This window comes from Nyctereutes procyonoides, unplaced genomic scaffold (genome assembly GCF_905146905.1).
Source record: "Nyctereutes procyonoides isolate TBG_1078 unplaced genomic scaffold, NYPRO_anot_genome, whole genome shotgun sequence".
Taxonomy (NCBI): Eukaryota; Metazoa; Chordata; class Mammalia; order Carnivora; family Canidae; genus Nyctereutes; species Nyctereutes procyonoides.
This window is the reverse complement of record NW_026575122.1, coordinates 32,030,289-32,102,377: the sequence shown is the minus strand read 5'-3', so window position 1 is coordinate 32,102,377 and position 72,089 is coordinate 32,030,289. Positions and strand designations below refer to the sequence as shown.

The 72,089-nt window shown below is 38.6% G+C and overlaps 1 pseudogene; it reads right to left on the bottom strand.

The window, feature by feature from the left end:
• Positions 1-51,866: 51,866 nt before the first annotated feature.
• On the bottom strand, positions 51,867-55,529 carry LOC129517019 (cleavage and polyadenylation specificity factor subunit 5-like; annotated as a pseudogene).
• Between the last annotated feature and the right edge of the window lie 16,560 nt (positions 55,530-72,089).

Genomic DNA, 72,089 nt, shown 5'->3' with positions numbered 1-72,089 from the left:
AGGATTTAGGCCAATAAGACATCATTATTAACCCAAAGTATGCCCTGAACATCTGAGAGAGCCTGTACCATCATACTCTTCTAGAACTTTCTGTGAGACCATAAGCTAAAGTACATAGTCATTTGCTGAGAAAATTTTCTCGTTATAGGCAGTTTATCTAAATCAGGAAGACTGATCTAATTACTGAGGTAGAGTAAGGCACCTGATTCTGGCGGGAGTATTTTAGCCTTGTGTTCAAACCCTGGCTCTTCCAACAGCTGAACAACTTCAGGCAAGTCACTCAACGTTTCTGAGCCTCATTTCCTTCCTAGAGGAACAGGATATCCCAGTCTCACTTAGCAGATAGGCTGACAGGGTTAAAAGTGATCTCGAAGGCAAAGGACCAAGAGTGAGTCTTGCACAGAGCAAATGCTCTATCTCTGCCGGTTATTCCCACCCCAGGGGCTCTGCATGCCCATCATACAAATAAAATGGGGATTGTCTCGGTCATTTCCCAAACCAATAATTCCTGAAATGTTAGAGTATCTCTTCACACATAAGAAGACCAAAGTGCTACTTCTTAGAACTTTGAAAATTTCCATAATTTTTCTTACATGTTAAAAAAAAATGAGGCCTGGAAAAGCCAAATTGCTGGGGTTTTTTGGCATGACATAGAGGATGAGGAATCTTATCTAGCTCTCTGTGAGGCGAAGGTGGGCTCTTTCAATGTGATCAATAAAAAGTTAAAGAGAAGAAAAATAGCTTTATCACAGATATACCCTATCAAACTGATAAAGTAGTAAGTTTGTTCCAGAAGTGAGTAAGTATGAGTTCTGTTGATTAGGTAGAGGGTGGTGGTGGGGCCACACCCTGATAGGTTAACCCCAAATCATATTTCTGAGATCACAGTTGCTCACAGCTACTCCCTTCTCCAAAGAATTTTCCCCTTTAAGTCAAAACTGCATAACCTGAGAGATTATGTCCACTCCACTCCACCTTTCTACGATCCAGGGGACATTTCTCCAGGGGACACTTCATCCTCATCCAGCTCCTCCTCCTGCCCTGGCCTGCTTCCTTCATTTTCTTCTCTTGGAGGTTCTGGCCCAACCAAATAGCTCCACTGAATTCCTGTCTCCCGTTCTGTTCCCAGGACACCCAATCTAAGACACCGGAGGAAGGAGATTATTAATGATTACTTTTTTAAATTAGTGATTAATTTTATTTTTTGAAATTTATTTGAAACAAATTCAAAGAACAAAAATTAGGATTCAGGATTCATTGTAATGCAAAAAGGAAAACATTTCAAACCTCAAGTTCAAAAGCAACTTTAAGATCTTTTTGTCCTTTAAGGGGTACGTGGGTGGCTCAGTCAGTTAAGCATCCTACTCTTGATTTCAGCTCAGGTTATGATCTCAGGGTCTTGGGGTCATGTCCTGCATTGGGCTCTGTGCTGTGGAGCCTGATTGAGTTTCCCTCTCTCAGCCTCTGCCCCTACCCTCTAAAAAATTTTGCCTAAGACTTTGTCATTTGAAAATAAATTGTAAAAGATTTTGAATGGGATCTTTAAATGTTTAAACCATTCCTACTGCACTGGTCCCAGATCAATAATGACATAGAATGGGAATCTGCCATATAAAATAGTCCATTAAATTTCTCAGTGTTATTATGGTTTAAGGGAAAATACTTTCTTTGTTCCCTCCCCTCAATCCCTAAGCTTTAAGCCTCATGTTTCCCAAGTCTGGGGAGAGCGTTGGTGACTTCAAGTGGCCAATAAGGCAATGTTTGACCAAAACTGCCAAGTAAAAGTGACAGAGAAACCTCATCCTGATGCATATAGGTTTTCTGTTTTGTAGAGCATTGATGGTTTGAACTCTTTGTCAACCACTGCTAACATAGTATATGAGATTTCAGAACTTAAATATCCTCTTTTGATTGTAAGACTAACACTGAGTATTCCTTAGAATGCCATTCAAAGTCTTTAAGAAAATCTGAGATCATTCCAAAGAGTCATGAAAATTCAAAACTATCAAGAATGAGAGAATTAGGGATGCCTGGGGGGCTCAGTGGTTGAGCATCTGCCTTTGACTCAGAGCATGATCCTGGGGTCCTGGGATGGAGTCCCTCATTGGGCTCCCCACAGGGAGCCAGCTTCTCCCTCTGCCTGTGTCTCTGCCTCTCTCCGTGTGTCTCTCATGAATAAATAAATGAAATCTTTTTTTAAAAAATGAGAATTTAGAAAGAGAAATTAAGGTCTTAACATACTAAATTATGCAATGCTCAGTTTCTACAGTGTTTTTAACACCACACATAGGGTATTTTAACTACCCTATAACTAAACATGCAGAACAGCTTCCTGCGAGATACCAACCTCAAATACTGGATTGTAGTTGTCTCTCTCTCTCTCTTTTTTTTTTTTTTAATCAGAGCATCTTGCAACTGTGACTAGTGTTCTTATTAGGTGTACTTATCTGTACAGATAAGTTTTGAGGTTCCTAGTGAACCCGAACATCATATCAAAGAAATCTGTGACTCAGAATTCAGAAGAGAGAGTGGGGGTGAAGAACTTTAGCCCCAGTGGGTCACCTTGAGGTTAATCAAGACTGATGAAGGATAACACAGATCTGAGAACACTCACCAAAGGTAGAGTGATCGTTCCTCCCTCTGAGTTGGAAAATCCCAGGCACGCTTCTTCAACATTCTCAATCATGCTCAAATAACCTAAACTGAGAAAGAGAAAAGTCGCCTAGGAGAAGATAAATAGGTTAACCCCAAATCATATTTTGCTCTCGGGAAATCTCCCTTCTCTGGTTTTAGGTAGTTAAGGATGTCAACGAGGATCTGCTGTGAGATTTCAGGGGTCAAAGAAGTTCATCCACATTAAAATAGGCAGGTTACTTCTCTTCTTCAATTCTATTCTTCCTTCACTAGTGAAGAGAGAATATATTAATTCCTAATCGTTGGAAAGGTTTGTAGGAGAAGAGACTCTTTTATGAACTAAATGATCTTGTATTATTTTCTGGTAGAAAATATTTGATCAAGTCATTGTCTTCAGACTCTGGATTTCTACAAGCTAAATACTGTTTATCTTCTTGGAGGCTGTTGGCAGGTTTTCTCTCCTTAGGAAATGAGTTGGAAAACATCAGTGAAACTTCAAAGCCATGGCTCGAGGTTATCTTCTGATTTATGAAATGACTGTTTCCATCACTTATCAGAACACTGAGTCCTTCCTGTGGAATTGCAATCCTCATATGTAAATAGAATCAGGGGGTTGCTGGTTACCACATTCACCGTAAGAAATACCTCTTCTGAAAGGTCAACACTTGATAAAAGTCTAAAAAGCAATGTGAGGTACAGGAGGCTGTGTGGTGAGTGTGAAATTCTGAAGATTGGGAAACACAGCCTCCTTTTCCTTAATTCATGCTCAATGTTATACTTTTTCAAATCAGAGCATTCGTTACTCTCTCCAAAGCTTCTGTGGAGTTCTCCTCTTTCTGACTCCCCTCATTTTCAGCGTTTGAGAGTCAAGAGTAGATCTCATTCTCATCATGCCTCTGTCATTTTAGCTGAGTTTGAGCAAGTTATGGAACCTCTCTAGTCCTCCCATTTCCCACCCCTTAAATGAGAATTAGAGCCCAGAAACCGTCAGAGTAATAATAGTCAATTAATAAATAAACAAAATAAAAGTCTAGATGCTGCCCCCAGAGCTTCTGATGCAGGAGAACTTGGTGAGCTTGGTAATATATATATATAGTTACATATATATTTAGAAAGCTATGTGGATGATTTTGTTCGTGAGCTAGTTTTAGGAACACTGGCCTGTCTCATACCTAATACTAGACAATCTTTGAGGACTTTTACAGAGTTATGAAGATGAAATCTATTCTATAGTAATGGAAAAATTTGACATGAAATAATTTCCACTACCCATGGTTGCTGATTCTTCAAATGGCACTTCTGAATCATTCTGTGTATCCTTGGTAACATCAAATAGCCACTCATTTCAATGGGTATGGAGAGATGAAAGAATAGAGGAGAAAAAAAAAAATCAAACCAATTAAATCTGCCTTTGGTGTCTCTGGGCAGAATGAACTTTTGCTTTTTTCCTCAGCTGTATTGTTATGGAAATGTATCAACCATGATTCTCTCAGAAAAAGGTTGTACTTAAGTAGGGTAACTGAGGGAAGTTGTACAAAAGGATTATCTACTCAAATATGGAGAGTGGAAAGGAAACCCAGAAATCGTGGCTCTGAAGAGAAAGGGGAGAGAACCAGTACCAGCACCTAGGGGTCTGGGATTGCTCCATTCGAATAGTGGCCTTTACTAGAGGGACAGGGCCAGTGTGCAGTGACCTGGCAGGGAGAAAGTCAGGGGACTGAACCCCTGGCCTCAATTTCTGCCCAGCTTGCAATGTGCCATTGACGTCTCCTGCCTCTCATGGGCTCTTCCCAGACAAGGCAGGGAGGCAAGGAAGACACAGTGCATCCATAGCATCAGGGTCCTGGGGCACCGAGTAAAATGTAGGGAGATTTGGAGACAGAAGGTGATTAGCTTGTACAGAGACCTAGCTCTTCCCCAGTGGTTTCAAAACTCCATGGTTTGAACATCAGGATCTTGTTTTTCAAATGTTGTTTCTTATCTTCTTGACATAAATGCTTCCTGTTGAGCTCAGATGTCTTCTGTTCTGTGAAGCCATCCTTGCCCCTCACCCGCAGGCAAATAGAAAGCCCTCTGCGTGCTAAGAAACAACGTTTTTAGGTTTCCTTTTGACCTCATGTTGTAGGCCCTTAGTTCAATTATTATTGAATCTCTCATATTTTGAATAATCTATATCAAAGTGTCCTTGAAGTTTTGGGTTAAAACAAATTGAGGGTGCTGATAGGATAAACTGGTTTGTGGTTTTCAATGACGTAAGACAGCATCCGTGGCTGATTTGCTCTCTGTCTTCCTGTCAATGCGCCCACCTGAGAACACACAAACCATGGGAATATCGCTTAGTAAGCACAGAAAACTAAGGGAACCTTGCAGAACCACCTTACCAGCTCTGATATCCTGAGGCTCCCAGACCCACCACCCAGGTAGACTAGTGAGGGAAAATGGAATAATTCCAGGAGATGATTATAACGCCTTCTTCCTCTCTGACCTACCATCTTTTTTCTAATCTCCAAGACATCTAATCTCCATGTCACTGAATGATTTGAAATATGACAATTCTATGTGCATGGAGTTTTGTTTTCCTTCCAAATAGTTATATGTTCCTGTGGATACATTCTGATCCCTTGTATCGAACTTTGGAGGACCCCTACTAACTAATATGGGAAAACCATTTCTTAGAAAGGACTGTTTTTGATAAACGTATCTGCTTTTTTTGTGGATTCCTTTGCACATTTATTTCAGATACCTTTGATGACTGTATTGAAAGATTACAGTTAAGTGAGATCTTACATTTAAAAGCATTAATGTAATACCTGTTTTATGGCAAACCCTTGATAAAGAAGTCACGTATGATGGTGATGACAATAGCTTACGTAAGTAAGACCATCATATTTTATGAGACATATCTTCTCCTTTACTCCTGTGAAGGAGGTACTAGTAAGTCTCCTTTATTATACAGAGAAAATGAACACTGAGTAGTTACTTGAATTCTCCCACTAAGATCACCCAAGAGAAAAGCAACAAATCTCACATTCAAATTCAGCTTTTCTGATTTCCAAATCTGGCATGGTTTTACTATGTAGTTTCCTTTGATGGCAACCAGTTTCTATCCTCTGTGCACTTATTTTGTCCTAATACCACCTCTTATTTTCCTCACACCTGAGAGTTCATGATGCCCTGAATATGAAACCAATCTCTTTTCAGCCTAGGGGACTTTGAGAAGCCCTCTTTAGGGGAGTAGCATGTTGTTGTGACCAACCAGGTTATTTTCTCACAAAGACCCATAGCTCTGGTACGAAGCTCCTGAAGTCTCTCGGCATGTTACTGCCCCTCTGGGTTCACATCTTAAGTACCAAGGAGTCCATTTCCTCTGAACCTGGAGTCTTGCTTGTTATTGCCATCTGTTACAGGCTGAACTATGTTCTCCAAAAATTTGCACCATGAACCTCTAGTACCTTAAGAATGTAACTGTCTTTAGAGATTAGGCTTTCGTGAGGTGAGGAAGTTACAATCAGACCATGCATGTGGGCCTTAAGCCGACATCACTGGCGTCCCTAGGAGAAGAGGAAGTTAGTATTCCCAAGGGAACCCCAGGATGTGGAGGTGGAAAGATCACATGAAGACACAGCAAGAAGGTGACCACCTGCAAACCAAGGAGAGAAGCTTCTAAGAAAAACCCAACCCTACTGACACCTTGGGCTCAGACTTCTAGCCTCTAGAACTATGAGAAAATTATTTCTGTGGTCGCAGCCACCCAGTTTGTGGCATTTTGTCATGGCAGCCCCCGCAGACAAAGAGACTCCATTCTCTGGAAGAGGAGTCCTAATTTGAGTTTACACGTGTTTTCTGGGTTGTCTTCACTGCTCCTTGCCAGGCTGCATCGCTGGATCCCAGAGGCTCCCTAACTTCATGCTCCCACCTGTGCTTCTCTCCTCCACTGGCTTTAGCCTGACTCCCTAGAATATCCCGATGTGAAAGCCCTACCTGTCACCTCAGACAGCAGCTGTGGTTTCCCTGATGCTACTGCTTGCAGATGCAGCGGGAGGCTTTGCCTGTCCTTTGATAGGAGACATAAACAAGTCCCCACCTTCCCCCATTTGCTGTACCAGGCTCCCCGAACTCCTCCTGAATTCTGAATATAAGCTCGGCTATTTTTCACCTCTAGGCTGACTCACTCCATCCTGTCCTTGGACTGAATCTCTGTCCACTCCCACCTTCCCTTTGCCCAGCCAACTCCTACCAACCCTTCAACTCTCCACTTCGAAATAACTCGTTTGAGAAGCTTTTCCTTATGCCACCAGACAGTTAGCCCACACATCCTCTTCGGCCCCCCAGCACGTACATCTTATTATATTGTGGCTCAGAGGTTCTCAAACGTCAGCGTGCATCACAGTCAAACATAGGGGCTTGTTAAAACAAAGACGGCTGGGCCCCAGCTCAGAATTTCTGGTTCAATAGTTTTGAGATGGGTTCAATAATTTGCATTTTTAACAAGTTCCTGGGTGGTACAGATGCTTTTGGTACTGAGACCACCTTTGAGAATGAAAGCTACAGATAAATAGCCGATTTCCTTCCTTAACCTCTCCCATCTCACCACTAATAAACTGCACTCTCTTGAAGGGTAAGGATCCTGTCTTCTACATCACCGGGTGCCCAAGACTTTGGAAAATGCCAGAAGCATGACAGGCACTCAACAGGTAATTGCTTAATATAAGAATGAATGAACCTGGGAACTCCTTACATCAAAAGGGTGCTTTTTGGAATAAGAGCAAGCTTAAGAAGACTTTGTACTAAGGATGCTTAAAAAATATATAAATAAGAGAATCTTTTAGAAAAGGCTCAGGGCCTATAACCATAATGCTGGTCACGTCGGTTGATACACACACAAAACCATTCATATTGAAAATCGGCCAGTATTTTCCTTGGGCTCCCCAAGATGGCAAGCGTCCCCCTAAGATGCAAGCGAGGACGATCCGTGCAGCGGAGCAGCCCCTGGCGAGCACTGCCCGTGCTTCCGTGGACTCAGGGCCGTGCAGCTCTGGGGTCCCCCGGGTGTGGGACCCCCGGGCTCCATCAGCCGCCCCCCACCGTGGGCTCCCGGGTTCACGGGACCGCAGAGGTCCCTTCTGCCTGCTGGTTCTAGAAATCCAGTCGGGTCTTCCCGCTGCTAGCGGCCCGTCACCGGCCCCGTGCACACATCGCCTCTGACCCTCGCAGTGCTCCCCGCGTCCGCAGCCAGGCTCCCCCACCCACGGGGGTCAGCTCAGCCTGGACGTTCCCGCTTTACCCTCTCGTCAGAGCGATCGTGAGTAGCACCCCTCCTCGACTCTCGCAAGAGTCCCGGCTTGGGTGATATATGAGCACTCTTGATAACCACCACAGGGGAGGCCTGCTGTGATCCCGCTGCCCCTTGGCGTCTGCTACCCTCTTAGGCCATCTCTCCTGCCCCTGCCCTGCCATCAGCCGGGCAGATTAGCTCTTTCCTCAGATAATTTTGTTCTCTGTACCTCTGCATATGCAGTTCCCTCCGCCTGGATCGTGCTCTCGCGTCACCACCCAAGGGAACCACCCCCGGGTCAAATACTGACAGTCTCCACCGCCTGCTTAAAGGCTTTGCAATGCCTTCTCTGAGCTGAGGACCCCTCCTGCGGTGCTCCTGTTGCACAGCAAACACACGCTCCTCACAGGGAGCTGGGCTCCCTTACAGGGCTCCTTACAGGGCAGGGCAGGCCAGCCTCCCCGTAAATGTCTGCACGTGAGTCTATGTCCCAGGGATACACCCTCCTCAAGGAGAGCAGTTCTGTCCTCCCAGCGTTTCGCAGTATCTCAACCTTGAAAAGAGCAAATGAACAGAAAGGACCTGCCTCATAGGACTTAAGGGAGATCAGAAATAGTATGGAAGTAATGCCCACTTTTGAGAGTTTTCCAAATTCCCCCCTTTTGGTCTGAGTGCCTACAGTAATATGGAGCAACACTATAGGGATCTAGTTTTGGTTTGTTTATTTGTGTTTTTTTTTTTTTTAAGATTTTATTTATTTATTCGTGAGAGATACACAGAAAGAGGCAGAGACACAGGCAGAGGGAGAAGCAGGCTCCATGCAGGGACTCTGGGATTCCACCCTGAGCCAAAGGCGGATGCTCAATGCTGATCCACCCAGGCGTCCCCAGGGATCTGTTTTGTTTTGTTTGTTTTGTTTTGTTTTTCAGGGATCTGTTTAAAAGCATCTTCACATCTACCTGTCCTGTGGGAAATAACATATCCTTCTGAATTAGAGAAAGCTGTGTCCTGGCTCCCTTGAATGGTCTTTGTAACTCATGTTCTTTCTTACCACCTGAGTTACATGATATAACCTTATCAGGAGCTCTACCAGAACTCTGGTGGGCCTCGCCTTGTCTTCCTTCTACAAATAACCAATGAGAAATTCCTCCTGAATATTGGTGGAAACTCTCTGAGCACCTTCCCGGCTCATGTTGGACAGACTGCATTAGCCTTGGGCTGTAAGTGCTCTTTACGTCAACAGCAGAACTCATGACCTGCAGCCCAGTTTTGAACATACTGTATGGCTTCTGATCCTTCTGGGAAGTAATCTTGCATGGAGACAGATGAAAGATTGGGAGGGGAGCTCCAAAATGGATTGATTTGGGGTATTTGATTTCTCCCCCAAATTCTTTAGTTCTGAGGGTGTTCTACAAATCCTAACCTAGGCTAAAAGGTTGGAGATCAAGATGAAAATTATGCATTTCTCAGCCTTTGGCATGTGGAATGCCCACACCTTGTATAATTTCTGTCAGAAAATGCTTCAATGCCCAGTTTCCCAAGCTGTCTCATAGCCTTTTGATACCTATGACTACATTTAAAGTAAAGTTGGCAGAAAGTCTGAGATGATTTTAATGAAGGGGATTTAGCCCCAAAGGTTAATGGGATTGTCATTGTGCAAAGAGTAATTCTTTTGAATGGTGACAAAGTGATACTCAACAGCTTTCAAGCCACCCCATCCATCATCAACTTGGATTGTGTTCTGCTACTGATGTAAAGCTTAATATAGAGTTGTCCACAAAGCATCATGACTCCTTTTCCCACGCTGACCCCAGTGGTACATGTCAGCGAACATCTGGGCACCGCAGCTGTGAGACTTTTGAGAAGCTTGTGCATACGCCTCCTTGCAGGGGTAATTTGCTGAACAACACATGTTCTCATTTGAAGAATGCCCTCTGACCCTATAGGCATTGCTCGTAGTGTGATGGGTCCTATAAAATATTTAATCATGTATTTTATTATTTTAATCAAAGGAAGCATAGCATTGACATTGTAGCAAGTGAATGAAGGAACAAAGCAAGACTTTGCCATGGACATTAGTACTCACACCCAAATGGAAAACAGATTTATTAACAAAGGGCCTTTCCAAAACAAACCTAAGTCATTATGTGTCAAGACAAACTACAGTTGTTCTGCTTTTAACAACTCCACAGAAGGACAGAAGAGGTGTTCCAGCCAAAGAGGGGAAAAAAAGGTTAAGTGATTTTCACAGCATTTTTCCAAGTCTTGTGTTTGAAATGGGCATTTAAAAGCATTCTTTTGTAGTTCTGTCAGTAGTGACCAACAAATCATCCCCACCTAGGAAATTACAGAGGCTTTCAAAATGCATGAAAGAGGAAAGAGCTACCACTGGAAGGGTCAGCTGTAAATAAGACCTCTTTGGCAGGCAACTATGATGGACACTAGTAATGGTGCCACTATTGTGCTTTTGCTTTCTGTTCATTTGTTCTGGACATATTTCATAGGGAGAGGGGGACCTCACCTAAGAGCTTTAAAATCTTTTGGATCATGAAATTCATAGTTTTATGTGACCAACACCTTCAGAATTATTCACATCCAACTATATGATGCATCTTCATGTGATTAATGATTTGGGATGTCCATGAACTAGAGTGTTTACCTGGTATTTACAGATCCCCTTGACTTGCTAAAATAATTTGCTCTCCTTTACATCATTTCAAAATTATTTGTTTTTTTTTCCCCACTGAAGTTTTTTGTCACCTTCTTTTACATATGTTTTTCCAGTATTCTTTCTTAGTACAAAACCATAAAGATAAGCTCTGTTTTATTAAAAACCCAAGGAATATTGGGATTTTATTCTATTATTCTGAGGCCCATTATTACACTCTCTAGTGTTTACTTTTGCAAACATAACTGAATTGATACTTATAATGTAAACACAATTATTTTTCTTATTTGGGAAATATATTTAGAGTAAATATTAGCAGTATACAATGATCTGATAAAAAGCCAGAGTGAAGTTAGCACAAATTTCAATTGCATGCTCTGTTTTATTTTTGATCTTTATATTTCACTTGTCTCTCTGATGAACCATGTTTCCCTTTCTCTTTATTTCATAGTTTTAAACTTTTCATGACATCTACTTGCATCTGAATTGCTTGTCACAATAAAATCTTCATTTTCCCCACAGCATTTGACTCATTCTTACTAAAAGTTTAAATATTTTTTTAATTTATTTATTTATGATAGTCACAGAGAGAGAGAGAGGCAGAGACACAGGCAGAGGGAGAAGCAGGCTCCATGAACCGGGAGCCCTACGTGGGATTCGATCCCGGGTCTCCAGGATCGCGCCCTGGGCCAAAGGCAGGCGCCAAACCGCTGCGCCACCCAGGGATCCCTTACTAAAAGTTTAATTCAGAAAGTTTGTTTTAAAATTGTTGTTGCCGCTTCAGTTTGTAGGCTTCACTAGGTCCTGTACACTATGATTTACAAATGTCAGCTACCCTGGCATGAAGTTACACTCTGGCTTAAATCATTTCCCCCAAACTTTCTCTTGGCCCAACTTTGGATATCCTCATGTCATGAAAGATTCTGATTTTCTACAAGATCCTCTACAAGATCCAAAATTTTGTAGACAGGTACTTTCTTTTACTCACTATGAATCCACCTAAATTACACATATGATTCTAATTTTCTTCTCATGTTTTAAGGTTTCCATATTAATATTTCACAAATGGTCTGCCCAACAATTAACCATTCACAAGATTTTTTTTAGAAGGCCAAGGGGCACGTGACAGACAAATATTAAGCCTATTAAGGTGAAAGTGTGAAGCTGAGAGAATGTTTATACAGACTGATTTTCTGCACAATGAGCTCAGCAAAGCTCATGAGATTCACACGGGAGATTTTCTATGGGACCATAAATTAATCAGACTGAAGAGATGACAATGCAGGAACACAATGAGTGTGTCCTGTGGCATGTTCAGGCACCTTCCACACACCTGTGTTCAATGGCACAGTAACACACACACACACTCACACACCTAATAATGAATCACTTTAGCAAAAGCTGTCATGTGTTTTCTGTTTAATCCAGAGACAGAGACAGACAGAGAGAAAAGTGTTTCTGTATTCATTCCTAACTCCAAGTCTGAAGCATGAGGAGGGATTATTTGGGGGAGTGAGGGTAGGCTTAGTCTGCAGAGAGGCTACACAGAAGGGAGATTTAACACAAAACATGAAAACACTGCACCCATGAAGTGAGAAGGAAGCAGGAGATGCCTGAGGCACCTGTGACACACTTGGCTTACTTCATGGTGTCGCCAGCAACACTGGAACCTTCGTTCCTCTGTGAATATGGCTACTTCATCACCAAAAAACTATAGTTTGGTGTATTACAATTTCATTTAGTTTATTGGCTATACACACACACTGACAGGTGTGAATGGTGAAATCCAGTTATTTCAACGCAATCTCAATGGTGAAATTCCAGTTATTTCACAACTAACACTGAAACAATTATCTATCCTTTAGCGGGCACTTTTTATAACTACTACCACAAGCAACAGGAGAGCATGGTGGTTAGATGAGAGGAAAGTGAAATAAATATAAATGATGCTCCCTGGGTGTTATATGTAACGATGAATCACAAATTCTACTCCTGAAACTAATACTACACTCTATGTGAAATAACAGGATTTTATTTTATTTTTTACTATTTTATTTATTTATTCATGAGATACACACAGAGAGGCAGAGACACAAGCAGAGGAAGAAGCAGGCTCCATGCAGGAAGCCTGATGTGGGACTCGATCCCAGGACTCCAGGATCACATACTGGGCCGAAGGCCGGCGCCAAACCGCTGAGCCACCCAGGGATCCCAATAACAGGAATTTAAATAAAAACTTGAAACTCACATAAATAAAGTGTGACATCCCCAGTCACTCCGTATCTCTTTTATCTGTTGGGCACCCAGAGAGCACCCTTCCCTTTTCTGAATGTCCCTCCCATGAGGATGTAGCTAAGTGTGCAGAGTTGCATGTTTCTCCTCCATTTGCCTCCTTATTTCCAATGGACAAGGATCTCTGTCTCCACCGGAAACAAAATGTACACCAGGCAAGTTTGAGGCTAACCAACTACTACACAGACAGGCTAAGATACAGAAGGAGAAGACTTATTTATTTTATTTTATTTTATTATTTTATTTTATTTTATTTTATTTTATTTTATTTTATTTTATTTTATTTTATTTTATTTTATTCTTTTGCCTTTCAGGAATTTAAATAGAAACACATAGACAGAACTGGACATTCACATGATCCTTAGAGTGTTATTATTGTGACACATTTGGTTTTTAGGCAGGGAAATATTAAACTAAGGAATTGTTCAGGTGACCAAGTCAGGAGCAAAAAACACCTGGCACAAGAAAGCGTGCACATAAAATGCCAGTCTCGAAGAGAAAAATTGCAATGGATTAATTTCTGCTGGGGTTCAACATGCTCCACCACAGCAAACAAATAAGAATCATGCTGGGGCTTGATTTGTCAGATTCCTTTAATTTACTAAGACTGCATATTAAACGAAATTGTTAGCAGCTGGTTGTCTACAAAAACCTAGCTAAACTCCTGGGAGCTATTGTATAGCTGCCTTCTTAAAACCTGTCCCAGTGTGCACCAAATTGATGTTGGAATGAAAAAGATAACTCTTTCCAAAGTGCCTTATTTCAGCTACTCAAATTCATCTTCAGAAACCCAGGGGACATTTTTCCTGAACACTATATTCTGTATTGCTGAAAACAAGGATGGTTTCCTCCCAAAACTTCTTTGTACTACTCTCTTCGTTCTGGTACAATTTTTGGTCAATCCCTTGGCCTCTGCCCACCGGATACTAGGCCATCCTGGCTCACAGAAGACCACAGCCAATCACTTTTGTAATCCTAGGCTTAGCTCCTGAATCTTGTCTCCTTCCCGAAGCTTTCCAGTTTTCTGAGAAAGCCTGTGATCCAGATTCCCTGATCACACATGTCTAAATGGCAATCTGATGTCTTGAGACTAGAGGCAAAAGGGGATTTTTCTTAAAACAACGAAACAAATCACAGCAGTGCATGAAGTCACAGTCTCAAGCTTAACTAAGAAATATTGGGAAAATCTACCATCTGAAACATGTCTTAAGAATTGGACATAGATCAGGCTTTTTTTTTTTTCTTTCTTTCCAGGAAGAGATTGTCTTTCCTATTAATAAAATTGATTTGCTATAAAATTTTGGTTCAGCGTGGCTCTTCTTCCCCAGTTAAATAGATGACTTCTAGAAAATCAGTTTCAGCCCCAACTTTTCCCATTTGGCAACTTTCATTTTCTGTTATTAGATAATTAACAAATTGTGTGTTGTAATGCTTTGTCACCTCAAGAGCATTCGGGGGGGAAATGCTTCTTTGCCTACTGAGTAATGGCTTCAATGAAAGAACATGCTCAAAAGAATGCTTTATCTCCAGGCATAAAACATACTGAATATTTATGATTTTAATTGCTACACACCATGTGCATACTCGTCTGTACATTTATATACGTCTTTAAAGGGCAAGAGGGAAGGATGATCCTATGACTCTATAAGTTTCAATGAACAGGTCACTGAAAATTTCTATTAACCCAAGATAAAAATTCATAAAAAAAAAATTCTTTTGGGGGGGGAACTCCTAGTTTTTTTCTCTGTATGTTAACAGGCATTTTTGCGTGTTTGTGAAAAAGAAAAAAAAAACTACACGATACAGTGCGTTGCTTTTGGATAAAAAGGTAATATTGACTATTTCTTAGACTTTCTGTTTCTTTGCTCAATAGATAATTCGACACCAGGAGGTGCAGTCCTAGTTCTGTTTGTTGTTTACCAAAAAACACGTGCTAATGTAACAGTGCATGAGTAATTCAAGGAAGAATGCCAAACACGCCGCGCCATCCAAAACGCGTCTTGCTGTTTGCTTTTTACTGTACGCCACTTTCCCTCTCCAGCTCACCCCCTCCACCACCAAGTATTTCCCCCCCCCCCCGCGAGTGAAGCTAAAAATAGCCAGCCAGGCCTAACAACTGGTTTCTGATTGGCTCGGCGCAAAGGCCACTCAGCCAATGAGCGCTTCTGGGAACAAAAGCCATTCTTTTGTGTGCGAGATGCTCAACCCACGTCAAAACAGCTTCAGGCTGTAGAAATGATTTTGGTTGAGATTTAACAAGGTAATAATGCATTTCAGCCCTCTGAAAGGTTTGAAGCAGAACAAAGGGGGTAGTGAGATCTACAAAACAAATGGGGCGCTGAGGCTTGCAGGGGATGAATCATCCGGGTGCCTGAGCGGCGCACATTTGCAAACCCAGAAAAGCCAGAGCGCTAGGAATTTTTTTTTTTCTTTCTTCCTGAGATTTCAGCTATTTTTTTTTTTTTTTTGCAAGCATTTTCTCTTCCCAAGGGGGGGTGGGGGGAAAGCGATCAAAGACGCTGGATTATGGCTATGCACAAGTTCTCTAATGCGGACTTGCTGGAGCACAGAAAGTAACTCGTCCACGAGTCCCCCTTCAATCGCACAAAGAGAAAACAAAGACTCGTGGGCCTCGCCTCGTAGGCAGTCCGCTCCCGAAACTTTGGTTTTAGGCATCAGAAACAGCTCCCGTTCTCAGGGTCAAGCAATTTCTGATTGATGCTGCGAGAGGTCGCAAGATAAGCAAAATACAGGGGGACTAGGGTGCAGGCAAAGGCGCGGACCTGCGGGTTTGGGCCACCTGCGCACCCTGAGCCTGCAGGGGCCGCTGTGACACAGCTAACGAGCCCCGTCAGAGCCTCTTTTCCTCCTTGAAGCCTTAAAAGAAAGGAGAAACCGGGGTTGGTAGGTGCCTTCCAGGTAGGACAAAAGGGAGTGGGGAGGTAGTGTTGGCAACCCTCAAGCAGCAGGCTTCGGGTCATCACTGTGAAACAAGGCACCCCTCAACAGCACGGCTGACTTCGCAGGCCCCCGAGGTGCTGCACGGGGCAAATGCTGCCACAGTCACCACTGGGAAGGCTGCATAACACGGAGGAGCTCAGAAGCTATCTCGTGGCCTTCACCTGGCTTTCTTGACCAGGTTATTCACAGGTGGCCCAAGCATTTAGGGCAGGCACAAGGACCCACACTTGCACCGCTTACGTAGGGAACCTGGACAGGTTACCAAGTCCAGCATAGTGTTGGCAAAAGAAACACAGATAACACATATATTTTCTACATCTTCTCTTCCCAGAAAACTATGGGTTCACCCTCTTTTTTTTTTTTTTTTTTTGTCTCTAATATAGCTTTTATGACAAGAGATTAGCGACTGAAACCTGAAACTTTGTTCTTGGTGTGGTATAAAAGGCCTAAGAAAATCAAACATCAAACAATAAAAATGGAATCATTTTTATTGTGTAATCAGGTGTAATCAAGGAGCAATATTTCTCAAGAGTTCCCCCTTTAAGGAAACGCATAGTCTGTCATAAAATATTGCATTTGCTAATTATTGGTCCCAACTGTCTTTATGAGCTTGTATTAGATCCTTTGCCATAAAACATGGATGGGGTGGGGGGAGGGCAGGGGGAGCTTGCTGAGAGGAGTGGCCTGTGCACCTAACAGTACAAAAACGGGAATGATAGTGCATCATTTTTTTCCTCCTCTTCCCCTCCCTTTCCATTCCTTTCTTTCCCTTCCCTTTCTTTCCCTTTCTTTCTTTTGTATATGGAGTGTGTGTACATGTGCTTAGTTTATTATAGTCTCCTTCAGAAAAAGAAAAAGAAAAAAATCGAATTAAGACATTATGGATGGACAAAGTATTGATATGCCGAGAAGCACAGCTAGAACCGGAAGCTGTAGATAATAAATCTGAAGTGCAGAGAATCACAGGCAGAGCCACAAAGTTAGCAGGTGTAGAGCCCTAAACAACTAAATCCCCAGAGGATTGTGTAGATGTGGTTTTCAGCATGAAATGTCTGGGGGGGGGGGGTGCAGGTTCTGTTCTCTTGCAGTACTTTTGTGAGTTTTATAGTCTTGGCTTTGTCATATCAGCCCAGAGCCAGTTAAAGGAATCCATCACCAAGGATGTAGCTGCAACTGCCCATGAAGGGGTGTAGGGTGGCTCTTCTAGAAGGAAGTTGGAGCCGTTGCAGCAAAAGAGGCCCTTGACCATGAGAGCCAAGTGCCTTATCTCCGTATGCCTGTCAGCTGCTGACCTGCTTAAGCCCCAGCCCTGAAGGCTGCCACTGTGTCATCCTCAGGGTGCTCAGGGAAGAGATGGCACAAAGGAAAGCGAGAGCCTCTTGTATCTTGCCGTACAACTCTGAAGCTTGAGCCAAAAGCACACAGGAAGTCACCTCCCTCATCCATCTAGAGGCCTAAAGCAGTCCTCACAAGACACCAGTGCTGCTTCCTTGCCACAACTGGTCATCAGTAATAGGAAGCCTCACAGGGATGTCTGCACAGATTGTGTATTTTTAAAGAAACAATTTTTTTCCTATTTCCCTCTCATTCTACCCATGCTTCCCTTTCATTTTGTACCCATGCTTTCCATTCCAGGGGGAAACAGACTCTGCCTCGGGTTCACCCCTTCAAAGAGGGATGTGGCAAGACAAGAAGCTGAAGACTTTTCAGGCCTACACCAATAAACTGAAACAGGGTCTCACTGACTGTGTGTCCCAGAAAAGTGGGTCTGGAGGCCTAGCCTCTGGATGAATGCTGGAGAGGCAGAGAGGCAGGATGACTCCAGAGTTCAACAGGAGGCATTGGAAGCCCACAGAAATGAGGTGGATCCAGAGAGAGCAGACACCAAGTTCCCCCAGCCCTCCAAAAATTCCCGCCTGGGAATGTTATACAACCATCAGAGAGCTTCCAGACCTCCTGGGGATCTCTTGGAGAGTGACAAAGTCAGAAGTGACCACATAAGCTGGGGGATGACAGGCTCTTCCCTGTTTTCAGGAAAATTTAAACCTCCCACTCTCTGGTGCTATTTTTGGAAGGCCAGAGGATTCCTAGACAATATGGTGAAATTGAGCCTTGGAGTTAAAAGTAGGTTAATTTACAAAAAATAATGCAAAAGCCATTTCTTGCATATCTGAGATTTAAGTCCTACAAAAACCATACTTTACATTTTCCAATAACTATGTTATTCATCACTTCATTTGATCCAGAGTACAATCCTAACGGAGTTAGGTATTTATCATTTAACATTAACAAAGCATGCCATTATCATTTTTGTGTAATCCTTCACAATGCTCTCTGGGATTTATCATTATTATAATCTCCATTTAATAAACATTTTAAGGGTTGGTAAACACTAAGTTGAAAGATTTGGCAAAGATCATTCGGGCTCTGTTGCTAGTGCCAAGACAAAATTGATAATTGAGGTACTCTCCTTGGTAATTTTATTTTCAAATCCTCCTCTTTCCAGAATTACCTGTATCACTCATGTTTTATTATTAATTCTAGAAACAGAATCACTGGAAAGAGTACTAGCTTGGAAGTTAGATTTTGAGATTAACCATTTTGTAAGGACTTAGGATTTAGTTAGTTACAGGTGCCAGGGAGAAATTGGTCATAGCCAGGAAGCTAGGAGATCAAGTCCAAAAGATTCAAAAAACAAGAAACCATACCCATGCCCTGTATAGAGAAGTCTGGTCTCCAAGACCAGAATCCTAGTAATTCTAGGATTTAGTAATTACTAGAGTCCTAGTAATTCTAGGACTCTAATTAATAGAGTCACTTCTCTACAATTCATGGAATATCTTCTACAAAATTGTAAAAAGGATTCTTCAAAAAAATATCTACAATTATGACATTGTGAAGAGATAAAATATCTAGGTCCTGAAAAGCATAGCTAGAACTGGAAGCTATAGGTAATAAATCTCAAATCCAGAGAATTACAGGTAGGCCCACAAATTAGCAGGAAATCTTGGTCACAAATAACTTAGTTAGGAATCCATACCTCAAAAGGGAAGCCAGGCCCTGATAAGGAAGGAGTCAATATTTAGGAAAGGATCATTTCATAGGAACTAGTGCAAATAGCTATGGATTCTCTGTTCCATATTAGGAATTATAACGAGTGGCACTCTGGCTGTTGTTTTTTCATTCATGTTTGTCAGCTACTAGGCACCAGCAGTGGATAAAAGCACCCTTTTCTGTGAAGCCCACCCCAGCCTGAGAAACTCAACAGCACCTCAAGAAACTGTACATAACCCGTTGGAATTATAAACTGGGGTCTATATCAAGCAAACAAGTTAACAGCCTTTTGGAGAATGAACATGATGATTCTACAGGGTGGGGTGACCCTACATCCCAGATTTCCTCAGAATGGTCCTAATCTATGTCTCTGGTTCCCGCACACTCACCAGTAGCACTCCATTTACTCTTAAGAGTATCCCAGTATATACTATAAATTATACAGCCCCCTTATTGACAGGTCAAATAGCTTGGCATCCAAGCCCAACTTGTGACTGGCCACATAATCTTAAGGCTGTATAAAATCTGTTAGTCAAGTCAGTGGAAAAAACAGGTGACGTGAGTGTTTGGTACCACAGAGACAGCACTCAATTTATGCCCAGCCGTGAAGTCTGATAGAGCCCAGGCTCAGATTCCCTCCTAAGAGAAATGAATGCCTACACTGAAAACTAAAATCGAGTGAGTAGTGATATAAAAGGGACTCGATGTGTTTTGTGTCCTTAGGATCAGAGGCTCTGAGATGCACTAAGAATATTTTTTCTAACATCGCTGGATACATTTCAAGTGATATTACTCTTAGGTTTGTTCTTATATTCTTTCTCTGAACACACAAAAATGCCTGTGATAAAGGAGAAAGGAGCAAAGGTGCCACACATGCTGCCACTCATGGTTTCCTACTCTCCAGACAGATGTCACCAATTGCTCAGGGACCCTTTTCCTCTCAGGAAAATATCCTCAAATGCTTCCCAGCAGCCACACCAGTTAAAGAGAATTGATGCTAGAGCTGGAACCAATTTTCTGTCCATCCTTGGCCTTCTATGTGTCAGAGGCTGTACTAAGAGATGGAAATACAGAGAAGCGTAAAAAATTATCATGGCTTTGGAGAGGCTCCCCATCAACTGGAGGAGACAAACATCTAAATCATTCATTGCAGTGGTAGAAGGACTCAGGGAGCTTGCACAACAGATAACCATTCACACCATTGTCTGCCGACAAAGGGCCTACATAAAAAATGCTAGAAGGATTAAGATGAAGCTCTTGAGGTGGTCCAAGGAAAGACTTCTTTGCAGTTAGAAGATATTTAAATCGGAACTTAAAGGATAACTAGGAATAATCAGACTAAGAAGGGGTAAGGCTATTCAAAGCAGAAGAAACATCAGTGTGTTTTAAGCCATTGTAAAACAGAATGAGTGGGAGTAGAATGGGGGAGGCTTAGGGGTGGGGTAGGTGGGAGTGGCATGCCGCAATGGAAGAGTCTGTTTTTAAGGGATTAGTGAAAAACACAAATTAGAGCTGTGTCCACATTGAAAACAACCAAGTAGGAATTAAAACGTTCATCAACTAATCAAACATCCTGCCTACACATGAAACTATTTTGATGGAATCTTTTTTTTTTAAAGGAATTAACAACAGTAAAGAATTCACTAAATCAACTCCACCCCCCCACCCCCCATTTTAGCTTTAATGTGGCTACAGATGCAGATTTCATCATTTCTCATTCAGCCTTTTGCTTCTTTCTTCTCAAACTCCCATGTTAAAGAAAAAACAGACAGCCCTGTCTCTCCTAATACATTAGGCAGGTTTTTATGTTTATTTGTTTCGCATCCTAAGGTCATGCCAACTTTAGGGGCCATAACTGCATTTAAATCTAAAGCATGTATTTACTGAGGACAAAGTGGAAAAGTGCCATGATATTTCAGCATGTGGAAGGGTGTGTTCATGACTTCTAACCCTCAAGTATTATTGGAGATGCAGTTTGTACATTTTCTTATCCACAAACCCACAGGACCTCCAGATCAATCTTCAGATGATTTTATTGAGCTTCCATTCTTTGGAGTCATTCTACAGTGTGCCTACCTTTCCTGGTAAAATGTATTTAGCTTTGTGAACTGGACCTCCACTAATTTTAATAACTGTTTGTTACAATGTATATCCATCTACCTTATTCAGCTACCTTTGAGAGCTACCCAAGGCTAAGCTACCTTCTTAGCCACCCCTTCCTCTAGTCTGATAACGAGAATTATCTTCCAGAGCACTTGGAAAAGCTCTCCTCATTTCCAATACCCCAGGTTCGGTTCCAAGTACCCTGGGGCTTCCTCCTTGATACCTAAAAATAGTGTCCTCTTAAGATATTTTTAAACTTTTGTAGATCATAAACGTCCTGAAATAATTAGGTGCATGCCTCTTAGGGGACTATTCATTTTTCTGGGTTCATATTTTTAACCTAAGTTTGTTGAGACAAAAATATGTTTGAATCTATCTATACATGTGATAGAGTTTGTCAATTTTAAAAGTACTTATTCCCAAAATGAACATTAAAAATAAATCATTTTGTTGTCTTTTTTTTTTTTTCAGGCAAAAGTTTTTCTTTTCTTTTTCCTTCTCTGGCTATAGTTCTCTGATGGCTATAACTGATATGAAAACCTCAAAATATTTTGGGTTTGGTTCAGATAAGCATCTGTGACTTTGAATATTATTCCAAACTCTTGAGTCCATAAATTAAAAATGTATGAGCAAATGGCTCACGCCAGATTTTTGCTCTCAGATACAATCAGCTCCAGCAACAAAGCATGTGAATGACAAATGCAATATAAATTTTATCTGACCTACAGGCAATCTCATGCTTATGAGCAGGTTCTTTTCCAAGAGTTTATCTGTAAGTTGCATAGAACCCAGAATTAATCGCTCACTGAAAAGTGCTACCCTGGTGAGGAACCTCAGCCAGCCCATCGGAGCCGGGCAAGGGATGCCAAGGCTCTTAACTACCTTTGGTCGTGGGCTCTGAGCAGGAGAACAAAAATAGTGCAGTTAATGATTCAGCAACACATGTATGAATTTATTTAGCAACTACTCGGGGACAAGCAGTATTTTCATCCAGAGTTTATGAGGTCAGAGAGGCTAAGTCTTTGCACACAGCATTCAGTGCATAGAGGCAGAATTTGAATCCAGGCATTCTAGCTCCAGAAGGAGTTGGAGAGAGGGGTGGGGGAGGGAGAGGGCAGATAATAGGAATGAGGAATTGAGAACAGTGAGCTGTGTAGGAGTTGGTATGAATCTTTAACAGAGTGCAGTTTCACCTCCATTTCTTCCTTTTTAATCTTCTTTACTATTTCTCATTCTCATATTTCCTTCCTTCCTTCCTTCCTCTTCCTCTTCCTTCCTCTTCCTTCTCCTTCCACCCCTCCCTCCCTCTCTCTCTTTCTTTCTTTTCCTTCTTACATCACTCTAGGTTCTTCTATTAAAAGTGAGTTTGGGAAGAAGAGGATCAGAGCTGGCTTGGATTAGGGTGACCAGCTGTCGCGGTACGTCCCTGCTGCAGGGATTTCTGGGGGTATTGGAATTTTAGTTCTAAAACCAGGAAAGTTCCTGGCAAACAAGGACTAGGTTGGCCCTCTTAGTGTGAGTATGACAGGGAGAAGACTCAATGGAGAGATAAAGAGGAAGGCAAATGAGGACCAAAAAGAATTCCTCAAGGGCACTGTCCACAGGAAATCTGTATGAGCTAAAACTTCAAGCAGCTGGGGTGGATTTTGAGCTTTAAACTCCCAAGTGCCTGGAGAACATTAAGCTAAAGTTTCTGCTTGATCATTTCTTCCCAGTTAAGTACTCTATAGACATATTAAGTTCAGCCCTAACCTGGGTTGCAAGATCTTGAAATGGTTGGGGGCGGGGGGGCAGGGGGAGGTGGCAGATAGGGAAGCAACTTTAATCTGATGAAAGCAACTGGAAAAACAGTTCTGTTCAAAGTTTCCTCATTCCTACAAGAAATATTTTATTCAGATCTCTCAATGGTATTTTATGTTTTATTTTTTTTACTTATTGATTAAAGGAATAAATAACATCACTATCAGCTTAAATTTCATATACAGATAATGTGCAGCATGATGATTATTATCAAAGTATATTATACTAAGAAACAGGTTGAAATACTATAAAATTCTCTGCTACCTACTATGTTCTAGTTTACTCTATAAATATATATTTATTACTTATCTCTTGACTTACTGTTCCTCATCTTCCTAGGATTATAATCGGTCAAGAGATTTTTTTTTTAGCATTTTAAAATATTACTAAATGAAAAACTTGTTTACTATTATTGATTTTGAATGAGCATTTTATTTCATAAGGTGCATTTTGAAGAGGTTTATAATGAAAAAAGAAAATTCTCAAGGCTCCCAAAATAATAACTTTTGAACTGCTTTATTGATTTTCCAAATGACTTATCACATATTTTAAGTTTTTTTAGAGAAATTATGTTTTAAATAGATAAATTTCCTAGAACACTCCTTAGGAAATACTTCTCAAGTGGGACAGCAATGCAATATGTCTGGGTAAAACTATAAAAAATAGTCAAATAAAATTTGAAATGTCCATTAGTCATTATTTTTATAAATAAAATTCTATATTGCCATGGATAGCAAAACTGAGTATTTTACTAATTTCCTCCTCTGGCACTCAAAAGGAAAAAAAAATCACAAAAGGGAAATCTGCATAATATCTTTGATGTAAACCTTAATTAACATATTAGTCAATTCTTGGTACAGTAACGATATTAAAATATTCATGGCTTATGACATAGACATTTAGTTTTTGCTTGTGTAATATGAGGACTAAGGTTGCCTTCAGCTCTGCTGGGCCCAACTGGGCTTAACTGAATTTGCTCTTTATGTCTTATCATTCTGGACCTAGACTGAGGAAGCAGCCACTCTCTGGGACACTGTGGCAGCTGTTTGCATAGTGGAGAACAGAGACTGAAGGGTGGGCTATGCTTTCTCCATGGCCTTGGTAGTCAACAGCCTACACAGTCTTTGTAGAGCATCACCTCCCAGATGGTACTTTGACTTCAGCCTTCACTAGGATGTTCCCGTGTTGCTCTGTAAGTCATGCTGGCAGTTTCTAGATGACATGGTATGTGATACAACTGGGGCATCCCATGTTCATTGCCTACCTCTATCTCCTTCACTGTGAACTGTCTTCACTACATTATTTTACAGATAATTCCACGTCTGTAGATTAGATACTCCTTAGGACCTCCTGCTAGTGGTACTAAATAAGGATCTGAAGTTAGGAGAGGCAAACCCAGAGAATGGATATCTTTTCCTACAAGTAACAAGCCACTGCCTCTTGCAGCAAAGAAAAAAACCTAATCTAGTCTTTCAGTTTGAAGAGGACAACCCAGTACTTTATGGACACATGGCACCTAAAATCTTAATAGAAGTAGCAGGTCCCTAACATTTGTAGGTTTTATCTCATTTTGGAGCCTGTATGTTTTGCCAAAACTTTGAGTTTGTTAGCTACTTCTTTCTTAGTCCGCCTTGATGAATTTGAATGTAATGGAACAGTGTTATGGTCTGTGAGATGTCCTGATGATGTGACAAAAGTCTTTCCTACAGTCAATCTTGATCTTTGGAAAAGAGTTACGACTGATTAAATTAGTGTTTCCCCATGGTCTTGGTGAATTATGGGTCTTATGGGTTCCCCCATGGAAAATATTATTCTTATTTCTTGGCAGGACAATAATATATCTATTCTATTATACTTTACAGTCTTTTACTCCTTTTATGCCTCTATCATCTTCCATGGCAATTCTGGCATTTCAACTTTGCCAAGACTTTCTCCAAGGTTCTAAGAGCCATTTTAGCAGCAAATTTCCCCTATACCTTGGGGTCTTTTACAAAGCATTAAATCCCATGCTTCAAAGAATGCCACTTAGTCAATAAACTCTTGCTTTGCCAATCACAAGTATCCTCCTATTGATCAAATACTCTGAAAATCCAATCCTACAGATATCCTTCTGACTCCTGATAGTACATGACAGCTAGTTCTTGAAACTTCAAGGGATTGTTAACTCTTTTCCTATTTACCAATCCTAGTATATTTACATCCCATACCTGAATTATGCTGGAATTCAGCCATGCTTTTCAGCCTAGAAGCTAGAAGACAAGGTTGGGCCAACTTGGAGGGATATACCTTCTACCTTGTGTGGAACCTCTGAAGTACCTTCCTGCCTAGGAAAATTGTCAACTCTTAGCAGAGAATAGTGGGCCAAATCTGTGGGCTTTCATATTATAGATCTTTGGGGAAATTCATCCACATACTCCAATTCTCTGTTTTTATGCCCCAACTTTTCCTAAACAGGACTCTCACCTTGGGCTTAAGAATACTCTTCAATTAGTATCCAGTCATCTTTGTGGGTCAGTGGCCCTAAATGTCAGATAATAAATTTACTCTCCACTCTCCCTTTATAAAAGATAAGGAACTCTTTCCAAGCTACCCAATATGTCATCTAGCTTTCTTTCTTTCTTTCTTTTTTTTTTTTTTTTTGAGATTTTGTTTATTAATGAGAGACACAGAGAGAGACAGAGACATAGGCAGAGGGAGAAGCAGACTCCCCATTGGGAGCTCAATGAGGGGCTCAATCCCAGGACCCCAGGATCATGGCCTGAGCCAAAGGCAGATGCTCAATCACTGAACCACCTAGGTGCCCCATCTTCTAGCTTTCATACTTATATTTGAGCTATTTGTTAACCACTTTCAGTTTATCATCATCTCTCTTTAGGTCTACAATTCAACTTACTAATAATCAGACAAATGCATTTTCTTTGCTCCATTTTTCTAAAATGCCTGAATATTGGCCTAACTGGAGAATTCACATTTATCAAGACATTCTCCAAAATCACCACTGATGACATTTTTTTTTTTTTTTTTTTTTTATCATTTGGACTTCACTTTTGTGCCAGAAACTATGATCCACAGATGAGAAGAGTTAGTTTCTGGTAGGTGGCAAATAATCCAGTTGCAAAACCTCATCTTATTCTTTGATATCACAGACTACTTTCAGTATTGATCATGTTAGTTCTTCTGGGAAGTGGAAGTCAAGATTGAGTTAAAAGTACAAAAAATGTACTGAGAAAAATGCCTGTGAAACACAAAAACACAACGGAGGGCAGGAATGCCTAAGGAAACCTTTCAAACTGTGGTGAAGGTCTGGCTCATGTGAAAGGAGAGAAGGAAGGCTGAAGGATTGGGTAGAATGAGTCCCATACAGCAGTGCACCTCTGAGAAAATTTCAGCCAAGATCATGGGAGCACCACTGGAAAGAGAAAAGACTGCTCTTTGAGGAGTCCTGTGCTGCTTCAAAACTGAGACCCTCTTGCACCACTACCATTCATATTCAATGGTTGAGGACTGTCCAAAGAGCATGGGCCTTGGCTCAAATTTGGGGCAGAGCTTGAAGGCACCTGCACCCAGAGATTGTCATCCAGCTGTACTCCTTTTGACAGGTTTTCTTTCTTTTTTAAAAAAAGATTTACTTATTCATTTGAGAGTGACAGAGAGCGAGACAGAGAGAGACAGAGCAAGCAAGTGCAGGGGAAGGGGCAGAGGGAGAGAGAAAGAGAGAAAATCTCAAGGACACTGTACTGAGCACAAATCTCATGAAATCGAGTCAGTTTCTCAACCTATTGAGCTTCCAGGCTCCCCTTGACAGATTTTCTTTTCTTTTTTAAATATTTTATTTATTTATTTGAGAGAGAAAGTGAGCACGAGTTGGGGAGTGGGGCAGAAGGAAAGGGAGACGAAGACTCCCCGCTGAGCAGGGAGCCCAATGTGGGACTTGATCCCAGGTCCCTGGGATCATGTACCTGAGCTAAAGGCAGACGCCTCACTGACTGAGCCACCTAGGCTCCCCAACAGGTTTTCTTTTGAAAGTAGTAAATCCAGGCAGCAGACCTCCACGGCTACCCTAAAGACTCACTAATGTAGAATCATTTCAATGATTTATTCAAACAGTGAAAACTTGGCATGACAACACAAAGCAACTCCAAAAAGTATGAGATTAAAGAAAACCACCAAATACTTATTTTGTAATAAACTCCTTTTCATAATTTGTTACTTTTATCATTCTTCCTGTACTTATCTTTTAATACTCTTCTATTTTATTTCCTGGTTTGTCAAAAATGTGCCTTCCTTCTTTGTATTTCCTTGAAATAAAACTGACATCATATTTCTTTTCTTCCTCATGATGTCGTTGTGATTCTGTTTTTTACATAAAATCTATGCTTTTTGTTTGTCTTACTAGTGAGAGAAATCTAATAGCCACCATGAGAAAAGATCTAACACACACACAAACACACATGTACACACCCAACTTCTGCAAGGCTTTGAGTTATGAGCAATAAAAGCAACATACTACCTGGCATCTTACTCTAAGAAGTTCACACTCAGCTGATCAAAAGGCAAAATGAGGTTTTCTTTTCTCACTCTTCCTTCCATCTCCACTATCACAAAAATAACACTGCTCTTTGTGAAGGATAAAGACAGTATCCTCTTTCCAGTCTCCTTCTAGTTCCTGCTAAGAGAGATTAATTTGCCAGGATGTGAGGATGTGGATCTTCATGAAAGCTAGTCTCCTGCCTAATTAGGAAAGTTTTCTCATTCATATTACTAGCCAGCTTCCTGCTTCTCCTTAATGATAAATAATTTTGTGCTGAATGAAATAAATTGTCCGTTCAATTGTTACTAGAGCAAGCGTTCCAATCAGAAAATACAGAACATGACAAAGGACTGATCTTTTCTAAAGCCCTAACGAGGGTTGGGTTTAAGCCCTGACTCCCATCTCAAAGTGCAAATCTCAAGTGACCACATCATAACATTCTAAAACATATCTAACCATAATTTATTAAAGATAAAGACAAAAGATAAAAAAATAGATAAAATTTAAAAAGATTAAAAAATAAAGAAAGTGGTTTTAAGCATGTGTTTTGCATTTTTCTTTTCAAATGAATACTCAAAAATACTTCTGGGGGCATGATGCTATTTTAGGAGCCTGACTCGATTCCTTACAAAATGATATTTTTCCCCAAATATGCAATCGCTCCAAATTATGAAATAAATTTATTTCCATAATCATGTAATTATTCAGTTCTTTAGTATTACATGCCAAACCATGAGGCTAAATACTCTGAAATTTAAATACAAAAAATATAAACCGGATCTGTGTCCTGAAATATGCACTAGATGGCATTCATTCAATCTTATGTGAACAAACAAAACAAAACAGCAAGCAAGCTATATAAAAACTGCTGATGGTCCAAAATAAAAATAAGCAATTAATTTTGTACTAAGTAGGTGGTTATATATATATGGCTGGACATGAAAAATGCAAAAACCAGAAGACATACTCTTCACATGAAGATATGTTCATTTCATGTTGTTTTACAAGTCTAACATCCCACCTTTACCTTATGTATCTCACAAAGAACAAATTATGGGTACAATCACTCCTCTTGTTTTTCTCGCCTATCCCAAACCCGGCTCTTCTCCTAAAATAGAACATGACTAATGTGCCTTAGTTGGGAACATATGCAATTACATTGGTCCTTCTAGTTTCACTGTTGCCTCAGAACACTCTGCAATAAAACACTACTAGGAATTCGTTCTCTCTCTGAAATGTGAAATAAACTTCTTCCATTAAAGTCCTGAGGCACTCAGTAAAGTCAGTAGAAATTTCATCACAATCTCTTCCCTTTATGCATGTTATTCCTTGGCCAATTTCGCATGCAACCAAAGCTGGGAATGACCCGAGACTTAGGTCAAACCATGAGTGGAAATAGCAAGGAATAATAATAACATTAACATCTGTTTGGAATGTTAGATTCTTCTTGAGAACAAAGGGATTTTAAATGTGGTGAGGTGATACAGTGCAGAGGTTAAGATGAAGGACTTCTGGAGGCATATTGACTGTAGGGTTTTGTATAGTTTACTTAACTCTTTTGAATGTCAACTTCTTAATCTATTTAAATTATCAATAATGCTTTCATTATGGAGTTGTTTTAAAGATCAAATTAAATTATCTGTGTAAGCACTAGCATACTGCTTTGCACATAGTAAGTGTTCAGTAAATTATTATTAATTATTATCTGTATAATATACAGCTCCAGAGTATTACACTTACTAATTAAAAAAAAAAACACTTGGCAAAAAGTGAATCTTTACTTTTAATGTCCTACCAAAATATGTCAAATGCTAGAGAAGTTATTAAAAATGGATTAGAACAGGAAATCACTTACTACAAATATGCTAAAATAAATACATGTTAGAAACTTGAGGCCTATTTGGTAATGTAAATAAAGTAATTAAATAACTTTAAGATCAACCAAATGAAATGAACGCATTTCGAAATTATCGTATAAAGAAAAAAGAAATGAGAAGAAAACTCTGAAGTCATGGAAACATCTAAGTTTTTTTTTGTTGTTTTTTTTACTTCCAGGGGTGCTTGGGTGGCTCAGTTGCTTAGGCCACTGCCTCAGCTCAGGTCATGATCTCAGGGTCCTGGGATGGAGCCCAACATAGGGTTCCCTGCTCAGCAGGGAGCCTGCTTCTCCCTCTCCTCCCGGGCTTATGCTCTCTCTCGCTATCTCTCTCAAATAAATAAAATCTTTTAAAAAAATAAGATAAATAAATATCTCTTTACTTCCTACTTTTCCTAGCTGAAGATGTGTATGAGAAGCTTTAACAATTTGAAATTTATAGCACACATACTTCATTTAAAATGCTTTGGAGTGGAAGCCAGTTGTAAGACACATAAAAGGTTTATGGATGGGCTAGTACCAAGGTTACAAAGTCTGATATCTAGTCTTTTGCCAAAAGAAGACTTTTGGAGAAAATTAGGCCTTATTAACTGGACATAAAGTTCCTAGAGACCTGGATGACCCTTGAACGTATTTGGGATTGATTTCAATTTGTATAATGTGCCCTAATGTTAACACTGGCTTCTATGAATTTGAGTTCTAGCAACTTGACCCAATTTGCAGTAAGAACTAGTATGCGAGCCTTATTCTCACATCCTCAAATGCTGACTACAGATTGTAAACTCAGAGTTCACAAGCCATGTCTTTTCTGTTCACAGGTGTATTCCCCTTTCTGCTAATGCCAAGCATAAGGCAGGCTTTGAATGAATAAATAGGCTCTTTGGCCCTTTCCGTTGTTGATTTATATGCCTAATCAAGGTCTTAACTTCAACTCAGTTGGATGCCAGTTGGCCTCTTTGCTTCTTCTGATGGGGTTTTAAGTCCACTCTAGAACTCAATCCCAGATTTCTCTCTGGATCTGCCCTTGGCTACTTCCCTTTAAGCCCTAGGCCGCTTGATACTTCCAAGAAAAATGGTTCCAACATATAATCAAACCATTTCCACTTGAGGTTAACAGCTTAATATAATTTCTTGACTCTTCCTCTGATTTGTTATTCAAGAAGCACTCCCCTCTACCCATCCCCTCCATCACTACCATGGGAATGGCCTCTGCAGTTTTACAATGAAGAAACATTATAAACAAACTGCAAAGCAGCAGAGAAAATTTATATCTTCCCAGAGCAAATATTAAATCAATCTCTGTGCTTAGCTAAACCAAATAATTCCTGACTTTGCGTTTTGCTCTCACAAACATAAAACCATGAATAAAGACAACTAAAGATGGTAGCAGAAAGATCTCACCTATATTAATTTAACATAATCCCACAGTTTGATTAATTCTGGCTCCAACTTGGAGAGAAGAACCAACTTGAATTGCTAAACTAGATGATCCTAACTCAGTAAAAATTTCCTTATAGGTCTTAACTTTCTAAATTTATTACTATTTTTATCACTTTCATAATTGTGATTTTCTTCTTCTGCTTATTTGTCTACTATACATCTTTAGGAAAGAAGCTGTTCAAACCTTTCTCTTTATCTTTTTTTTTATTGTGTTGTTTCCTAATAATTGAATTTTGAAAGTCCCCTTATATATTATGTATACGAGTCCTTTATCAGGAACTTCTGAAAGTATGTATACCCAGTCTATGGCTTGTCTTTTCAATCTCCTAAGAGACAAATTCCTGGATCTCAGTGACTTCAGTGTCCTCTCTGCAGAGGAAAGTCCACTCTTTCCTATGCTAGCCTAGAGCACAGGTTTACTTATTATTATTTTTTATTTCGTAAAATTAATTTATGATTTTTAAAAATTAATCAAAATTTTAACATTGCATCTAAGAAATTTTTGCCTAAAAGAACTTTTATAGTTGTTTTTTTTGAGAACTTTTATAGTTTAAGCTTTTTTTTAATTTTTATTTATTTATGATAGTCACAGAGAGAGAGACAGAGACACAGGCAGAGGGAGAAGCAGGCTCCATGCACCGGGAGCCCGACGTGGGTTTCGATCCCTGGTCTCCAGGATCGCGCCCTGGGCCAAAGTCAGGCGCCAAACCGCTGCGCCACCCAGGGATCCCCTACAGTTTAAGTTTTTATGCTTAGGTTCATGATCCATTTTGTGTTAGTTTCTTGCAAGGTAAGGACGATGTTCTCTCTCTTGCACATGGATATCTATTGCGCCAGCACCATTTTTTTTTGAAAAAAAAAAAAAAAAGTTTCTCCACTAAATTGCTTTTGGACTTTGGTCAAAAATCAATTAAGGATATATGGATAGGTCCATTTCTGGATTCTACCTATTATAATGATCTATTTGTTTACCTTTAGGCAAACCCCATGCTGTCTTGATGGCTGTAGATGTATGATATCTGAGGTCAAATAGTATAAATTTTCCAGCCTATTACTCTTTTGCAAAGGGTTTTTAACCTCTTTTTATCTTTTTATTTTTTTTCACTTTGATATGAGTTTTAGAATTATCTAATAGGTTAGGCTGCTCTCACAGAATACTTATGAAGTATTACCTCCACTTCAATTGTCTAGGCAAAATTATCTCTATATTGAATTAGTATCTATTACATCTTCCACAAATGTTTAGTAGAATCCATAAATAAAGCCATCCAGGCTATATTGGATTTGAGGATGCTTGATGAAGGAGTGCAAGGATTCATTGACTCTCCAAAGACAAAATGTGAAAATCTTGCCAAGGACCCCTGAGGATGGGGCAAAACTGCTGCTAAGGTAACCATAAGAACATGGGAAGTCATGGCCAATGCTAAACAAAGTGGGATTGCTTGATTTTCCTTAGCAGAGATCTACTCTACAGAAGTAATAAAGCAGCTAAGGAAAGTGGACTGGCTGGAACCAACATATGAGGCTAGAAGACCCATCAGAGAATTGTATTTTATGAGAGGCCCTAGAATACACCATGTGCCTAGACAATTAGGAATAGACCAGTGATTATGGCACCAGCATCACTTGCGCATTTAGTGTTGGTCCTTCCCTGCAGACCAGAGTGGTGCTTGTTAATATCCTTGGGGACAATGGGACTTCATAGAAATAGAGGCCAGGTGGCAGCTTTTAACCAGCAGAAGCCAGGGGACTGTAAGTACCATTAAGTCTACCAAGGTCAGAGGAGCAACAAAGGAGTGTGGCCTCCAGGGAGTTATGGAGCTGGTTAATAGAACATAGTGTCCCTAAGGACAGAACAGACAGGCAGCCAAAGAAATGGCTCATTCACATCTACAACCAGAAATAATCAAGAATAGAGGGATAGGAGATTGAAGGCAGTCTTCCAGATACAAAGCCACAGTTCCTTTCACAGTTGCTGAACTGGTTTCCAGATCTGGAACCCACTGACTGAAAACATAGCTGTGTCTTTAGCATAAAGGATTCTGCAACACTACAGCAAGTAATTAATGTAATGATTCTCTGCTCTTTCCCAAAGAGACTCATGCCCACTTATTCAAGTGATGGTACACTGAGAAAATATAACTCAAGAAGTATTAGACACAAGGTCTGAGCTGACTTTGATGGCTAGAGATCCAGAGCATTTCCATGATCTTTTTGTTAGAATTGGGAGCTTATGGAAGCAAGGAAATGAATGGAGAACTGACTAAAGCCCAGCTCACAGTGGGACCATTGGGTTTCTGACCATCATCATTTCTCCAGAGCCTGGGCATGTGGTTGAAATTGATACAGTGGGAGTTTGGAGTAACCCCACACTGGGTCCTTGGCTGGTGGGGTAACAGCCATCATAGTGGGGAAGCCCAACTGGAAACCACTGAAACTAACTCCATGTGGCCAAGATAGCAAATTAAAAACTACATCACATTGAGGAGTGAGGAGAACACAGCAAAAATTAGTGCCATCAATAAAAACTAGAAAGGTGATCAATATCATAACTATTTTGTTCACCAATCTGGCCCTGGAAGAAACAAGATGGATCCCAGATAATGGCCACTACAAGCTCAAGCAATTAGGACTGATCACAGTATCTGCCACAACAAATTAATAAGGTCTCAGGTCTGTGGAATGGAGTCATTAACTTGGCAAATGCATTCTTTTGTATTTCAATATGAAAAGAGGATCAGAAACAGTTTGCACTTATGTGCAACAGTATTCATTTACAGTTTTGAATCAGCTATATTAGCCACACTCCCTCCTGTGACAAAATAGAGCTTAAAGATCTCTGGATCACTGAGCACTCTGCAGATCATCATACAGATCCATTATATTGACAACATCATGCTGATTGCACAGGCAAGAAGGGGGTAGTGTATTCGAAATCTTGGTAAGATAACATGTACTTCAGAGAGCAGGAGATAAACTCGATGAAGATTCTTAGACCTGTCACTTCAGTATAGTTTTAGGAGGTTAGTGGTCATGGCTGTGCTTGGATAGCACTTCAAAAATAAAAGAAATTGCTGCATCTTACAACTTCTACAACAAAGAAGATAGCACAGTGCCTGATAAGTTCCTTAGGGTTATGGTGGCAACACATTCTTTATATAAGAATTCTGGGTTTTCTATGTAGAGTATCATGTCAAAGAATTAAAAATAGACCTGCCCTACGACCCAGCAATTGCACTGTTAGGGATTTACCCCAAAGATTCAGATGCAATGAAACGCCGGGGCACCTGCACCCCGATGTTTCTAGCAGCCATGTCCACAATAGCCAAACTGTGGAAGGAGCCTCGGTGCCCATCGAAAGATGAATGGATAAAGAAGATGTGGTTTATGTATACAATGGAATATTACTCAGCCATTAGAAACAACAAATACCCACCATTTGCTTCAACGTGGATGGAACTGGAGGGTATTATGCTGAGTGAAGTAAGTCAATCGGAGAAGGACAAACAGTGTATGTTCTCACTCATTTGGGGAATATGAATAATAGTGAAGGGGAATATAAGGGAAGGGAGAAGAAATGTGTGGGAGATATCAGAAAGGGACACAGAACATAAAGACTTCTAACTCTGGGAAATGAACTAGGGGTGGTGGAAGGGGAGGAGGGCGGGGGGTGGGGGTGAATGGGTGACGGGCACGGAGGGGGACACTTGACGGGATGAGCACTGGGTGTTATTCTGTATGTTGGTAAATTGAACACCAATAAAAATTAATTTATTAAAAAAAAAAAAAGAATTCTGTTCTGGCCCATTTACCTGCTGATATGGAAAGTTGCTAGCTTTGTGCAGAATTCAGAGAAGGAAAGTCTTGGTAGTATGTCCAGCCTGTGGTACCAACAGCACAGCACCTTAGTCCCATGTCTTAATAGACCCTATGGTGTTAGAGGAAACAGAGGTAGGAAAAAATGCATTGTGAAGCTGATAAGCACCAGTTGGATAATCACAACCCAGGCTCCTGGGAGCCAGGAATAAGACCATGTCACCCAAAGCAGAGATGACTGAGATACCCTAAGGTGACCCTCCAGCAAGTCATGCCCTTGTATAATTCCATGAGCAAAGGGAAAACCTGTGACTTGTTTCTAGCCAACAGAATATAGCAAAGCCACACCCTTGATTAGGTTATGTTATTTAGCAAAGGTGTTGAGATAGTTACCCTCTTGATTCTGTTATATAATACTCTGTCTTAGCAAATTGGAGCAAGACTCCAAAACAAGATTCTCCTGCTGGCTTTGGAGAAGTGAGCTGCTGTTTGGTGAGAGGGTCTTGTGGCTGGGAGCTAAGAGCAACTTTGAGCTAAGAATGGTTCCCAGAGGAGAGTGCATAAGAGACCACAGTCTTTCAACTGCAGGGAATTGAATTATATATGGGCCATAACGATGTCTGGACTGTGTGACTTTGGGCAATTATCTAACTTTCCTAAGTCTCAACTACCTCATCTCTAAAATAATAATAATAATAAAACATTATAATGAGGGACACGTGGGTGGCCCAGTGATTGAACGTCTGTCTTCGGCTCAGGTTGTGATCCCAGAGTCCCAGGATCTCTGCCTCTCTCTCTCTGTGTCTCTCATGATTAAATAAATAAAATCTTTTTTAAAAAACCATAATAATGAAAATTGCTGACACATAATTAACAATTACATACGATGTGAAAACTAAGCCAACGAACTTCTGCTTTTGTGGTAAACAATACCTAGGATAGGCAAAAACAAAGCTACATGGGCCAAGAAATAGTTGTTCTTTAGAAGATAAATTAGCCAAAACAACTTATTCAGCAAGACTATCTGCTTGTGCATCGATACTTCTTCCAATCCCCTAGCCTCAACGTAGCCATCAATCCATAGCTCTCATGTCATCAACTGTCCTACCCCAATCATCACTGGATTCTCAAGACTCCTCATCAAACCATCAGTTCAAATTCTCACACCATATATATGTGTGTACATATACACATACACCTATATACACACATATACATGATACTGTGTATCTACATTTTTAAAAATTATTTATTTGTTCATGAGAGAGAGAGAGAGGCAGAGACATAAGCAGATCACAGGCTTTCTCCTAGGGACCATATATGTATTAATTTTTTTGACTCTCAAAATAGCCCTAAGAAGCAGATAATATTATTTTACAAAATAATAAATTGAAATCTCTAGAGTTTAAATAACCCAAGAAAGTGCTTCTGTGAAGATGAAATATAATAATGCAGGAGGAAACATTGTAGGTGCTAGCACAAAGTAAGTTTTAAAAAATCTATTATTTTTCTGTTACATTAATAATTGAAGGAAAAAAACAATCACTTCACTAGAGATATCCAACTATGAATACCTTCATGCTGAGAGAATTGCATATACTTTACAAATCCCCAAAATATTTGGTTGTAGAGATATCAGAAGGTGGGATATTATTGGTAAATAGATCTATTTTTACTGTTATGTGAACAATAACATATATTTACTACATATACTTGTCTTCTGATATTTCCTTTTTAAAAATCTCTATTTTTAAAATATACTTCTAATCCTTGATCTAGAGTGGGAATATGACATTCAGAGGAGTTTTGTATAATTTCCAGAGCTGAGGAGGTAAGGGTTATTAGTATCACCTGAATCAGGAATCCATAATCTTTTTCTGTAAAAGTCCAGGTAGTAAATGTTTTGGGCTTTGCCCTCCATATCGTTCTGTCACAACTAAAGGGACTCCTGGGTGGCTCAGTGGTTGAGTGTCTGCCTTCGGTCCAAGGCATAATCCTTGGGTCCTGGGATTGAGTCCGGCATCGGGCTCCCTGCATGGAGCCTGCTTCTCTCTCTATTTATGTCTCTGCCTCTCTCTCTGTGTCTCTCATGAATAAATAAATAAAATATTAAAAAAATAAACAACTACAGAACGTTGTCATTAGGGCAAAAAAATAGCCATAGTTAATACATAGATGAGTGGATGTGGACATGTTCTAATAAAACTTTATTTACAAGAACAGTTAGCAGGCGGTTTTTAATCTCCAAGCTATAGTTTGCCACTAGCTCTTCTAGGTGCAACTTTGGAAGCATCCAGAATCCTGTAATTTTTTTTCCTCCTTGATTTCCTACGCAAGTCTAACAATCCCTAGAAGCACTCATTCATAGATGCGGCGTTGCTTCTCCATTTACAGGCCCTATCAATAGCTTTTCTCAGCTGTCATGATATTTAATATTGCACTTAGGTGGCTTTTATGGCAAAATAAAGATATTATAAGTAAAACCTGGCTGGGAAACAACTCAGTTAGCTGCTGAACTGTGTGAGATCTGAAAGTCTGGATGGTATAATGCTGGCGTCGTCTGGCCGTCCTTTAGAGAAGGCGGTCTATGTATGAGTTTAGACAACAATTTCACTAGGGATAAGTGAACTATTTTGTCAAATTCTGCACCCAATCCAGTTTCATTATTTTAGAACATAAAACTGTTTGGTGATTAGCTTTGTTTACACTTGGCAAAGTATTGCTTCCTCTTCTGAGGGGGAAAAAAAAAGACAAAAAAAGCTCATAAAAATTTCAAAAAGCTTTCGACTTCAAATAGTTCTTGCAAAACTGCATTTGGATGAGTTAAGTGTGGAGGAATCAAAACCATATGGATTATACTTCTTTTAAAATAAACACTGATTTAAAAATCGAGGGAAAATTCTTGGAAAAGTAGGCTTTACTCTTCACAGACTCCAAATAGTCAAAAACAACGTTAAGAAATTTGATAAACCCAAAGCACAGCTGGGTTTACCCATTCTTAATTATAGTGTTTTCATTGTATATCATGTAAAAATAAACAGCCTCAGGAGTGGCCTACATTCAGTTATTTTAGAAGAGTGTGGGGATTTTCATATATCTCTGGAGTAACCTTTGCCCAAATCCTGGATTTGAGGTAAATCACATTATAGTATTTGAAACGTTAAAATGTTAAGCACTTCTCACTCATCATATTTTATTTTCAAAAACCTAGTCTTTGCCCCAAATCAGAATTAACAAAATATTGAGAATGATTTATTACAATTCTCATAAGATGACTTACTCCGATATAAATCTATACATCTAAATATTTAATCATAAAAAAATAAGAACCAGGTACTCTTATTTAATTAAATGACGTTTCTGAATGAGAATTAATACCCACCACAAAACATCAAAACTGAGTATTCTTAACCACAATCTTCATTCAAGTGGAATCAGATCAACTAACCATTAATTTACTCTCTACTATGTTGCAGGAACTCTGCTAGCACTAAAGTTTCAAAAATAAGACACAGTCTCATAGAGGAGCAAAGGGGGAAAATATAGTTTAGGCAAATGATTACAATGCCATGTATATTTGTCATAACATATGTGAATATAAATCATGACTCCAGAGGAGAGATGAACAGTTTCCTGAAGGAAAGAGTGAAGATTTCTTAGATGAAAGGACATCTGAATTCGCTCATAACTGATATCAGTTTACTTGATGAAGGAAATGAAGTAAAGCATTCATGTAAAAGGGATAGCACATACAAAAATTGGGAAAATTGGGTGAATCTGGAGTATCTCTATGTGGTTGGAATATAAAATGGGAGATGGGGTGGGGGATCTGGTGGATGGCCAGAGATAAGACTAGAAAAGAACTTTCTAGGTCAGGTTATGTCTGGAGTTCATAGGTAGCTATGGGTGATATTTAAGGTCATATCAGATGCTGTGAGAAAAACAATTCTGATAGCCAGAGGATAATGAGTGTGTGTGTATGTGTGTGTAGGAGGAGTGAGGGACGGGATTGCTCAAAAATATGATTAGGATTCTCAAAAATTACATACAGGCTACTGCAATATAGCTAGTTTTGATAAAAGCAGTTTCTACACAGTCGCTTAAAAGTAGTCCCTGTGAGGGTAAGGATCACATCTGGCCTCCTTCCTGCAGTGTTCTCAGCCCCTAATAGAGTAGGCCTGGCCCACAGGCAGTGAAAACTGGTTCAAGGAATAAATGACAAATGGGAAGGTCCTGTTGTACTAATATTAACCAATATGGTAATAAGTCATTAATAAACCTCAAGTCTGCAAGATACATAGAACTAATAATAGCCAAGAACCTAAATTTTAAATTTAAGGGCACTCAAGACTCTGCAATTCATTTCTACCAGTCTGCAAGGAGGAGGATGTAGCCTCTCTCCTCATGGCACCAGCCCCTTCATTCTCTCACCTCCTATATGCCTCCTCACCCAGTTTCTATTTGTTCCCCTGTGGTGTCGTGCATCGCCTCCAAAACTGCCCTCCCAGTTAAAGAGATGCAACACTGACCCAGGGAAAATTAAGAAGTGAAATGCTGTCTTCTGAACTCCACTCTTCCCTTTCTTCCCTCCTTATCCTCAGATGACATACGTGCCACTCACACATTATCTAAAAGCAGCATGGGAGGTCCAGTTCCCAGATCCACACGTAAGGAACTTGAGAGTCACTGCTCTGTCTTAACAAGCAAAGAGGTGAAAACCCTGAAAAATCAATAACCATTCTTGGATCAGTAAGAGAGAGGAGGACATAGGGCAAGCTGCTGCCTCTGTGCGTTGGAGAGTCAGACGAGCATACACAGGGAATATGGCTGACAGTGCAGAGACACCCTCATAGATGCTGCTCCAGGAGCCAGTGGCCCAGTGAGAAGGCCTAAATTATAGCTGATGAATTGATGAAGGCTCAGGGCAGACCACTTTGAGAGTTAAAAACTCCAGGGTGACCCTGTCATACAGGACCCCACAATCTTGTGAGATTGACCTCCAAAAACAAGATTCCCACAGTAAATATTAGGGAAAAAAATCCCCTCCTGCTTCTGGCAGGGGGAAAGGAAAAGGCAGAATTTTGAAATATGCCAGAGCACTCTGGTCTTCACAGGACCTGCTATCAGGGAAAACTAGCTACCTAGAGCCTAACCTACGAGGGTGTTACTAGAGCCTAATGGACCTGGGGAAGAATCCCCAACTCTACTCCACTATAGTCATCCTGCCCACCTAATTGAGAGGAAAAACAAAAACAAGAGCAATTGAGAGACTCTTGTGAAGTTTCTGTCCAGAGTCACTAAAAGACTGAGACCCAATCACAGGACTATTGAATGTTTTCCCTGACCCTCACATCTCATCACATTACTAAAGTCCTATTTACAGTCACTGTTTTGCTCAAAACATCATGTCTGGATATCTAGAAAAAAATTACAGGGCATCAAAAACACCATTGGGAAAGACAGAGGCAGGAGAAGAATCAGACATGGCACAGGTATTGGAATTACCAGACCAGGAATTTTTAAAAAATCATGATTAACATGCCAAGGGCTCCAATGGATAAACAACATGCAAGAATGGATGAAGAATGTGAAAAGGGAAGGATATCCTAAGAAAGAACTGAAAAGAAATGCTTGAGATAAAAACAACATCAACAAAAAACCACTGTAACACTGTAGCTGTTTCACAGCTGAGGAAAGAATCTCTCAGCTAGAGGATATATCAATAGGGCACTCAAACACCAAAAAGGAAAGAGAAAACAGACTAAAGACAAGGGGAAAAAAAACAAAAAAGCAAAAGAACAAAAGCCAGAAAACAGATTATCCACGAACTGTGGGAACAGCTACAAAAGGTGTAATATATGCATAAGATAGAACCAGAAAGGGGGTGCCTCGGTGGCCCAGTTGGTTAAGCATCTGCCTTCAGCTCAGATCATGATCTCAAGGTCCTGGGATTAAGCCCTGCATCAGGCTTCCTGCTCAGTGAGGAGCCTGATTCTCCCTCTTCCTCTGCTGCTGCCTCCTGCTTGTGCTCCCTTGCTCTCTCTCTCAAATAAATAAATAAAATCTTAAAAAAAAAAAAAGAACCAGAAGGAAAAAGAAAGAAAGAAAGGAACAGAAGAAATATTTGAATCAATAATGACAGAATTTCCCAAAATTAATGTCAGACACCAAAGGACAAATTCAGGAGCTCTGAGAACACTCAGCAGGATAAACACCCAAACTACACTCTGTCATTCATTTTCAAACAACTGAAAATCAAAGATAAAGAAACATATTTGAAAGAAGTGGAGGCCTGGTGGGAGGCGAGAACAGTTATAGAGAGCACAGATAAAAAGGGGAAAAAAAACAAGAAACCACTAACCTAGAATTCTTTACCCTGCAAAATTATCCTCCAAAAGCAAAGAAGAAATAAAGACTTTCCCAAGCAAATAAAAATAGAATTTTTTGTCAGCAGACTTGTCTTGCCATAAAATATTAAAAATATTAAAAAACATATTAAACAAATATTAAAATTAAAAACAGATATTAAACAAACTAACAAACATTTTTTAGCAAGAAGGAAAATAATATAGCTCGGAAATTCAAATCTACATAAAGGAAGGAAAAGCATTTAAGAAAGAATAAGTGAAGGTAAAATAGGCCAGTGTTTTCTAGGAGTAGATGATGGAGATAGATGAAGCAAAGAGGATTTTTAGGGTGGTAAAATCTCTCTATATAATCCCATAATGACAGAAACAAGTTATTCTACATTTATTGAAACCCACAGAATGTATGAACCCTAATGTAAACAATGGATTTTGGATAATTATGACGTCCATGTTAAGTTCATCAGTTGTCACAAATGTACCACTCTAGCGGGAGATGTGGATTATGGGGGAGGTTATGCATGTATAGGTACAGAGGGTTTAGGGGGAAATCTCTGTGCCTTCCTCTGTTTTGCTGTGAACCTAAAACTGCCCTAAAAAAAGGTGGAGAAAAGAGAAAAAGTAGCATGAGACAGAGACACGAATGCAACTTTTGCTGACTTTGTAGTTGTCTGAGGTTCGCTAAACCTCAGTTTCGACATTGCTAAAGTGGACATAAAGATAGTGGCTAACATGAAAATATTTATTTTAATAAGAGCACAGCCCTCAATAAGTGTTAATTCTTATCTTTCCCCCCTTTTCCCATTCCATAGCATACCATATGCCAGCCCATGTCTTCATTTTGACATAGAAGTTATGTATTTTCAGTTATAGGTATTTCAATGGAAAATGACACTCAACTGTTAATACAGTTAGAGGACTTTGTGTCTGATTGTGATATAAAGGTATTTTCTTTTTATTGAAAAATAATTATACCAAAGGTCAACCATCTCTCCCTCAAATAAATAATGATTTCCAGAGAGACTCCAGCTTAGATTTCTAATTTCGAGAAAGAAACTCTTTTGTAAGGGCACAGACTAGCTGAAGTATGTCACTGAAGACCCAGATGTGGGGCCACCCCTCCCCCAGGCTACACCCAGTCAACTACTGAGCATGAGCATGATGGGAAGACTAAAACAAAGAACTCCTCCATAGCTGGCTTTCACTTAAGAACTCCTGATGGCCTTGCTTACATTCCTTAGGTTGTAGGACAGAGTCAGGATGCCTCTGCTCAATCTCCCCAACCTCTATCCTTCACTAGGGGTCATATCAGAATCATGTTCACACAGTTCTCCCAGTCTCACCTACATCCCTCTCCATTTCCTCACCCTCCCACCCTCCCACCCCGCCACAAAGTGTGTTCCCTGATAAAATTCTTACAGATTTAATTATGTCATAGTATTTGTTTACTAGGGGACTGGAATAACATACTAACCAATGAGAAAGTCCTTTCATTCCAATGATAGTAATTCATGTCTCCACCTTCAAAAATCAAATTTGTTAACAATGTTTAAATGACAACTTGCACTGTCAAAAAGAAATAAACACACAAAGTGTGAGCTAGCATGCTCACTACCATGACACACAGGGTTAGGTTCAGAATTCAAGTCTATTCCATATGTGGTCTCCTATCAATCCCCCCACCCACATACTCTAAAGGGACTTGAATTTTGACACTTTCTCATTCATGACATGCAAGTGTTATGTGTCTTCACCAATTTTACTTCTTGTATTTAAATTGAACTCCTGCCTAACTCCAGTCCCACCCCCCCCCCAGGCCCATTTGAATAGTTTCCTTAGCACCAACGTCCCTTGCCTCCCGCTGGCCTCCTGAGCAGGAGTCCCACCAAAACAATTGCTTTGTCTACCTGTGTGCACAGGGCTGAGTGATAGACCTACTTGTACATCTGATCACATTGTTTGTGATTCCTTTCTGTGTTCTCCACAGTGCTTACTTAAGAGCTTGATACACTGTAGATGTTAAGTTTCCCAAAAAGACAAATCAGTCAACATTATATAATGGAAATAGAATGGATTTTGGAAATGGGACATTTGGGTTTAAATCTCAGATCCCTCACTCACTAGTTATGTGACTTGAGGTAAATCACTTAATTTCTCTGAGGTTGGTAAAATGGGGATCACAGATTTCACATTATAGAGACTTTATGAGGATTAAATGAGATAATCTATTTATTTTCATTCATCCAACTAACTGAGCTCTTGCTATGAGCCAGTCTGGAGGATACATCAATGGATGAGCAGATTAGGTGCCTTTTATTTTAGTTGTGCTGAAAGGCAGTTAAAAAAGCAAATAAGTTAAAAAAAAAACCTCCCACATTGTCATAAATTTTATGAAGAAAATAGGCTTAATGCTGTTCTAGGTAGTGATGGAAAGGGGAAGGTACAAACTTTAAGATGTCAGGAAAGTGTCTTTGAGGAAAAGCCGGACGTTGCAAAGTATGTGCCCTGTGCCAATCAGGGTTCCACTGAAGGAACAGAACCAGTGGGATACACACACAGGGACACACACACACATATATGTGCAATTGTTCTTCAACAAAAAAGAAATGAATATATTTATATATTTCACAATTAGTTGCAAAATCCTCTAACAGCAGACACCAGTCTATACATATATTGCGTGTATATATGTGTTTGTATGAATACATATAAAATGAATATATAATATATATTCATATATAATCTATATAATTTATCACAAGAATCTGGATGGTGCAATTGACTAGCCAGGCAAGTCCAAAACCCATATATATGGTAAGCTAGAAACTCTGGAGCAGGAGCTGAAGCTGCAGTTGCTGGTGGAATTTCTTCTTTTCAGTGAAATCTCAATTCTCCTCTAAAAGGAGACTGACTTGCAACTGACTGCATCAGGCCCACCTAACTTATGCAGGATAATCTCCTTCACCTCGAGTCAACTCTTGGTAGATGTTAATCTCATTTACCAAAAACCCTCACAGCAACATCAAGATGAATGTTTAGCTGAATAATTGGGTACTATAGACTATCCAAGTTGACATATAAAATTGACCATCACATGCTCTAAAAATGTTAATTCCTTTGTCATAAATGGCTTAACTTAAAGCATACTTTGGAGGACCTGGATCTATGATTAGCTTTCCAGTGAAAATCATTCTCCCAGGGCTTTATAGGACATTCTCATGGCAAAATCACAGTTAATAATAAGGATTTCAAAAAGAAAAATGTTTAATTTTCCTAAAATGAAACAACATATTAGTCAATCTTTCCTGTTGCATGATTCTGTACCATAACAGCTGACCAGGCTAAACTCTAAGCCATTCATTATTCTTAAATATTAGAAAAAAATAGTAGAAAAGATTTTAATACTCTACAACAGCCAGCAGCTAGAACTATCAAATATCTTTAAATGATTAATAAGAAAAAACTATATTTCTTTTTTTGTAGTACCTCGTATTTTTTATTCCAGATATATGTTTGTGATATTCATTTAACATTGATTAAATACCCACGCCTTCCATCTTAAAACAAAATTGAAAGCATATTTATTTTGGTAGTAAATATGAAGCAACATATGAGTTGAGAAACCCAAGTTAAAATCAGTATAGGAAGTTTGTTGAATAAATCACATGTAAAATGAACTCAAAAATCTATGCCCTATCCCTTTCATTATTAAACATGAATGCTCTTGCATTTTTTTGTTTTCCTTCACAAAAACAATTTTTTAAATTAATAGATACTTGTGTTTTTTTTTTTTTTGTCCCTCTTGGTTCTTAAATTCCAAATGGTATCATCTATGCTCTTGATTTCATAAATGTGGATGGACCTTGGTACCTCTTGTCACCTTTTCCTGTGGGAGACAGAGAGCATCACTTCTGATATCATTCCATAAAGAAGGCAGATACCATATTGATCAAAGAAGGCAGAATTTTAAAAAAGTCAGAATAGCCCCTGGACTGACTGCAATTTATTATTGATTAGCCCACTTCGTCACAACAACTGAAAACTAGAATTTGAAGTCATTTTTTTGGGTGTGAGGGAGCTCGGTTTGATCTAGTTGCTAAAACATTTTTAAGTGCAGCTCTAGCTCCTAGTCTGACCACAATATTCTGCATCTTAAAGCAGAGTACTTCTAGTCATCTTGAACATACCAGATATAAACCATAATTGGTACCTCGAGATCCAGTTTTTCCCTTTGACCACAGAATGGAAGGTTGGAATATTTCTATAATTCAGGAGTCTGCACTCCTCCAAGGTGATTTTGCTTTCTCACTACCATTTTCACCCCTGCTCTTTCCCTCAAAATTATTTTTAAAACTAAAAGTAATCCCATTCACTGCTAGGAGAGAAATATCTCTCAAGTTAGGGAATATAATGCTGAAACCTTGAGATCATTATAATTTGTTGATGAATGATAGTTCAGTAAAGATGAGAAATTTGAATTAATATTTATTGAATAATAAAATGTATGCTGAATTCCAAAGATGAGACTGGAAAAATTATATAAGAATAAAAGAAGAGGAAACTAAGGAATGGATACTTGATTTACTCAGGTCCCTCTGGTAGGCATGGCAACTTTCAGTGCCTTATTACTCTCCCAGGGCTTGTATCACCAGGCTTACATGTTTGGTAAATGCCATATGTTGTAATTTCTTCCATATGATGTATGATGGTCAATAGCATATTAAAAGCCTTTACAGTCAGGACTCTTGAGCTTATGTTGCCTAATCTGATTGGATTCTTTCTTTTCCTTCCTTCCTTCTTTCCTTCCTACCTTCCTTTTCTTCTTTCTTTCTCTTGTTCTCTCTCTTCTTTCTTCCTTCCCCCTTCTATCCTTCCTTCCTTTCAGCGTTTTTTGCCAGTTAATATCCCAAAGTGCTAGTGCCTTCTAGAATAAATTTTAAGAAATATTATGCTAGAGGGTACCTAGGTGGTTCAATCAATTGAGGGTCCAAATCTTGATTTTGGCTCAGGTCACTATCTCAGGGTCATGGACCAAGCCCCATGTTGGGCCTCAAGCTCAGCTTGGAGTCTGCTTGGGATTCTTTCCTTCCCACTCCCACTGCCTTTTACCTTGCTGCCAATTAAATAAATAAATAAATAAATAAATAAATAAATAAATAAATAAATAAAATCTTTAATAAAAAAAAAGAAATATGCTCGATCTTGTAGCTGGCATAAAGGATAGTCAAAGGTGGGGGGCTCAGAACCTGGGAAATATTGTCCTTAAGATTCAAAAGGGAAAGAGAGATTTACAGAGAGGAAAAAAGACAGCGGTGAAATGATACCAAAAGGTTACAAACTGTAGGACTAAGAAATAGAGCAACAGTTTTTGAGTGGGATGAGGACACCAAGAACTCTACCACAAGTAGAGTTGTGGCAAAAGTGGATCTCAAGGATGTAAGTAATGAAAATGTATTGAGAGTAATTTGGTTCCATTCATTTAGCTGTGCAGGAAAAAAAAGGATTAGTTAGGAAAGACAACTGTATTAAGTGAACTGGATATTGTTTATTTAAGAATAGTTGAAACTTTCTATGTTAGAAGTTAGCAGGGGAAGATTGATACAGAGAAAAATAAAGATCATAAAGCTTCCAGGAAAATGATTACATCAAAGCACAGAGGTTTACCTTCTCTCCTTCCCAAGTCCATTACTGTTAAGATTGGATTGGAAGATTCATTATCATTAAGATGTCAATTCTTTCCAAATTGATCTATGGATTCAATGCAATCCCTACCAAATCCCAGCAGGCACTTTTGAAGAAATTGGCATGCTGATTTAAAAATTCATATGGAAATACAAATGACTTAGGAGAGTAAAAAAATTTTTTTAAAAAGAACAAACTTGGAGGAATAACACTATTGGATTTCTAGACTTTAATATAGCTGTTATAATATGCATAATATAATATAAATGAATATATATTTTCATAGCTATTTAAGTATACTAAATATAAAGGTACAGTAAGCAGTGCATTTTGGAGTCATAGTAGACAAATATGTCAATATTCCAGAGATTGAAGAGAATTTGAATCTTTATATTGAGCAAGTCTCCCTGAATATCCAGTACAATCTATATTTACATAAAAATTGTGAAATTTTAGAATATCTCAACCCCAATTCCTTTTTTTTTTTTTTTTTTTTTTTTTTTTTAAAGATTTTATTTATTTATTCATGAGAATACACAGAGAGGAGAGAGAGAGGCAGAGACACAGGCAGAGGGAGAAGCAGGCTCCATGCACCGGGAGCCCGACGTGGGATTCGATCCCGGGTCTCCAGGATCGTGCCCTGGGCCAAAGGCAGGCGCCAAACCGCTGCGCCACCCAGGGATCCCTCAACCCCAATTCCTAATAGCTGACCTCAATATCTAGATCCTAATTTCTTTTTGCTGATAACATCTGGGAGTTTAAAATTCCCCATTTTTTTTCTATAAATCCCATCAGGAGATAGGATTATTTAAAATCAGAACTGAAGTATAAAAAAAAGTATGAAAAATCTTTTTCTTTCAGGACTGCAGAAAAAAATATAGGATTGATGACCTATAGAGAATTGGAGATATGCTAAGTTGTCCCTCTCTCCCTCAACCAAAAGGGACTTTTGATAGAGAATTTTATGGTAGAGGATATCAATTTCAATAAAAGAGTAGAAGGTCTCTATTGTTTCAGGGCAGAATGTTAAAATGGAAATCTGGAGAAGAAATCTGACCATCAGGTGGACAGAGACAAGTCAATTATTCCAAGGACAAATATCTTGGACTAACCATAATATGTTCCTGTGATGCTCAATTTTGCTTAGTTGTTTTGGGATTGAACTTAGAGCAAATATTGCTTAGCACCCTGTGAGGAAATGCAACCAACTCAAGGGTTTGTTTCTTCAGGTCCTGGGTGACCTGAGCTGTGCTTGGGCATTCTGGCAGAGAGCAGAGAAACAGGGCAGTCCTGCATCCTGCTCTCAGGAGAGCAGGAAATTGCTCAAACATCAGTGACTCCATGTACCAGCTCAGTGTGCACTTCAAGAGGATCAGGCTCAGCTCTGCTTTGACATCAGGGCCTGGGTGGCTTCTTTGTCATTGTTTTTTTCAGGACTCATATGTTCACAGAATTGTGTGCAATACTGAAGAAAATCAAATTGGCATAAGTGTTTGGTATTTTCATAATTCTTAATTGCTGGCATTTCCTAGAACTTGGATCCCTCTTTACTACCACTCATCATCTCATATCAGAAGAGTTTTCAAAACTCAACTGTTGAGAAAGAGCTGAAAATCTCATTAAGATAGATGATGGGGGCACCTGCATGACTTAGTCAGTTAAGCAACTGACCCTTCATTTCCGCTCAGGTCAGGATCTCAGGGTTGTGCGTTTGAGCCCCAAGCACTGGGCATGGAGCCTGCTTAAGATTCTCTCTCCTTCTCCCTTTGCCCAAGTTCCTCATTATCAGAGAGGAGTTCTCTTATTAAACAGTATGTCATGGACTGACCACTCCTCAAAAAAGAAAAAAAAAAAGTCTACAAATCCATGAAACATTCATATATTTTTATTCAATCAAAGTGCATTTGCAGAGCACTAAAAGTATGCTTGGCAATATGAAATGCTCTAGAAAAGTAAAAAAAAATAAGAAGAGATAGAAATATCACAGACATTTAAAATCGCACTGAATGGGCAGCCCAGGTGGCTCAGTGGTTTAGAGTCGCCTTCAGCCCAGGGTGTGATCCTGGGGACCTGGGTTTGAGTCCCACGTGAGGCTCCCCATGGGGAGCCTGCTTCTCCCTCTGCCTGTGTCTCTGCCACTCTCTGTGTGTGTGTCTCTCATGAATAAATAAATAAAATAAATCTTAAAAAAAATCACACTGAAAAGAAGTATTTAAATGGAGGGATGAAAAAAAGTATTGTAAGAGCATGAAAGGAGAGCCTTGGAAAAGCTTCCCTGAGAAGACGGCATTTGAACTGCTTCCTGGGAGATAAATAGTTTGCCTGAGGAGTGGAGTGTATCACAAACAGAAAGACAAGTATGTACAAAGGTACAAGATTAAGGCTGTGGGGTTTATAAAATAGCATGGAATGTAGCCAAATTGAGACATAGGTGGTCCGGGGCATGAGGGAACGAAGGGACATGAAGGCAGAGAAGAAGGTTCAGAATCACAGTCAAAAATAAAAATCAGTTGGTGTATATATATATATATATATATATATATATATATATATATATATATTATTGAAGGTAAAGGGGAGCCAAAGGAGGTTTCTAAGAAAAAAACTAACATGACTAACCACATTAATAGCTTGGAAATATTACCATGGTCAGGTGAGGGAGATGGTCCGGAAAGGGTAGTAACAGCGGGAGGCAAACAAAAACGTAAATGCCCAAATTAACATTTTTCCCTCCTGTAAATATTGGTAATTCCTGAAAGACAAGAGTTGTGACGTTCAGAAAAAATTCACGAGGCATTCTCAGAATCCAGAGCAGACCACAAATGCACTTCTGGAATACCGACTCTCTAAAGGAACAGGCGTGGCAGCGAGGGGGTTTGGAGAGAGCTAGTAGCCCCACCTGAGGAGAGGGACCTCTCTCCTGAGTCATTCAAAGCACGGGGCAAGATCATTGTTTTCATGAACAAATGGTGAAAATTCGGGAGGCCTAATGTGTTTTGTGTTAGACCTAGAGATACTCACTCCCTGAGATGTGTTCCAGTTTCTTGGAGAAACTGCACTGTAATATTCTGAAAACTTTGGCCTACTGCAGGTCTGATACTGTTTGGATAAATGGCTTCAAAGGCTAATTAGGAAAGAGTGCTGTTGTTTTGTGGTGATTCAGGTTAGGAAAAATGTCACAGTATTCTTTAGGGGGAAAAAAGTTCGATTTCAGTTGATGAGGTTTATTAGTGCAATTTGCAAGACTCCATGATAGAAGAATTCTGTACCCTGAACTGTCAACAAGCTCCCAGCCTGGTCCTTCTAGAAGTATGAGAAACACTTCGAATACATCTTATTTTTGGCTCTTTAAACTCCTAAACTGAAATGACCTATAACTAAGGGCCAGAGCTTAGAAATTTAAATTCTTGGGGGCCCCAATGCCTTGTGAAATGGCGTATCTTGTTCAGTTTATCCTTCTACTCAAAATAAAACCACACTGCAACATGTGGCACCTCCTTCTTTTGTTTTTCAATTGACTTTCAGGTGATGGCTCACTGAACCTTCCCCAGAGGTTGCTTTTTTGGTTCTACTTCTTGATGGTAATGCTTGATTTAAATAATTCAATGTAACAATTAATACACACTATGTATCAGAGACCATGCCAAACACTAATTCAAGGGTGACTAAGACCTGGCAAGAAACCATGTGTAAAATGCTGGTGGGAATGTGGGCCGGTCCTCACCTTGGAGAAGTCGTAGGCAGTAGAGGCCCATAATTCTTTCACTACCATTCTGAAATGCAGAAAACACTGGAAACAGATTTGTCCGCAAGCTTTGCCTTGCAATGATGGAAATGGGGTTCTTTATGATCTTTATCCTATGTAATGGAAATATTCATACATTTTGCTGGATAGGTATTAACATATTTAATTACGGGTGCTGAGCCAGACACATACTCCTGGCAATGTTACGTGACACATGGCAGAGGTCTTGTATTACCTTTCTAACATCTGAAAAATTCGGAATTCTGAGACACATCTGACTTTGAAAATTTTATAGAAGGGATGACGAATCTTTATTTCCCTCTTACAGTGTTAAACCTTCTGATATGTGGAATCAGCTGTGTAAATAAAACCATTAGCGTTTACCCCAAACCTTTTATTTTATGGACTACATTCAAAAGTAAAACCCCTTCAGACCTCCTACGCAGTTTACTTGGTGTGCTTTAAAAAAAACCCAAACAGCCTCCTGATATTAAAATAAGTTTTTCCATGCTTCTTAATGTTATTTTTTCTATAGTAGCGCAAGTTGTATTTTTTTAATGCCAGCCCTTCTTCCCCTTTGTTACCCGTATTTGTATTATGTAGATGGCTGTGGAGGATTTCCATGGAACTCCGGCAAGCTGGAAAACCCACGTTGAATACCATCGTTTGAAAAGAGTGTTTCAGGTGGTATATTAAGTAGCACAAAACCAAGACAAAATGCTGCCCCTCGCCTTTGTGTATGGCACAGAACCAAGATCTTTCTTCATTCTTAACTGGGACCCAAGTTAAATTGATTCCTTATGTGCCTGGTGTTTTTCAGCTTTTCAGTTCATCTTGTGCAGTCACAGAAATGGATAATAAAAGTTGAACGAAGGTTAATAAGAGAAAATACAACAGGATTCAAAAAGACATAATTAAATCCCTCAACTGCTGTAAGGACGATGTTTAAAAAATATGAAGAACTTGGTATACCTTTTATATTTTAACATACCTCTACATTATCTGCACAAATACAGCTTCTTAGCCAGGTCTTACTTAATCAAGTAGCAAAAGTAGAGGCTCAGTTCCAGGGTTTATTCATAGTTTAGAATTCAAGCCACAAGAAGAATAAAACAAACAAACAAACTTACAGGAAAATCTGCTAGCCACTGAATCTAAGTTTATGATTTAAGACCTCCCTTAAAATAACGTATTTGTGTAAGATTTTTGATGATACAGTCCCTAATTGAGCATTCTCTTCCACTAAATAAATATATTTATGGAAAAAAGAAAAGATTGACACCTTGGGTACCATTGCCAAGGACTAAATATTAAACAGTAATCCTAATCTCACCACATGTTTTACATGCTATCTACACCCAACTTTTTCTATTAAGTTCATATTCTTTAATATTGTACAAAAAAGTTTGAGTAGAACCAAAAGTAAATTAAACATCATCACATTCGTTTACACCACTATCCAGTTCTTCATATTAACCTTGTCAGTCAAACAATAAAAAGTAGGTAGCAACCTAGGGATTGGGAAAGGCATAAAAACCAAAAAATTTTTCTACCGTGTTTAGTCTACTCTTGTATAGCGGTGCTCACAGAGATGGCGTCTTTTACTTCTCTGCTGTACTGGAATTCAATTGTATATAAAATTGAACCTGCTCAGAAGCTAAGGGGAACTAGAAAGATGGGTCCATATCCTGGTGCATTATCATATAATTCAAGCAATGTCATATAATTCAAACCAGCTACAAGCTAGTAATTTTAAAGGACTGCAAACCAGGCTTTCTCTTGGAGGTGAACCAAAAACAACTTCTTAAGTTCCTTAGGTTTTGTGATATGTGCAGGAATATATGGATACTGAGGAGGTTCAAAATTTGGTCTCCACTAGTTACCAATGCAGTCTTCAATGACCCAGTCTTGCAGGATTCCATCTTGACCACCCCGTATCTCCATCATTAAGCATTTTAGTCCTTCAACTTCATCTTCTCCTGGGTTAAGTTCACCACCAGGTGATTTGAAGAAAGCTGTTCCCAGCTGGTGCTCCTGTATCCTCAGAACCCCTTCTACAGTTTTTTTCATTCCAATTTTATCAAATTCCTCCCTCATGTGCTGAAATCTGGCTGCAACTGAGCTGTCCTTCTCATAGAGGGCCTCTTGTGTATCAAAAGTATAATTGGTAAGAGGGTACAGGTTGAGGGTGTGCTCCAGGGTGAGGGGCTTGGTCTGCTGGATGGACTTGCCGCCGACCTAGTTGACCAACCTCCACCCCCTCCCCAGGGCCAGCTAGTTTGCTGGCAAGCTCAAGTACTGGAGGCAAGAGGAAGTGAGGCAGGCAGGGAGACTTTCCCTGTGCAGGTAGAAGCTATTTACATTCCCATCAGCCATTAACATCTATCTACCTCCAATTTTAACCATATTCTTTGTTTCATACAAACTGTTCCACATGATACTCTTCCCTTTGGTATAGCCAATCTTGGGAGTTATCCATATTCTCTATAACTCCATAATCAAAATATAGTTGATATAAGTAAAATATCTATTCTTTAGGGTAGATATTGGCTATAGATTGCTTAGAGAAGTGCGTGTGTATGAGAAAGATTTCGTATGTATCGGACTTCCTTGATGCTTGCCAACTATCTGATGTGAAGATCTATACATTAGGCAGAAACTAGAAAGGATTACAGTTCTTAAACAAAGGAGGTTTGCTGTAGACGTGATATTGTGAGAGGCGATTTTCAAAAATTTTTCTATGGAAACTTAAGTCTTCAAGGTGTCTTGAGAGGTACACTGACATTTGATTCCAATTTAATATTTTAACTGTAATAAATTGTTAAGATACACATTCAGATGTGTTATATACTAAACTTTAACACAATTCAGACCACCAGCATATTGACTTTCCTTGCCAGGTTAATTCATTTTGGGCCAGGCCTTCATATAAAAATCTTCATTACCATCTCTGGGACTATATTTGAACTTGCAAACATGTGTACCTGATTTAGATGGTTATGGCTGTGTGCTATTTTTTTTAATGACTCACATCTGTACATGTCTGCACACATACATATACACAAATACAAATGCAAGGTTGTATCTTCCTGTTTGTAAGAGTTAACATGTTCTATTTTCTAAACAACCCAGTAAATTACAAAAATAAATCGAATGCCAAGGCTGATTTGACTTCAGCAGTCACCTAAATTACTGTCTGAAAGTTTTGTGTTTGTCAAACAGGATTTTCACTTCTTTTCATGTTGTGCATTTCCATGCTGTTTGAATGTTTATAATGTATGCTCATTGTTACTGTCAATGAAGAAAAAGAAAGAGATAAAGAATCATTATAGGATAAAAGGAAATTTTAATCTCTTGTGCATCAGATTTATTTTTAAAAAGACTATGTGACTGCTAAAATATTGGAGCGACACCACTTTTGTTGAACGCATTTTAAAAACTGTACTCAGAGTCGTGCTAATTGGTAACTGGTAAGTACTCAGGCAACTGATTCAAATTGTTGTTTCATCCCTTTTCCTAATTTTCTGTGCCAAGTAAGGAACAGAAGACCATTTCTAACCTACTTCTTAAGAGTAAAGCAAAATTAGTCACCTCTGTAGTGACAGAATATTAGACACTGTTTCTAGCTCTCAGTAAGTCTTCAATATATGGTATTTCATTATCAAATATTTTGAAAGAATGAAATGTGTTATAGTTATTTTAAAAACTAATCAATTTACAATGTATAAAGCATGGTTGCTTGATGCTGTACTGTGGGGGGAAACCCACAACACTCTATTACCTAGGTTTTCCATAGCATTAATTCAGACATAAACTGGTTAAGAGCTGAGTTGTACTGAAAAGATGCTAAGATCAATTATATTTCACATTTTCTCAACTGCTCTAAATTGAATTTCCCAGTTTGCAGATGGCATTAAGCTTTCTCTGAGTGAAATGCCAGGCTGGGGGGAGGGGGGTGCACAGTGTTATGATGAGTGGGTGGAAAAGTACTTGGATGAGTTCCAGGGTAAAAGGTAACCAGTTGAAAGGGGAAGGAAAAAAGCACTACAGGACACCCATGAAATGATTCTTCTGAACAACTTCACAAAAAGCAGGTGTGGAAAGTAGCCATTATGGAAGATTCCCCAATGAAATGAGCTCTCAGCACTGCTGACAATAAAATGATGGGCATCTACAAGATCCTGGAAACCAACCAGGTAATTTACTTTTACCTGCACTCAAAACCATGCTGTATCTATATCTGCAGCACAATTTGCAAAACTGACCTCTTTGATAAGGAAAAACAAACAAATAAATCCAAGGAATTGACAAGTGAAGTAATCATGTGCTTAAGGGGATTTTTATTTGAAAAAATGGAATATTCTCTCCCATTTGATAGGGGGCTATATGTATATATGCTTACAATCATCCCAAGAGTTGTCTGGAGGGAAATCATGATATAAACCGAATTTGTTTCATCTTGCCCTTCTGAAATCACTTAGCAGTGGCCTGCCACAAGGCAAAACAAGTTAAATTTGCTTGGTGTATGACCATTCACAAAGCGATTGTATATTTGTGATTCCATTTAGTCCTCAAAAGAAAGGGAAGATTAGCTGGCAGGAAGTTAGTTATACTAGAGGTTTCTGCAGGTTCTACTCAGCCATTTATATAATTGAGTGCGGTCAATAAGGACAGCATTCGGCAGAGAAATAGAGACTTTCAGGACAAGAACATGTTTTTTATACATAGGTCTATGAATGCTCTTTGTCATTTTAAAGGATTTTTTACTGTTTCTCCCTCTGCAAGTCCATGTCATTGTATCCTTCCTATAGATAGATTAACTTCTTATTGCATATGTTTACTCATTTTTTTTCGGCTTTTTAAAATTGAAATTTACATTTAGGAACCTGATTGTCTTCCTCTCCATTCCAATTTTTTTTCTTTTTTTTTCCCCATTCCAATTTTAAGCTTGATAAATAAAATGCTATATATCTGAGGTCTTCTGCTTCTTTATACTTCAAAGACCATTCAGAATGCCCAGTAATAAATTTTTCTATTTTATCAATTCATTTTGATATTTTGTTTTTGGTGGTACTGGGTGATGGGATCTGAATTAAGATGAAAACCAATTAACCTTGAGGTTATTGTGATGCAAATCAGAGCTCTACAAGACTGGTCAAATGGCCCAAACTTCTTGTTTATTTGGATTCAAATAATCCCTGAACATCTTTTTATACCAGATTCATGTTGTATAGGTGGCACTAACTGGTTTGATTAAAAACCTTTGACTTTTATTCAAGACTGTCATACTAGGAAGACAAAGGAGAGATATTCTGTGGCATGAAATAATCCAGAGATATTTTATCAGCATACAGACATGCCTGGCCTATTAACTTTTATTAAGACAGAGCTTACGTTCAATCTGGTCTCTGTGAAGCCCCTTTCAATGTCTCTTCAATTGTAGAATCACACCAGAATTATGCCAGAAATTCTTTGTCCTTCACTAACTGATGCAATAATTGCAACACAACTGAATACTTGGTGGTGGTTAAAAATTGTCTGCAAGCACACAAACAAACCGAGGAGAACAATACCAGAATTCAATGTATGACTGCTATGTTTTATTTAAAAAATTTACCCTCTTTTTTTTTGTCTTTTTTCCCCCTAATTTATTTTTAGCTGTGATTATCATGACTGTTTTCAAAGATTTTGACCCGATTTTTCACATTAAGTTCAACATGTTCCATTTACTATGCAAAGCCTTTCAGATCACCAGCAAAACTTTTGATACATTTCATGGCACCCGCGTGGCTCAGTTGGTTAAGCATCAGACTCTAGACTCTTGATTTAGGCTCAGGTCATGATCTCTGTAGTGACATCCGCCCAGTGTCAGAGTCTATACTCAAGGGGAGTCTGCTCTCCCTTTCTCTGCTCGTTTCCCCTGTTTACTCTCTCTCTCTCTCTCTCTCTCTCTCTCTCTCAGATAAATAAATACAAATAAAATCTTAAAAAAATACATTTCTAACAAAAGAATGAAAAATTTATTATAAAGTTTTGAAAAAAGGAATCTCTGAAGACAAGCAACTGAAATGACATATGCTATATTGGGGGCTTTGGAAATGTTGAATTTGATATTTTGATGATGAAATGGTCTGTGGCATCAGCTGGCTCCTAATGTATCCTGCTCGTGTTAAGCATGTAAAGACTGAGTTTGTTAAAGGAAATCAAAACTAGTGCTGTGGGTATTTATTTAATTCTTCTCATTTGAAATCAGGCATAGCGATAAATAATGCACACACAATTTTGAACAATGTACAATTTAATTAGAAAAAAATGAATCTTGTGTCATTCTCTAAATGAGGAATCCTCTACATAATGTACATAATATACATTATTAATTGCCTATTTGGGGATAAAATTAATTCCACTTGAAAGTTATTTTTTTCCCCTCAAGTCAGCAAAAAGTATAATTACACACATTTTAAATAAAGGTATATATTTTTTATTCATGCCCAGAGTGTGTTAGAAATTATGAAATATTAACATACAAATAAGATGGATAACAGCATGGCAAAGTAGATAAAAATACTGAAAATGTCCTGCTTGAATAAGCAAGCATTTGTGAAAAGGGTGAATGTAGAAGTTCTTCATAGAGGAAAAATCAGAGAAAGCTGGAGCGGAGGTGCTCACAGGTATAAATAACATAGCTGATGAGGTAAAAAGATCATTGCAGTCTTGGGATGGAAATAGAAGAAGATATGGTGGTGGAGTGGGGAAGATGTGAATGAGAACTGTCATAGAACTCACTTGCCTCGTTTCCATTTTCTGAGTGTGCCTTACGATTTCCCGCCTCCGCACCTTTGCTGGACACAATCCAGTAGGCTTGAATGCTTGCCTGTTATCTTCTAGAGATTTCTAACGTGGAAATTTTATGCGGTTGTTAAAATCAAACTTAATGCCACATTCTCCACAAAAACTTTCCAATCCCTTGAGCTGCGATCTCTACCATCTCAAAACTCTTGTAACACTTTATACAACACCAAACGTTAATTAGTCATTACTCTATACTAGGCAACACCTTTACGTATATGCATTAGCTCACTGAATTTTTGCCAAAATCCTTATAAACCCATTACTCTCTTTTTTTTTTTTTAAGATTGGAGACTGTAGCTAGCAAAGTGAGTAACTTGCTGAAGATCACATGGCTACGAAGTAGAGGATTTGGATTCAAACCAAGATTAATTTTATTCTATTGGTATTGAATCCTCTTTTTGTAACAATTTTCTGTGAATTCTGTTTCTTTACCAAGTAAAATACTCCCAGTCGGGGTGCTGTTAGTCTAAGTCACCTAATGATCTCAGTCCTAGGTTTTAGACTTCTAAATGTCTGGCCTTCCCTGGCCAGTGGTGATTTCTGGGGTGAACACTGTGACTTAAGTGGGCCTAACAAAATGAAACCCACACCTTTTTTATGATGGTTGGAAAAAGAGTTTTCTTCTTTTGATGGATGATTTCCAGATAGGAGACCTAGAATGATGGTCAGTTTACTAACATGAAGGAAGATAAGTTGAATTCAAGGCCAATAAGGAAGCAAGGGAGTGACTCAGGGAAATGGAGCTGGGCCCTCATCAAATTGTCTCTGAACCTTATTCTAAGTGGTAGGTTGCATTATTATTCCAGAATATTCACTGCCCATCCCTCTAAGAATTGTATTTACCTACCCCCTTGACATCAGCCTTTGCCATGAGACCTGTTTTGTGAGTTGGAAAAATGCATGTGATTTCTGAGAAGACACTTTAAAAGTCAGTATACAGTTGTGCCATTTCTCTTTATATTATTCCCTGAGAGCTCCTAGGTGGAGATTGTTCTTTCAGCCTGCATACCAGGATAAAGTAGACACTTGTAGAGAAGTAGACTGCTTCAAAGAAACCTTTGTTGTAAGCTATTGCATTTTGGAATTATTTCTATAGCATAGCCTAGTGAAAAGCGATTACTACCATTTATCACCTCTGATCTTTGCCATTAAATAAGCATGTCTTTCATTGTTGAAGTCAGTATGAATTTTCCATTATTTTCTATTGAAGATATCTTAACTGGCACATTTTAGTCAATCGAATAATGTTATCAACCCTAAGTAATATCAGGAAAGCTTTTAAGATAAAAACTTCCCAAATATGCGTCATTGTGTAATCTTGCATCTGTAGTGCCTGATGCTTATTTGGCAGTGGTTGTGGCTATAGGATGGAGGTCACCACCTCTGGACATTCACATGAAATGGAAAGGACCTTTCCCATTTCTCTCAGGATCTTAATGAAATCATGTAGAAAAAAAATTAATATAATGCAAAGAATTTTACCATTTGTATTGTCAAGAATTTTTTTTTCACCATGCAAAATATGTTCTCCCTCATTAACAAATAAAATCAAAAGCTGAAGCACATAAGTGAATCTCTTTGATGCTTATTTCAAAGCATTTCAGAAGAATTAATTACGGCAGTGCTCTGAGAAATATTTAAGTGTTATTATTTCTCTTCCATACATGGGGCAGTGGAAACCCTGGAAGTTTAAATATCTTTTCTGGAGACCACACAGCAAGTCACTGGCAGAGCTCAGTGTTCCTAACCTTGTTGACCTCTACAATCTCAGTGTGGTCTGCAACCTTTTTACATTAGAACATTCATAGGAAAAGGGGACTTTTTACAAAACACTCCATTGGCAGTATACCGCAGAACTACTTTTAGTGTTCATTGCCATTTATAGCCTGCTTGGAGTCCACCCTTAGGATCAGCAAGATATTTGAATTAAGTTACTGTAAGTCCTGAAAACCAGCCAGTGTGTGTTTTAAATGTCTCTTAGGCATCAACATGAACAGGAAAATGCATTATTCAAGTATTCTTTGAATATATATTCCTCCCTCCCTCCCTCAAATTTAATTGAATTGCATGAGTAAACCTGGGTGCATAGTTGGACCCACAAGAAGACCTACCGAGAAACAATAATCATTTTTTCCCCAAAAGAATGCATTACCTTTACCAAAATAACAACAACAACAACAACAACAATTACTAGTATTATTGCCATACCTGGTCAACATTACCTAAATTTTAGCAATTTTAATGACCATATCAGAATATCAGATTCATTACTCAATTGTTCTAATAGACTACATAAACAGTAGAAATGTGCTTATCAAGAAAAAAAACCCCATATTCAATAGAAAATGATGATTCACCAGCCATTTTCCAAAGTATATCCCAAGTGTCAGTTCACAGTGAGCTTTGAGCTCACTTTGCAAAAATATTTCTCCTGGGCTATACAGCAAAAGATGACAATATGAATCCAAATACTATACCAATATACTATTTTACTTTGGCAGCTTTACCCAAGACTGTGAATATTCTATGTTAAGACAGTGTGGTTAATGTTTAAATTGTCTTAATTGTGCATATATTTAAGTCAACGACTATTTGCTACAATATTCTAAAATTTGAGATTTCAATCTTAAAAGAAAAAAACATTTTTAGTGTTGAGTTTAATCTTCTTACAGATTTATTTATATATTTGTGAGAGAGAGTGAGCGGGGGCTGGGGAGGTGGCAGGGAGGAGGGGCAGAGGGAGAGGGAGAGAAATCCTCAAGTAGACTCCCTGCTGAACGCAAGCCCAACAGGTGGCTTGATCCCAGGACCCTGAGATCATGACTTGAGCTGAAATGAAGAGCGGGATGCTCAACCAACTGAGCCACCCTGGCACCGTGAGTTTAATTTTTAAAAAAATTATCTAAAATATACCAAAATTGTGCTACTGAGCTTATATTTAAGTCCTCTTCTCCCCCTCCCTAAAATATAAAATTCTACTTAATTAATTCAAAAAATAGAACTATTCTTAGATCCTTAGATCTTGCTAAGGGAAACTACACTGTTTCTCAACTCTTAAGGATTCCATGGAGTATATCATGCAACATTATTTGTTTTTTTTTATTTATTTATTTTCCTCTTTGTGCTAATTTCACAATAGCCCAAGTAAATTTTGCCAACATTATTACAGGAGCCACAGAAGTCTGCTTGATATGTAAAATCAGAGAAAGTACATATGTGTATACAAAAGTGGAAGCCCAAACTTTTAAAAGGTACTACCTGTGAATCTGTGAAAATAGTATAAAAATCAATCCAAAAACAAATAGTTCAAATATCATTAAACATTTTGATGCCAACATCTGAAAAGCAAAGCCAAAATAGCTGACATAAATAATTGCATTCTGCTATATCATTGAATGTGAATTTTTATGATCCATATTTTAAAAATCAATTGCTATCCCTTTGTCCATTCATACATACAAACATTTCACATTATATAAAATTCTCAGTCTGAATATAAGCTCTTGTCTTTGAAATGTCATTTTTGGAAGAGCTAGGTATTACATAATACCTTAGTCACTTCAACTAACTCATCCATTATTTATATTCTTTTAAATAAAAATCCAAGCAAAGCGCTCCAGTCTTGTGGAAGTGAGGATGAGTAACAATGGTGACTTTTAGAATGGCCGGAAGTCTGCTATCCCACCGCTTTGTCAGTAGATGCTTATCTTTGATTTTGGAGAATTTACAATGCTATGAACTTAGACTTTTGTTTACACTCTCTATGAACAGTACAGAATTGAGTAAATTATGAAACAGGTTTACGGTAAGAAGACAATGACCTGACAGCAGAAGCCAGGAGAAAACACTGCCCTTTAAAAGTTGGAAAAAATACAATCTTATGATATTTGTAAAAGAAACTGCCAAAATTCCATGGGTATTTTGTCAAAATATAATAGTGGCTATGGCAATTGTGGATGCAGCTGGGAATATTGCTCTTTCAGTTCTTTTGAAATATTTACCATTGCAAAGAATGAGAATTTCTAACATTTACCTTTCAGCAGAGCCCTGAAACGCTACTGTTTATATTTGAAAACAAAGATCATAACACATTCTCTTGGAAAAAATTCATGATGTGAAATGCGATTTCAAAATAATATCCTGTGAACACTGGGGAATTGAGAGAGAAATTTTACACACACACACACACACACACACACACACACACACACAGTTTTATTAAAGTTACTGATTCTTCCAAAGCCTAAAGTAGATATTATTTTTAAATGTCTACATCTCAAACATTTTTTCATAATTTTCTAGGAAAGATAAAGGTGGAGGAATAATGGTATGTATTGTTTATGCATACATCCGTTCATTCACCAAACATCAATTTAGCTCATGCCATAGGCCAGGTTCTGAAGATACAAAGTCAAGCACAACGTTCTTGTGTTTTGGGAATTCATAATCCATTTGAGAAAGGCAGATAACACTTAATAAAGATTACAGTATGAAAAGTACTAACTCAGAAGTTTCTGAAAGAGACTAGAAGAGGGACACCTTAATCAAATCTGAGTATTAGGGAAATACTAAAAGAAAGGTCATTTTATGCCTCTTTTTCAAGGAGATACCTGTATGCATTAAAGAGGTCCAGGAGGCTTAGCAGAAGGGAATTCCAGGCAGAAGGAACAGCATGTGGAAGGCAAGCAGTAGCGTAATATGACCGATAGGTACAAAGTGGTATTAGTTGGAGTGGCTAGAGATTAGGCGGAAAGGGAGACAGGAGCCAGATCAAGAAAACCATCGCATGCAAAGCTAAGTGGACTGAAGGCTATGAAGAGGCACTGACAGTCCCTCAACTCTGTGTTTCGCATTGGATTTCCATTGTAGAAAGATTACTCTGGGAGAAGAGGAAGCATACCATGAGAGGATCAAGCAGCAGGCACTTCTTTTCTGATTCTTTCTCCTACCACATTAAGTAGCACACCCAGTGAACCACCCAATCTGTAAAAAGAGAGTCCCTTCTTATTTTCTCAGATCCTGCCTCCTGTGGCATATAAGACCACCTGTATATACAAAAGTGCTAAGGGCCTCCTTTCTGAAATCCTCTTCATTAACACCAATCTAGAAGGTTAATTTTAAGAAACTGATTAAGGTACCATGTTACCTGGGAGAGATGTAAATGAGTTAATTAGCACATTCCTGCCCTTGCCAGCTTTCAGAGATCAGAACTTGCAGGAAAGAGAATTTATGGCTCAGTTTTTAGCCCCCCTGGAGTTGCAAAGGAATAAAGAGAAAGAGGTAGAAGAGAACAGTGGGGAAAGAAGGAAGCTTAGTATCATCAAGTCTCCCAAGAGGTGGGGATAGAAAGAAGGCAGGGAGACAAAGTAGGAGGTATGGGCCCTGAATAAAGAGCTGGAGCTGGCTCCAGAAAAATACTTGAGTGGTACCATGGAAAGAGCTGGCAGATTTGAATCTTGATTCCTTTTTGAGAGTTAATTTTCTCTCTTACCTAGGACAAATCACTTAATTCTCCACACATATTTTTTCCTACAAAAAGTAAATAATAATAATAGCCTAAAAGTAGAGAATTTCTGAAATCCTTTCAATTTCTAATATCTTAATGTTCAACTGTTTCACAATTTTGCCCAAAGCTGACCCTAACATGTACAATCTATTCTTGGTCTTTCCCCTTACCCCAAATTTCTTTTACGTTCATGTTCCTGAAAAGATTAGTAGTAGATAAAAAGCATTAAACTATCTTTGTGAATATTTTGGTAAAAAAAAAAAATATATATATATATATATATATATATATACAATGGAGTTCGTTTTAGAAAAGAAGTCTGTTGTATAATAAAGAATTTGTCTCATCTTTGTCCCAGCTTCCTGGGAGACAAAATCCTTGCAATTTCCTGAGGGGTAGGACTACCTTTGTTTTTCATGGTGAGCCCCTGGGGCCACTTCATTTATACAAATAAGGTAGGTCCCTTCATGGAGAGTCCCTCGATAGTTTCAGGATGGGGGCCAGAAAAACTGACCATGTGATTAGAAGGTTGGAGCTTTGAGTCACAAGATATCTCCTGTCCTCTGACCTCCAGGGAGTAAGTAGAAACTGGAGAATGAATTCAATCCTGTGGTCAGTGAATCAATTAATCATGCCCACATAATGAAACCCCAATAAAAACTCTGGACTCTGGCATTCTGGTGAACTTCGCTGGTTGGTAATAATCCATCCATGGGCCAGGAGGGTGATGTCTCCTGAAAAGAAAGGAACCTCACATTTGGGACCCTCGCAAGTCCTGCCCTAGGTGTCTCTCTCTGGCTGGTTCAGATTTGTATTCATTAATTATGATAGAAGTGTAATTACACTATAATTATACATATATAATGTGTGTGTGTGTGTGTGTGTGTGTGTATATATATATATACACACACATATATATATACACACATATACATTTTCCTAAGTTCTGTGAGTCATTCCAGTGAATTATTGCTTCTGAAGGGATAGTGGAAATCCCCAAATTGGAAGGTAGTTGATCAGAAATGTGGATAGTCTGGTTATCCCTAAACTTATAATTCACTTTTCTGGAATAAGGGCAGTCTTACCAGGAAGTGTTCCTTTAACCTGTGAAGTCTGGGCTACATCTGGGTAGTTAGCATCAATATTGCATTTGCAAGGGCTTACTAAATATTTTAGCAGACTTTCAAAATTAAATTTTTTAAGAAAAAATTACTGACACCTTTCACAATTAAACTCTCTAGAGTGTTACCACTTTGTTATGAAATATCCATGAAAGAGTTAATGTGGATGAAACAGGAACACATGGTATCTTCAAAGCAAAGAATTAACATTATTGAGTTGCTGCTAGAAGAAAGGATTAAATGAAGAGAATGGATCTCTTGCCACTCTCAAACTGGGAAAAAAGAACAGAGAAAAACTTTTTTTGAGAGTGTGGGGGTGGGGAAGGGAATCAAACTTCTTAATTTTTTTTTCCAAAGAGATTCAGTGTGTACAGTAAAAATAAAATAATAGATAAGAAGCGTCGATACCAGGATCCATCAGAATATTATATAAATTCAAGGATGTAAGAAGTTTTGAGTATAGTGCACAGAAAAAACACCAAATATATTTGAAAAATGGGGTGAAAAATGAGTGTGGTAAGGTTTCATGAGAAATTTCACTGATTTATTAGTGTACAAGAAATGCTGGAATTCACTATAGTGAGATGTAATTGTGACCCACCCTAAAAATATGATACAGTTTTTTTTCCATTTGAGAGAATGCAAATTCTAGGGGAAAAAAAATGGTGCCAGGACAACTCAATTCCTTTTTCATATAGCTAAGTCTTTCAATTACGCAAGTAAGCAGGACAATGCATAATGATTTTCATGAGACAGTTTGAGTTTAGTTTAAGAAAACTTATTTGAATCATCATGCACCATTTATTTATTTATTTATTTATTTATTTATTTATTTATTTATTTATTTATTTTAAAGATCTTATTTATTCATTCATGAGAGACACAGAGCGAGAGAGGCAGAGACATAGGCAGAGGGAGAAGCCTGACGTGGGACTCTATCCCAGGACCCCGGGATCATGACCTGAGCCAAAAGCAGATGCTCAACTGCTGAGCCACCCATGTGGCCCCATCATGTACCTTTTAAATAAGTATAATTTCAAATGTTAGTTTGTTTTGCTGGATGGCTATGTTAGTGTTTAGAGCAGAACATCTAATTCAGAGAGGACAGCCCATGTGACAGACGATCCCAATCACTGGAAAACAGAGGAAGAGGACATGGAAAGATGCATCATTAAAAGTACCATCAAATTTTGTTAACGTCTTTTTCAGGGACTTTCTACACATGGCGAGAGAAACATAGAGCTCTTATAGTCAAAACATCCAGTTTTCAGGTGTCAGTTGTCTAGGCTAAAGCACCCGTCACTTCCAGAAGTCTGGTGACCATCCTGATGTGAAGTGAGAGTGCAGCTAAGTGCTTTCCCTAAAACAATGTCACTGCAGCCGTCTGTCTGCATAGCTACCACCGTCTCTTTGTAGATGAGAGCCTTTGGAGTTGTGAAACCAGAGAACAGTCTTTCATTGGTTCATTCATCTTTCTGACAAATTTATTCATCACCTATGGCCCAGAAGCTCCATTGGCAGAATTAATTACTCCATCATCTAGGTTTCTATAGCTTTTTAAGAAATATTCCTATATGGACATGAACTCACGTATATGTTTTGCTCTTCTTAAATGTCTTGCTTAACCAGAATTCTGCACACTGATCATAAGTGTGCACACGCACATGCGTATAAAATATATATGTGCAAGGAATCATCCATGTATTCTACAGCTATCAGAATTCTAACAGATCGGATCAGAAAGTTTCTATGACAAAGAGACACCAAGACACAGGGGCTTAAGTATTCTAGGGTGTTATCTTTCTTGCATTGTTGAAGCTGGGTCACTCCTATCCAGGTTCCCGATCACAGTCAAAAGGAAGGATAAGTAGAAAAGAGTTTGTTTGCTCTTTATTTCAATGCCAGTGCTTACAAGTGTCACTAAGAGCTTACTTAGTTACTAAATGAAGTCACATGGCTACATCTACCTGCAAAGGAAGCTGGGACTGTCATCTCTAATGGAGTTACCATGGGCTCCTCTACTGTGGAAGAAGGAATGAATAGGTTCAGAGGAAATCCAGGAGTTTGCCACTTTTACTGCATCTATGATAAAAGATAACAAAGGCTGACACTGCAAAAATCCAAAAAGTCATCAGAAAAAAAGAAAAAAAGGAAAGGAAGAACCGAAGGCTCTGCAGCAATGTTTTTCAACTGGGGGCATTTTGTCCCCTAGGGGAACATTTGGCAATGTCTGAGGACATTTTTGGTTATTACAACTGGGGGTGGGTTGCTACTGGCATCTAGTGCATAGAAGTCTAGGCTGCTGCTAATCATCCTACAAGACACTGGAGAACAGCCCACTTCACAAAGAGCTATCTGGCTCAAAATGTTAACGTCAAGCTGAGAAACTCTATATAATTTTCCTATTTCCAAAATACTGTATGCCATTTGCAACAAATTGGGAACATAAACATTATATGAGGACAATGTCTTAGAGATATTTATGTTACTTCTGCTGGTTTACCTGTGTCATCCCTGCTTGACTTTACACAACCTGAGATTAGGAACTTTGTTTTGTTCTTGTTTTTATTACAGGCACCAAGGCAATGAGTTCATGACTTTGAGTCAATGATGAGGAACATGGAGAATCTTTTCTGTGCATTGTCCTGTACCTGATTTTGTGGTGATGGCTATAAGATGTACGAACCTCATTCTCAAGGTCCTTGCCGTTGACAGCCATTGTTTGTGTCATTTCTCCTTATCCCCCCACTCCCCCCAGTAGTATCTCTCCACATTTCTGTCACATTTGCAGATACATCTGTGTTTGGACATTGCTTCTAACACTGTGGCCACCCTATGCAGAAGGTCCAAGTTAGTGACCCAGAGCCATGTCTATCGCATTAAGAAGTACATCAAACATTTTCTTTCTGTGAAAAAATATGCAAGCCAAAGCAGGAAACAGCTCTAGATTATTAACTTTTTAACAGCTCAACTCAGATGGAAACAAAATTAAGATTTACAGGACTATAAAGGAGGTAGTTGCTATTTAACTATTCAAAGTAGGAAATAGAAAGAAAACCCCAGGCTTTACAAGATCCTGTGGCACAACCAGCATATTCAAAAAGCTGAGAAGGAATGAATTAGGGAAATGAGCATTTGATGAATTTCATATGAACTTTTGACCTCAACGGTTGCAAAATTGCTCTTCTACCTCTCGACCTAGCTAAGCAACTTCTATTTTTCCTTTGTCTTCTCTCTGTCTCTCTCTACGACTGTCTCCTCTCTCTCTCTGTCAACTGCTTGTCTCTGTCTCTTCTTTCTCTCTCTTCATCTCTTTCCCCCTCTCTCCTATTTTCTCCTTTTCCTTTTCCTTTTCAAACAGCCCGTCTTCATTTCTAAGCCATCAATTCACCCTTGCCTCTCTGTGACTTTATGACCTCTTGTAAACTTTCATAATCCAGGTCAGAAATCATAAAATATGAAGACTTATCTCTCTCTTAGTCTTCATATACCCCCTAACTCGCACAGAGACAAAGTTTGCTTTTGCAACCATTGCCTCAGTTTTCTCCGTTGGGGAAAAGAGTATTATGATCATTATCAAACACACCATAAGGAATCACATGAAAGGCAACATTGTGCATGGAGCTTATTGAATTGCAAGCAGGCTTCTCAGAAATCAAGGCCATCCCACCGATGCAAATCAGATGCTTACATAATGCTATTTGCTTGGAGAGTGACAAAGGAGTGATGGGATTAAGATGCCCCTTTGTGGTGTGGCAAAAGCTTTTCTGTCTTCTTGCTTAAAGCAGAACATTTTGACATATTAACTGGGTCGACACAAAATGTATCTAAAGGTATTGAATGCACCTATTTTTCTTGATAGAATTTGTACCAAACCTCTTTCCAAGGAATTTGAAGCAGCTGGAAGTTACTATGATGTTTCTGCCCTTTTCCCCCCCTTCCTTTTCTCTATGTCTCTCTGTAACCACCCCTACCTTTTCCATAATCCTTAGTTATGTATATTTAGAAAAAAAAAATCCTGGTCACAGCATGAATGAAAAAAAAATCCATCTTGTTCTCACTGGATTTCATAATTCAGCATCATTTTATATCAATCGTGGACATATGTGCTACAGTGCGTTTTTTTTTGTTGTTGTTTTGTTTTTTTTTTTACAGATGGCACACTGATTTAGGACCAGTGATCCAGCAGTCATTTTGTATAAAGCCAGATTCCAGTTTGACAGGCGCTATGCATCACCACACATCCTTAAAAAAATGCTCTGTTGTGTTTACATGTGTCTCCCAGCAGCTGATTTCTGAATATGGGCGCTGATGCATGGCATGTATTAGAGATTGGAATATACCTCCTATGGTGCAATCCAAATGAAGCCAACTGCATTTCCTACAAGATTACTCTGCCTTCCTTTCCTTCCTCTTTTGATCTCTCTGCTTTCTCCTCCTGATTTCCTTCCTTCCCTCCTTCATCATTTCTTCTCAATATTTTTCTCTTTTGATCTATTTTTCCTTTTCCACTAATCTGGAGACTCTTTATCCTTTCAGAGTCTGGCCATTAAAGGCTGTCCATAAATGTTTATTAAGTAAACTCTTGATGCTAATATTTCTAAAAGTTACAATCATATTCATCTAAGATGATGACATAATGCTGATGCACAGAAATTTTATTTCTGTCATTGTTATCATTGTTATCACTGTTACACTTTTGTCATCCTCTATGACATAATAATTATCATCATACTGAGTGCCTACTATCCAAATTAAGAAGAGTATTAGAAGTACATATTCTTTCATTTAACTCTATAATGACCTTGCTAGTGCTTGATCTATAAAATATAGATAATAATAGCACCTTCTCTATAGGCTTGTGGAAACTGAATGGAATTATATGCAGAAAGTGTTTAATATATTACTTGAATAAGAAATATTCTATAAAGAGGTATCATATTAATCCCATTCTACAATTGAGGAAATAGGAACAGAGAGGTTAGGTGGTTTGCCAGAGTCACTCAGCTAAGAGAAAATGGAAACAGATTTCCAGGTCTGGCTTCATAGTAGGCAAGGCTGCACGAAGTGTACCTTTTCATCGTCAGAATCTCTACAGGTCTTGGCAAGAGTAGCAATAGTGAGTCAAATAAAACACAGTGACAAGCTTAGAGAGAGAGATTTTTTTTCTTAAAAAGAAAAAAGGTGAAAACTCAAAATTCTAAAATAAATAAATGGTGTCTAAAGGTTTTACTATTACCATTACAATCTTTTCATCACAGGTTGAAAGCACACTTATGTCAGCAATTTATCTAGAAGTTATTTTTTTCTACTAAAGCAATAATATTCCATTTTACAACTTATACTTTGATATCAAACAAAGCTTTGAATATTTGATGAATCTCATTGCTATGGCAAAGTCTAAACAATGAAATCTGCTCTAAAGAAGAAGAAATGCCAGCCTGCATTTATCCCTGTCTTCCTTTCTTCTTTTCCTGCTCTGATGGTCTTTGATTTTGGTTAGTATGTGTTGGATGAAATTTTATTTTGTTATGAGGCAAAACATACAGATGATTATGGGTTAGAATAAATATTTTAAGAATTGGAAATAATCACGTGGGGGAATGAAGAAATTAACACTTAAAAATTATAGTAAAAAAGATTTTGTTTAGAAGAAAACAAGAGTTCACAACAGATGAATGAGTTAAAAAAAACCTAGTTGTTAAAAATCACTATGAATAGATCACTTATCAACGATCATATTTTAGTGAATCTCAGACCATTCGTAGGCACCTTAATTTTTTATAGAGCTGAGAAAGAAAAAAAAAATCATCCAACCAAGTGATATAATACCTTCTGATTAGTTCGACTTTTTAACTTCAAATATTAAAAAAGCTCTTTTGGACTTACCTAAACATTAATTTTGGTATATTTGCCTCCTGTCTACATAAAAAGAAAAAAAAATATCAGTAAATGATAATGGTTAGGGCATTCCTAAAATATCTTTCTATTCAGAATCTGAGCCTTCATAATCACTTTGAGACAGAGCCATCAAGTCCATGTTGTCTCACATGATTATTGTCCTCTATACCAAAAGAATATCAGTGCTGCACCATTTCTTAAGTGTCTGTATAGGAAGTCAAAGCTCTTGGTACTCAGTTTTTAAACCATCTTGCAATTATGCAGGACCATTCTGCTTTCGATTTCAGTTTCAGAAATGCTGCTACACATTTCTGTTTTACCATTCCTGCCACTCATACCACATTATATAGTAAGTGTTTGAAAACTGTTTCACTAGAGTATTACTTCTCTCTTTCCCACCCCCATCAAATCAGACATCCACACTCAGGCAATGATAATTACATCTTTACTCAGGCAACAGTAAAAGAAGAAATAGCCTGATCAACCATGACTGAAAAGAGTTCAATGTAAGAAACATCTTAATTTCAGTGTTAAAAAAATAAGTGAGAAATAAATAGAGTAATAAATAAATATACAGAACAAGGTTCAATCTTTCTAGGAGGAAAAAAAAAGACAAATTACAGCTAAACCAAAGATTCTGGTTTCACTTCAGATGTAAAAAAGCACAAGAAATGTCCAACTCCCCTTGAAAATTAATCAACACCCCAAGTAACACATGGGACAACCAAGAGAAATTAAAAAATCAATGAAAATGAAAATATAAAATTATCAAAAATTTTGGGATGCAGCAAAAGCAGTGTTTAAGGGAAATTTGTAGTATTATAAATGTATAGTATAAATACTCTAAGGTATTTATAGTATTCAATCCATGTATTAGAAATAATGAAAAATCTAAAAGCAATAGCCAAAGCTGCCACCTCCATAAACTAGAGAGAGGAATAAATTAAACTTCAGGCAAACAGAAAAAAAAAGGTAATGATAAATACAGATTTTTTTCAAACAAACAAAAGCTTAGAAAATTCATTGCCAACATATCTGCACTACAAGAAATGTTAAAGCATGTACTTCAGGCAGAAGAGAATTAAGGTATCGTATGAAAACTTGAATTTACATAAATAATTAATCTCAGAAATCCTATAACTTAAGTGCAAGAGATTTCCTTCTTATTTTTAACTGACTAAAAAACAATAAGTATCTAGGTAAAAAATAATAATACACTATGGGGTTTTTAATACCTATGGAAGTAAAATGTAGCAAAACAGCAAAATGGCTGGAAGTGAGGAAATAGAAGTATGTGGAAGTATACAGTTGTAAAATGAAATGAAGTCAAATAATATAATTTGCAGTGGCATAATTTGAAGGCAGACTATATTATAACTATAGAAAAATAACAACAAAGGGAAAATAATCAGATGGTGCGAGTAGAAAATGATAGTATGTTACTAGATTTAAGTTCATTTATTTTAAGTTACATTTATTTTTTTAAAGATTTAATTTATTTATTTGAAAGACAGAGAGAGTGAAAGAGCACAAATGGGTGGGAGAGGAGAAGGAGAGGGAGAAGCATGCTCCTCACTGAGTGAGGAGCCTGATATAAGGCTTAATCCCAGGATCCTGAGACATGACCTGAGCCAAAGGCAGATGCTTAACCAACTGAGACATCCAGGTGCCTCTTAATATTTACATTTAATATAAATTACCTAAACCTCTCAAAGAAAAGGCAGAGGGTTAGATTAGATAAATAATTAAGACCAAATGCTTCCCACAAAAAGGCCACTTTAAATGTAAAGATATATGTAGGTTAAAAGTAAAAGGATGAAAAATATATGTCAAGCCAGTACTGATTGAAAGGAAGAGCTACTGGCTATGTTAATATACAAAATAAAATACAGAACGAAGAGTCTATCTAGGCATAAAGAGGCCACAGTTAGGAAACAATGCTCCAAGGGTCTCTAACATATTCTCATGTGTTTTGATAACTTTTATTATGGGCAATTCTTTTAAAGATGTTTGTAGAGTAGAGAGCCTTGAAAGATAGACATGGTGTCTCCTTCCATCTCCAGGGCATAGGGAAAGATTTTTTGCTGTCCAGGATAATAAAGATAATACCTTCTGGGGAAAATGTTGGGCCAATCACCTAGCAGCCCTCTTTATGAGAGTGAAGTTTCCTAAATTCAGGATGCTTCATATGTACATAAGCTCACTGTGTACAGCATCCATCTGGGCTTACTTCATCTTGCACTTAGGGAAAATTGATGTAAACATGAAGTTCATGGTATTTTCTTTGCTGTGAGTAATAAAAGGCTTTGTCTTTGACCCAAGGATCTTGTGTCTTTTGTCAGACTCTATGAAACCATGGAACTGTGCTAGTAAAGGAATCAATTCCTTAAGAAGACATAACAATCCTAACTATGTATTCACCATATAGATCATCAAAATATATGAAACAGAAACTGACAGATCTAAA